The 72,089-nt window shown below is 35.2% G+C and overlaps 1 protein-coding gene across 1 annotated transcript; it reads right to left on the minus strand.

The window, feature by feature from the left end:
• Positions 1-36,759: 36,759 nt before the first annotated feature.
• Positions 36,760-59,056, minus strand: LOC129747575 (tektin-2-like). Its single transcript, XM_055741857.1, has 3 exons — positions 58,116-59,056; positions 57,825-58,047; positions 36,760-37,637 (listed from the first exon to the last, which is right to left on the minus strand). The coding sequence occupies exons 1-3, from the start codon at positions 58,760-58,762 to the stop codon at positions 37,224-37,226; spliced, it is 1,284 nt and encodes a 427-aa protein (XP_055597832.1). The 5' UTR covers positions 58,763-59,056; the 3' UTR covers positions 36,760-37,223.
• Positions 59,057-72,089: the final 13,033 nt, after the last annotated feature.

Consider the following 72,089-nt stretch of genomic DNA (forward strand, 5'->3'; position numbering starts at 1 on the left):
GTTTCCCCAACATCCCCTGATCCAGTCAATCCGAGTTTCCAGAAGTTTTTGCCGCAGTAAAACTATTTTTGTGTCCTGAATCATCCGTAATTATAGTTTCCTTTTGATTTGGCGAGCCTGTTCTGTATTATTTTCAATCTGTTTATTTATTTACATTCTATTTTAAATTTATAACCAAAACCATATACAATCATATGAAGCGTTTGGCAGGGAACTCCACGCTTCATTCCTCCCTTGTTCCTGAATCTTTTGCGTTTATCATCACATGGTTGGTCTGGCCGTAGTAGTATCTGCAATGCATGTTCTATGTATCAGATACTATGTTGAAAAGAAAAATGAGGAACGAAAGTTTTTCATTTTCCAGGAAGCATACAAGTTTTGGCCATGTTGGTGTCAGAAGAAGAAAAAGAAGAAGAAGAAGAAGAAGAAGAAGAAGTAGAAAAAGAAGAAGAAAAAGAATAAGAAGAAGAAGAAGAAGAAGAAGAAGAAGAAGAAGAAGAAAAAGAAGAAGAAGAAGAAGAAGAAGAAGATTCATTTTGAAATCCCTAATCCCGTCAATTCACTCAACATTTTATGCAAAGAATCTGAAGATTGTTCTTAATTAAACCCTGTTTCTCAAATTTCGAATCTAAAATTCTGTAGGCACTGTATTTCATGTCAAATCCCAAAAAACATGAATTCGAAGGTTAGAAAACTCGATATATTATTGGTCATGTGCCATTTTCTTGCAATTTTTCTTTTCTCGGAAATACAAATCTGCCGTCGAGCTAGGCCGGAAACATTTGAGCGAAGCTTTATTTTTCTCTTGTTTTTCAGAAAAATTAACAGTCATTACTTCGTGAAACATTATTTGATCAAAACAGTTTTTCATCCGGAAAATTGTTGGGAAAGATTTCAATGTCAAATGAATGTTTCTGGAAGATTGATGAAATGCTTCTGAGGTTTATACAGAATCATTACAAATAATCCCACTTTCATGAGAAAGATATACAAAGTAACTTAACTTTTTGAAAATATATATCCAATAGACCAGACGAACGTTCTGAAACTTTCGGCATGGTTGCGTACTTTTTAAAATTTTGCATTGGTATTCATCATGTAATCGAATCGACTTACAAGTGAGTCCTAAAGCAATTACTAGCATCTTACTAATGCTTACACAACCAGCCCACAGAAAGAGTACTATGTATGCTGTGACCGAGACTCGATCTCATGACCTGTGGCTTAGAAGACTTGGACGCCATAATAATTTATAAGCTTTCGTAACAAATTCCTGCCTCTTTGACCACATGATGGCTGAGCCTTAGGAAGGTTTTAAAAATGTGCAACCATCGGAAAAAATTCGGATAACATTTGGCACGACATAAAATTTGCCTGTGATCGAGTGATCCGGTTGAAATGACAGCATAAAAACCAAAATTATGTGCATAGCTGCGCAATGATTGGCAAATCACCATATTTTAAATGTAAATTAATCAGTGAAACAATAAAATCCTGGAAAAAAAAATTAGGTGATGCAATTCGGTATATTTTTATTATCAAGCCAAGAATTTAAGTACTCTTATTTTGAAACAAAAAAAAAATAAAAAAGATTGTTCCAATGGCACAAATATAAAATTAAGGCCTTATTTTGAAGGCCTGAATTCCAACTGATCTAGTCCAGTGGAATGGTACAGCAATTGTTCATACAAAGTTTAGAATTTTTATATTTAAAACACATCAAGGGTCTAGTAAAAACCAATTTAAAAGTGTTATTTTTGCTTACTTTAACTTTTCAATTTACTTAAAACACTTACTTACTCTTAAACAACTAATTTTGATGTTCTCAAAGAACGCTGTAAATGTAAATATAAATGTAAATGTAAATGTAAATATAAATGTAAATGTAAATGTAAATGTAAATGTAAATGTAAATGTAAATGTAAATGTAAATGTAAATGTAAATGTAAATGTAAATGTAAATGTAAATGTAAATGTAAATGTAAATGTAAATGTAAATGTAAATGTAAATGTAAATGTAAATGTAAATGTAAATGTAAATGTAAATGTAAATGTAAATGTAAATGTAAATGTAAATGTAAATGTAAATGTAAATGTAAATGTAAATGTAAATGTAAATGTAAATGTAAATGTAAATGTAAATGTAAATGTAAATGTAAATGTAAATGTAAATGTAAATGTAAATGTAAATGTAAATGTAAATGTAAATGTAAATGTAAATGTAAATGTAAATGTAAATGTAAATGTAAATGTAAATGTAAATGTAAATGTAAATGTAAATGTAAATGTAAATGTAAATGTAAATGTAAATGTAAATGTAAATGTAAATGTAAATGTAAATGTAAATGTAAATGTAAATGTAAATGTAAATGTAAATGTAAATGTAAATGTAAATGTAAATGTAAATGTAAATGTAAATGTAAATGTAAATGTAAATGTAAATGTAAATGTAAATGTAAATGTAAATGTAAATGTAAATGTAAATGTAAATGTAAATGTAAATGTAAATGTAAATGTAAATGTAAATGTAAATGTAAATGTAAATGTAAATGTAAATGTAAATGTAAATGTAAATGTAAATGTAAATGTAAATGTAAATGTAAATGTAAATGTAAATGTAAATGTAAATGTAAATGTAAATGTAAATGTAAATGTAAATGTAAATGTAAATGTAAATGTAAATGTAAATGTAAATGTAAATGTAAATGTAAATGTAAATGTAAATGTAAATGTAAATGTAAATGTAAATGTAAATGTAAATGTAAATGTAAATGTAAATGTAAATGTAAATGTAAATGTAAATGTAAATGTAAATGTAAATGTAAATGTAAATGTAAATGTAAATGTAAATGTAAATGTAAATGTAAATGTAAATGTAAATGTAAATGTAAATGTAAATGTAAATGTAAATGTAAATGTAAATGTAAATGTAAATGTAAATGTAAATGTAAATGTAAATGTAAATGTAAATGTAAATGTAAATGTAAATGTAAATGTAAATGTAAATGTAAATGTAAATGTAAATGTAAATGTAAATGTAAATGTAAATGTAAATGTAAATGTAAATGTAAATGTAAATGTAAATGTAAATGTAAATGTAAATGTAAATGTAAATGTAAATGTAAATGTAAATGTAAATGTAAATGTAAATGTAAATGTAAATGTAAATGTAAATGTAAATGTAAATGTAAATGTAAATGTAAATGTAAATGTAAATGTAAATGTAAATGTAAATGTAAATGTAAATGTAAATGTAAATGTAAATGTAAATGTAAATGTAAATGTAAATGTAAATGTAAATGTAAATGTAAATGTAAATGTAAATGTAAATGTAAATGTAAATGTAAATGTAAATGTAAATGTAAATGTAAATGTAAATGTAAATGTAAATGTAAATGTAAATGTAAATGTAAATGTAAATGTAAATGTAAATGTAAATGTAAATGTAAATGTAAATGTAAATGTAAATGTAAATGTAAATGTAAATGTAAATGTAAATGTAAATGTAAATGTAAATGTAAATGTAAATGTAAATGTAAATGTAAATGTAAATGTAAATGTAAATGTAAATGTAAATGTAAATGTAAATGTAAATGTAAATGTAAATGTAAATGTAAATGTAAATGTAAATGTAAATGTAAATGTAAATGTAAATGTAAATGTAAATGTAAATGTAAATGTAAATGTAAATGTAAATGTAAATGTAAATGTAAATGTAAATGTAAATGTAAATGTAAATGTAAATGTAAATGTAAATGTAAATGTAAATGTAAATGTAAATGTAAATGTAAATGTAAATGTAAATGTAAATGTAAATGTAAATGTAAATGTAAATGTAAATGTAAATGTAAATGTAAATGTAAATGTAAATGTAAATGTAAATGTAAATGTAAATGTAAATGTAAATGTAAATGTAAATGTAAATGTAAATGTAAATGTAAATGTAAATGTAAATGTAAATGTAAATGTAAATGTAAATGTAAATGTAAATGTAAATGTAAATGTAAATGTAAATGTAAATGTAAATGTAAATGTAAATGTAAATGTAAATGTAAATGTAAATGTAAATGTAAATGTAAATGTAAATGTAAATGTAAATGTAAATGTAAATGTAAATGTAAATGTAAATGTAAATGTAAATGTAAATGTAAATGTAAATGTAAATGTAAATGTAAATGTAAATGTAAATGTAAATATAAATGTAAATGTAAATGTAAATGTAAATGTAAATGTAAATGTAAATGACCCTAGATTAAACGATTTTTAACTTTTAACTTAACCGAAATTTTTGAAACTCGTTTGTTCACACGAGCCCGCCCAAGCAGTTTGATTAAGTAAAACTAAACCCTGACGAATCTCATACTTTTCGAACCCCTTGTATGGTCCCTTCATAAATATAACGCTTACTTTTTTAACCATTGCCAAAAACTCATTACACACATGCCTCACCTATACATGATTATCACTCGAGGGAAAAATACTCCACATCTTGCCAATTTCTTTTTCCGAAAAGATCAAAAGAAATCAACGTATGTGGCATTCCTCAGGATATGTTTGCTCCTAAATAAACACCAAACCGATTGCAGTAACGTCCAAACCAAACATTCACATGTTTACACGGTCGATTAACCAAACATATTCATATGGTGCAGAAAGGTAACGTCTCAATCTGGCTTTCATGAATCCTTGGCGGGAATCTTAATCTTTCGGGACTTGAGGCTTGCCAGTCGATTTCTGGTGAAATGGAGGAAAAAAAATTAAATCGGAAAAAAATCTATTCTTTGTCCAATTTTTGCAACGACCCATGGCAAGGTGCACTAGCGCACTAGTTTGGTTTTCTCTGAATCCCTAAAGCCAGACCCCGATCAACACAAGATTTTTTTTCCTTTTTAGGCGAACCTAGACAAGTTCTTGCTTTCTCCATGGACCGACAATAATGATTGAGCTTCCATTTTTGCACAATTGAACACTTCTGGGAAGAGCACCATTCGGGCGCTTGGCAGGGTACCTATACGATTCACCCGCAACAACTACAACAGGTCAAATCCTAGCTCCAATGAATGAAAAGAAATTTTTCAGGTTTTTTTTTTCAGGTTGTCTATTTTTCAGAGATGAGGTGAGTTATGCGAACGATATTCGAAGAACTCAAACGATGATGAATGATTACCTTGCAAGGTTTATTTTTATATCAAGAAACAAAGTTCAAAAGTTAGTAAAATAATATCAGGATTAGGTTAATACAACAGATATTTTACTTTTATATTAATTTTAAAAGTATGTTAAAAATAAACTGTTTTTGATGGTCGCCATTTAAGGAAAAATTTGGTATTTTTGGATCAGATGTTTTAACTGACTACTTTTTACGGTCGACATAGAAGAAAGGAATTCACAGAGTTCGCCGCAATACATCAAATCTTGATTTTAATTCCTTCAGAAGCACATACCGATCAAAACAAGCGCTAAGTTCCTAAGAAAAATCTCATTCCGTAACTAAATCTGTGAGGAAACAAAACCACTGCTTCATATCCAAACAGAATCCGCATGAATAATTATAGACCTTTTTTAACGGCAAGGTGTTGGTCTAGTTTCGGGGCAGAAGATCGTCGGCAATTGCCGAGTTCGATTCAAACAAGTGTGCTCTCCCGAAAGATGCGAGCAAAGTGTTTTGCCGGACCAGCAGAAAGGAATCTTATCCGAGAGCAACATAATTAATGTACCCTTCTGAAGGAGGCAATCTTTCATCCAACGTTGGAAGCCGCCACTAGGCTCTTTCAACAAGGATATCTATTTACATTACTCAAATCCATCGGACCGGGTCGCAAGATATTTAAGCCAGCGGATCAGCAAACGAGAGCTTTCGAAACCCAAGGAGAAGGAAAAGATCTTTATCCCGGGCGATCGCCGTGCAAAACCCGATGACGATGAACGGATGGATAGTTTTGCATAGAGACGCAATCGCAAGATGGTAATCCTTGCCGCTTTGAAATTCTCATTTTCGACAGGTAAATAGTTACCTGGCGAAAAAAAACCAAATCTTCAAGAAAACGTCTTCTTGGGTGGCACAGAAAAGTAATCTGTTACACTTGTTTCGATTTCTCTAAATCTCTGTCGCTCCTTCAAACCAAACAGGAAAGAAACATGAAAAATTTAAAATGGTCTTGAAAAAATTCACAAATAGGAGCAAAATTTAAAACTTCAAAACAAATAAAAAGTTATACATTTAGAACTTGTCAAAATTGTCAAAATTGTCAAAATTGTCAAAATTGTCAAAATTGTCAAAATTATCAAAATTGTCAAAATTGTCAAAATTGTCAAAATTGTCAAAATTGTCAAAATTGTCAAAATTGTCAAAATTGTCAAAATTGTCAAAATTGTCAAAATTGTCAAAATTGTCAAAATTGTCAAAATTGTCAAAATTGTCAAAATTGTCAAAATTGTCAAAATTATCAAAATTGTCAAAATTGTCAAAATTGTCAAAATTGTCAAAATTGTCAAAATTGTCAAAATTGTCAAAATTGTCAAAATTGTCAAAATTGTCAAAATTGTCAAAATTGTCAAAATTGTCAAAATTGTCAAAATTGTCAAAATTGTCAAAATTGTCAAAATTGTCAAAATTGTCAAAATTGTCAAAATTGTCAAAATTGACAAAATTGTCAAAATTGTCAAAATTGTCAAAATTGTCAAAATTGTCAAAATTGTCAAAATTGTCAAAATTGTCAAAATTGTCAAAATTGTTAAAATTGTCAAAATTGTCAAAATTGTCAAAATTGTCAAAATTGTCAAAATTGTCAAAATTGTCAAAATTGTCAAAATTGTCAAAATTGTCAAAATTGTCAAAATTGTCAAAATTGTCAAAATTGTCAAAATTGTCAAAATTGTCAAAATTGTCAAAATTGTCAAAATTGTCAAAATTGTCAAAATTGTCAAAATTGTCAAAATTGTCAAAATTGTCAAAATTGTCAAAATTGTCAAAATTGTCAAAATTGTCAAAATTGTCAAAATTGTCAAAATTGTCAAAATTGTCAAAATTGTCAAAATTGTCAAAATTGTCAAAATTGTCAAAATTGTCAAAATTGTCAAAATTGTCAAAATTGTCAAAATTGTCAAAATTGTCAAAATTGTCAAAATTGTCAAAATTGTCAAAATTGTCAAAATTGTCAAAATTGTCAAAATTGTCAAAATTGTCAAAATTGTCAAAATTGTCAAAATTGTCAAAATTGTCAAAATTGTCAAAATTGTCAAAATTGTCAAAATTGTCAAAATTGTCAAAATTGTCAAAATTGTCAAAATTGTCAAAATTGTCAAAATTGTCAAAATTGTCAAAATTGTCAAAATTGTCAAAATTGTCAAAATTGTCAAAATTGTCAAAATTGTCAAAATTGTCAAAATTGTCAAAATTGTCAAAATTGTCAAAATTGTCAAAATTGTCAAAATTGTCAAAATTGTCAAAATTGTCAAAATTGTCAAAATTGTCAAAATTGTCAAAATTGTCAAAATTGTCAAAATTGTCAAAATTGTCAAAATTGTCAAAATTGTCAAAATTGTCAAAATTGTCAAAATTGTCAAAATTGTCAAAATTGTCAAAATTGTCAAAATTGTCAAAATTGTCAAAATTGTCAAAATTGTCAAAATTGTCAAAATTGTCAAAATTGTCAAAATTGTCAAAATTGTCAAAATTGTCAAAATTGTCAAAATTGTCAAAATTGTCAAAATTGTCAAAATTGTCAAAATTGTCAAAATTGTCAAAATTGTCAAAATTGTCAAAATTGTCAAAATTGTCAAAATTGTCAAAATTGTCAAAATTGTCAAAATTGTCAAAATTGTCAAAATTGTCAAAATTGTCAAAATTGTCAAAATTGTCAAAATTGTCAAAATTGTCAAAATTGTCAAAATTGTCAAAATTGTCAAAATTGTCAAAATTGTCAAAATTGTCAAAATTGTCAAAATTGTCAAAATTGTCAAAATTGTCAAAATTGTCAAAATTGTCAAAATTGTCAAAATTGTCAAAATTGTCAAAATTGTCAAAATTGTCAGTATTGTCAAAATTGTCAAAAATGTCGAAATTATCATAAATGACAAAAAAAGGACAAAAAAAGGACAAAAATGACAAAAATGACAAAAATGACAAAAATGACAAAAATGACAAAAATGACAAAAATGACAAAAATGACAAAAATGACAAAAATGACAAAAATGACAAAATGACAAAAATGACAAAAATGACAAAAATGACAAAAATGACAAAAATGACAAAAATGACAAAAATGACAAAAATGACAAAAATGACAAAAATGACAAAAATGACAAAAATGACAAAAATGACAAAAATGACAAAAATGACAAAAATGACAAAAATGACAAAAATGACAAAAATGACAAAAATGACAAAAATGACAAAAATGACAAAAATGACAAAAATGACAAAAATGACAAAAATGACAAAAATGACAAAAATGACAAAAATGACAAAAATGACAAAAATGACAAAAATGACAAAAATGACAAAAATGACAAAAATGACAAAAATGACAAAAATGACAAAAATGACAAAAATGACAAAAATGACAAAAATGACAAAAATGACAAAAATGACAAAAATGACAAAAATGACAAAAATGACAAAAATGACAAAAATGACAAAAATGACAAAATGACAAAAATGACAAAAATGACAAAAATGACAAAAATGACAAAAATGACAAAAATGACAAAAATGACAAAAATGACAAAAATGACAAAAATGACAAAAATGACAAAATTGACAAAAATGACAAAAATGACAAAAATGACAAAAATGACAAAAATGACAAAAATGACAAAAATGACAAAAATGACAAAAATGACAAAAATGACAAAAATGACAAAAATGACAAAAATGACAAAAATGACAAAAATGACAAAAATGACAAAAATGACAAAAATGACAAAAATGACAAAAATGACAAAAATGACAAAAATGACAAAAATGACAAAAATGACAAAAATGACAAAAATGACAAAAATGACAAAAATGACAAAAATGACAAAAATGACAAAAATGACAAAAATGACAAAAATGACAAAAATGACAAAAATGACAAAAATGACAAAAATGACAAAAATGACAAAAATGACAAAAATGACAAAAATGACAAAAATGACAAAAATGACAAAAATGACAAAAATGACAAAAATGACAAAAATGACAAAAATGACAAAAATGACAAAAATGACAAAAATGACAAAAATGACAAAAATGACAAAAATGACAAAAATGACAAAAATGACAAAAATGACAAAAATGACAAAAATGACAAAAATGACAAAAATGACAAAAATGACAAAAATGACAAAAATGACAAAAATGACAAAAATGACAAAAATGACAAAAATGACAAAAATGACAAAAATGACAAAAATGACAAAAATGACAAAAATGACAAAAATGACAAAAATGACAAAAATGACAAAAATGACAAAAATGACAAAAATGACAAAAATGACAAAAATGACAAAAATGACAAAAATGACAAAAATGACAAAAATGACAAAAATGACAAAAATGACAAAAATGACAAAAATGACAAAAATGACAAAAATGACAAAAATGACAAAAATGACAAAAATGACAAAAATGACAAAAATGACAAAAATGACAAAAATGACAAAAATGACAAAAATGACAAAAATGACAAAAATGACAAAAATGACAAAAATGACAAAAATGACAAAAATGACAAAAATGACAAAAATGACAAAAATGACAAAAATGACAAAAATGACAAAAATGACAAAAATGACAAAAATGACAAAAATGACAAAAATGACAAAAATGACAAAAATGACAAAAATGACAAAAATGACAAAAATGACAAAAATGACAAAAATGACAAAAATGACAAAAATGACAAAAATGACAAAAATGACAAAAATGACAAAAATGACAAAAATGACAAAAATGACAAAAATGACAAAAATGACAAAAATGACAAAAATGACAAAAATGACAAAAATGACAAAAATGACAAAAATGACAAAAATGACAAAAATGACAAAAATGACAAGTTTGACAAAAATGACAAGTTTGACAAAAAAGAATAAATGACTAAAATGATCAAATAACAAAAATGACAAAAATGACTAGTGTTAAAATTGTCAAAATTGTCGAAATGGTCAAAATTCTCAAAATTGTCAAAATGATCAAAAATGTCAAGTTTGTGAAAATTTTTAAAATTGACAAAATTTAGGACAAAATAATCAGAATTTTCAAAACTCTCAAAATACTCAAAATTTTCAAAGTTCTCAAAATTTCTTAAAATTCTCAAAATTTTCAAAATTTTTCAAATTCTCAAAATTCTTATTATTTCCAAAATTCTCAAAATTCACAAAATTTCCAGAATTGTCAAAATTTTTAAAACAATTCCCAAAATTCTCAAAATTCTCAAATTTTTCAAAATTGTCAAAATTGTCAAAATTCTTAAATTAATTCACAAAATTCTCAAAATTCTAAAAATTCCCAAAATCCTCAAAATGGTCAAAATTGTTAAATTTAGCAACATTTGTCAAAAGTGTAAAAATTTACAAAATTGGGAAATGTGAATCGAATAATAATTATTTTTTGTTTTGAAAAATCTCTTCACTTGCTTCGATGACGAATTGCAACCATTTTGAAAATAATTCTCGGTGGAAAATTTTTTTCCATTTAGCGTTGCAGTTCTATTGCTCTTTTTTCCCATAATATCATAGCACTTGTAATTTTTTTCAATGTTTTATTGATCCATTACCAGAACACTCCCCCATTCATTGAGAAAACATGACTGCATCATTCATGTTGTTATTTCTTAAAATCGTCATCAATTCAATCGACAAATGGGACATCTAAAGTGTGCTTACTTTAAAACAGCAAACTGTTCCTGCCTTGAGAATCAACGACTGCGAGATCGTTTCGATAGTTTAACGTATAAATGTTGAATGCTATATTTAAAAATCGATAAAAAGCAGCTGAGCAAACAGAATAGTATTAAAGTTTTATGGGCCATTCATCGGAAATCAACTTGACCACAATTTCACACCCAGCTTGGATCCAAACCCGGCACCTTGAAGGAATTTGTTTCCAGCATTCTTGTGGGAGTTTTTCTGACTTGACGACTTGACTCGACGCGATTTCAAGGACCCAAATATGACCGAATCTCATCGAATTTAACGACAATGTAATTTAAGATATTAAAAGTTCATAATTCACCATAAATAAAACATTAAACAAGATTTATCGTTCCGCAGCACAGCTGTGATACGGTTTATTTTTTTTTTATTTCATACTTGTCTTTCAAAAACATCAAGAACGACATTGGAATTGGAATTGGGAACGGAGTTCTTTTTTTTAGATCATTGGTAAGCAAAGTGTTGTTTTTGTGGCATCCCAAAACTCCATCATTCCTGAAAATGGAACGAGACCAACCCAATCTCTTTGATGATAATGATGATATCAAACATAAACGGGTAGCCGTAAAATATCTTCTCGTTGAAAACGTCTTCATCAGTATAATCAATAGTCGACAAACTTAGTTTTACATTACCGCATTTCTAGAAAATTCATTCATCTTTTGAAACTTATTCATCCAAAATTGAAAAAAGATTATCATTTTCATTCTATTACGATTTCTCCCAGAAGCAACAATTTGATTTTCCGTAATTATAAATTTATTACAAAAATCTTTGAATTATTGCCTCAGAAACTTTTTTTGCCATAATCCTCTGATCGAAAACGAGAAATTTGCTCTCTAAATATGTATTGGACTTAAAATCGAACAGGAAAATAAAGTTGTCTCGGGATCCCAAGTGGCCGACCGGCAGCTCCAAAGCCTTAGCCATAGCTAATATTTTTATCCCCTTTCACACTTGCCGGAGCTTTATTGCTCTGCTTTGGCAGCTGACAGGTTGATTTGCGAGTCCCTCTCCATCGATTGGGTTCAGAATTTGTTTTCGGGGTAAGCAGGTGCCAAAATTTTATTCTCTCAGTTTAATTTTAAATTTAAATTTTATGATAGATTTTTTTTTAAATTGAATTCAAAATAAGGCAAACACAGTTAGGATCACTCATTTTAAAAAGATTTTATCGATTTTTTTGCACCTTGGTACCCCATCGTAAATGTTCAACAAGTGGCGAAAAAGAACACATTCCGAATGATGAACTCTTTTTGCCTGCCCTCTGCTAGACCTGGGCTTTTACTCAGGTGGCGCGAAAATAACGCTCAACTGGTATGGACCTACAGCTCTTGAAGGATTGGGTTTAATCAATAAGTCATATTTATTAACACTGATCGTGTTAAGTGTAAAATTATGTAGTCAATTTCCTGCGACTGAGTGCGGTGAAAAAAAAGACCGGTACATTGATTCAAATAAGTTGCAATGAATGTTACCTTAGTTAGAATTTAGCCTTCAATAGACAATGCAAATATCCGTTTTTAAAAAAAATAATTAGACCCATTCCAAGCGCCCCTAAAGAGGTTTTTATTTTTCATTATTCAAAAATAATTTGTTATATGATAGTTTAATGGCATTGCGGTGAACTTTTTACTACGAAAATTCTTTTATAGAAGAATTACAGACTGAAAATCAAATGACGGATAGATAAAGCAGATGCTAAGTAGGAGAAAATTTACAGATGTTGAAAATGAGCCAAGAGCATATTTTATGGAAAGCTTCAAAGGTGCTTTCCATAAAATATGCTCTTGACTCATTTTCAACATCTGTAAATTTTCTCCTACTAAGCATCTGCTTTATCTATCCGTCATTTAATTTTCAGTCTGTAATTCTTCTATAAAAGAATTTTCGTAGTAAAAAGTTCACCGCAATGCCATTAAACTATCATATAATAACAATCAACGGTGACTATTCGTTAAAAAGAAAAATAATTTGTACAACATTAAAAAGTATTTCTTGAGCTTCATTTTCCATCAAAGAATATTCAGCAAACTTTTTTTTAGCATTGAGCATGTTGTCGTTGAAATAAAAAAAACTAAGTATGAAAATAAAATGACTTTAAGAATTATTCTTTGTTTGAAACATAACTTTTTCAAAAATTTAGCAATAAAAAAATATATTTCAAAACGATTATTAAAAAGCCATGTTTTGAGCATGATATAAGATTAAGAATAATCACAGCAAGTTCACGCTCTAGAATCGGTGATAAAGGTATCTTTAAGTATTTTTAAGCGTTGTGACGTCAGGGTAATTCTAGGGGAGAGTGGGGTAACGTGAGCCATTCTGAATATCTCAGCTGTGTGTTGAGATAAAATTCTCAATCCAACTGGCGTCGTCGTCGCGTAAGCATGATTTTCTATATGTTGTTGACTTATGAACGTATCATATGCTTCACTTATTTAACTAGCCTAGAAAAGCAACCGAAAATTTGCATCCGTGGGAGACCTAATGTACATAACAAAAATATGCTCATACGCTTATGATCTTAATTTTGTCATGTTCTTTCACGTGGAAAAGGAATTTTTGATGAAACATCAATAAGTCACACAAACGCAACCAATTTGCAAATCATAGCTTGTGGGGAATCGTGGGCCACCTATATTTTGGTGTTTTTTTTTCCAAAGTCAGAACTTAAAACACGTTTTTCCTGCCTGCAAAGTTCTCTTATGCCAAATAAAGAGTTGAGTAACAAATTGCTCCATTTTTTTTTTAAAGCGATAGAGACGAACAAAAATCCTATATCTATAAGGATTTTTGCTGAAACGATTTGAGCCAGAAATTAGGAACTATTCGATCATACACAACTCTCGTTTTTATTTTCTCATCTAAAATTGCATTAAATTAACTAAATTAATCATGAAATTTCAGTTTTGGGTTAACTTATAAACTTTGCACGATGAATTTAGGTTTGGTGGCCCACGTTTACTCACAGTTTTTTCAAAATCCAAAAAAAAAACTTAGTAAAGAATATCGTAGATTTTGTTTGGAATGAACTAAAAGAACAGTTTCAACAAAAATTTTGGTCTTTAGCATTTTTTTCTCAATTTGAGTGTTTTAAAGCTTGAATTATGACAATATTTCATCATTCGATTGAACTTATCATAAAACAGTTATCTATAAGGCTCAAAAACGTGTATATAAGCGTCAGTGTTCGGCATCGCTTACTGAAAAATTAGCGCCGCTAATGAAATCCCAAATTCAATTAAAGATATCGATCGCTGATTAAAACCGCTAAATGTGCTGAAAAAGTTTTCGTTTAAAGGTTAAAGCGCTAATCGCTAACCGTTGACTGTGGCCAACATAAAAATAAACAGAAAATATTAATTATATATTTTATTTAATTTCATGTTAATTGGCAGTACTCATGTGTATGTTTTGTATTTGTGTATTCACCTGAAAATGCAAATACAGCTATCCAAAACTTTTTAAAACAACCCAAAAATATCAGGTGCTTTTAAGCGTGAATTCTGGTTGTATCTCAAAATTTTTTTTATTCAAATACTGAGTCAAGCTTAAAACATGATTTAGATTTTTTGTGTCTTGTGCAATGCATAATCTTTAAACAATTTTCACTTTTTTTCCCTAAATTTTTATGGTTCTGTCAGATGTGCAATTCTTTTAATAAAAGCGTTTCCAAACTTGGATTTTCATACAATTTCTATTAGAACTTGAATCGAAGGCTGAATTAAGAATTTGTTTAACCACTTTTCATGCCAATTTATTCTTTGGTGAAATCAGTAGAAAGAACTGTTTGTTAAAATAAATATTTCAACCACTTTTAAAACAATTGGCAACATTAAAGGATAAAAAAAGGATTGTGGAAAAAAGGATTCAATGGATTCTTTTTTATGACTGTAAGAAAAAAAAGTGATAAAAGAAATAAAAAGTTAATTTGCGTGGCACGTGGCGGTAATGTGAGGTGACTCAAAATACCTCTATATATAGTTTGACTCGAGTACGCAATCTCTCACTGAGACCATTCAAAGTGGCAATTTTCTATTTGAGCGGATATTGGAATCATAATGTGCATTTTTTTCTCATGCATAATGGGCAGTATCCTCTAACTTTTGCTTAAATGTTTAGATACTGTTCTCGATTAGCTATTTTTCAGAACATTTTATAATCTATCTCTTTCTTAAATTTCCTGAGGGATTGGACGCTTGTAATTCATCAAATCTAACTCTGAAAGCGGAATTCAGTTGTTTCTGGTGCATTACAGTTTTTTTTTTCAAATTTATCGTTATTAGTGCCAAACTATGATCTTAAATTTTAAGCGGTTAATTCAACATTTGTCCGAGCAAACAATACGATCGAATATGTTGCTACTGCCTGGACGAGTTATATGCGTGTTGGACACACAATATCCGTATCATGGGCAGCAACAGGGCAAGTTGCATGATTCATTGGGTTGTTGACGTCTCCAAGCATAAGGAACCTAAGATGGGCTTCAGAAATGCAAGCACAGGGTCGAGTTTGTCGAACAATAGCTGTAAGTTAAGGTAAATAGCGTGGATAGCGGCGAACCTCCAGGTTCAAGGCGCAAGTGCAAAATTTGAAAACCATCAATGTACCTACCTGTTTTCAACTTCCTAAACTACAAATGATTCTTTGACAAGAACAGCGAGACCTCCACTTAATACTAGAATAAGGACATCCGGAAATGAAACAATGGTATCCATTTATACAGGCGAAGTGTTTTCCATCTTCTTTCAACCAGGTTTCTTCTGGTCGGTATGCGAAATTCGGTATGACCCATTTGGCTGCCACCCTTCGACCATGCTCCTTAACGCTCCTTAGTGAACATCATTCGAAACCGACGCCCGCATGGGTTAAATATCAAACGACTGAAGCAACCTGAGGTCGCGGCAGACTACGCGCAATCGTTGGAAGCAGCGCTGCCGGCAGAGGGCGAGCTTGACGAAGCCTCTCTCAACAACTGTTGGGGTACCATCAAGACAGCCTTCAACAGCGTTGCGGAGAACGAACACGACGGAATAACTGGTTCGACGAGGAGTGTAGGAGGGTGATGGACGAAGAGAACGCCGTGCGGGCGGCAGTAGTGCAAAAAAGCACTCCTCGAAATCACCAAGTGTGGAAGTGGCAACGAGTCCAAATTTTCCAGAAGACAAAATGCCCCCTGGAGGAAGAAGAGCTCGAGGAGTTGGAGCAGCTGCATCGTTCTAGGAAACACGGAAGTTCTAACAGAAGCGCAACGCATCCTGCAAAGCATCCCGCAAAGCATTTCTCAAATCGTGGGGTGATCAGGAGTCAGGAGACCAAGACGGTGGGGAAAGATACATTGCCAGCGTAGCCAACGACGTAGAGGAGCCACTCCCAGGATGAGTGAAATCAAGAAAGCCATTCGCCAGCTGGAGCAACAAGTCGGCTGGGAAGCATGGCATCGTAGCTGAACTCATCAAAATGTTCCCGGACAAGTTGACTGATTGTATACACCGGTTGATGGTCCGGATCTGGGAAATAGAACAGCTACCGGAGGAATGGAAGGAGGGGGCAATATGCACGATCAACAAAAAGGGCGACATATTGGAATGAACTACCGAGTGATCATTGTACTCATTGCCACCTAAAAAGTGTTGTCGCATAACGCCACAAGCAAACAGATTCTTGGTAAGTCATCAGGCCGGTTTTATAAAGGGACGGTCTACAACTGATGAGATCTTCACACTACGGCAAATCCCCCAAAAATGCCGGGAACATCGAGTCCTTACACACCATCTATTCATCGACTTCAAAGCCGCATACGAAACGATCAACCATGACGAGCTATGGAAAAACATGAACGAGAACGGCTTTTCCGGGAATCTGACCAGACAGATCAAGGCGACGGTAGTTGGAACGCAGTGCTGTGTGCGGATTTCGGGTGAATTGTCGAGTTCGTTAGAACCGCGCAGGTGGCGATGATAATCTATTCTGCGTGATGTTCAACGTTTCGCTAGAAGGTGTCATTCGACAAACGGTGGGCGAATTGAGGGGCACGTTTTTCAACAGATCCAGTCAATTGATGTGGTCGGATGTTCATCTGCAGCGTTGGGGGAGATTTATCGCAAACTGAAATGTAAAGCAGGATGGATTGGGTTGATGATTAATACATCCAAGACGAAGTATATGCTGGCCTGCAGTTCCGAGACCGACCGAGCCCGCTTGTCGTAATGACATGGTCACGATCGACGACGACGAGCTGAGATAGTCGAAGACTTTGTCTATTTCGGCTCACTGGTGACCGCAGACAATGACACCAGCCGTGAGATCCGGAGGCGAATGATCAGCGGAAGTCGTGCCTACTATGGACTCCACAAGCAACTGCGGCCGAGAAGATTTAATGACGCTAACCCAATATCAAGAAGGTGGTGACGGCTGGATGGATACGATGAGCAGGACATGTTGTGAGAATACCGGATGACTGTCCTGTAAAACAGGTGTTTGCTGCCAATCCGGTAGAAACGAGACAAGCAGGGTTGAACGAGCGAGGTGGTTATACCAAGGTGGTATACCAAGTGGAGCGTGATTTGGCATTTGTGAGATGCCCGAGAAGTTGGAGAACGGTTGCTATGGACAGAGTGAATTGGAGGAATATTGTTCATCAGGTAATGTCGTGAGACGGAACATCATTCAAATAAAACTAAATAATAATCCTGTCACATCTGGCTATGCCTTCATGGTGGTAAATAATTCAGTATCGAGTTTTGAAAAAGGTGTTTGCGGCAAATGTAAACAAATCGAAGTATGAGTCCATTCGAAGACCTTCGTTTTGAGTGTTCTATTAATCAAAATACTTAATCAAAATAAATGTTGGAAAACTTATATAATCAAAATAATAATTTTGTTGGAAACATACGAAGCTGTCAAGCAATAACCGAGATTTTTTTAAACAGCCTTGTTGCCACATTTGCTTTTTACAAAAATCGAAGAACCAATCATCAACTCTGCGGCACAATGTTATTTCGTTCATAAGCGACCAAACTACCCCTTATTTATAAAAACTATAAATGTTACAACATGAAAAACTTTTTTAACTTTTTGTTTATTACAATACGATCCAAAAACAATTCAGCTGTTAATAATATTCGCTATTATGTTTTGTAGCTTTTGCGCAATTTAGTCTGCCAAATTGCAATTATTATTATTATAATTTATTAGAGAAATTTTAAACACCCGGGTCATTCGGGTCTGGCCAAATTGCAATGATAGCAGAAATATCTGAACAAGGTCCGAATGAATAACTTAAAAATAAATGTTCAATTTCTCTCATCTTTTTGTAACAACGCTTATTTTACTGCAAAAATAAAGCACAATTTTGCCACTATTCAGCAAGCCAAAATAGCAATGACGCTTTAATTCAGCTTTCGTTCGGCCGTTTATCCTTATCAATTAGCCAATATTTTTATGTTTGAATAACTGTTTTGGAGTCAATTATATTTTTCAAGTGATTTCAGTTACTCGAACATTACATCGAATACACCGGTCCAGTTATGTTTTTTTTAGGATCATCAAAAGTGGCCACCCGACTTGTCTGCAAATAAAAATTAAGTTGAACGTTGAAAAAAAAAAGAATTTAACAATGAAGAAATTGAAAACTTTTTTTACCGAAACATAACAGACAATTTGCAAAAAATATTTTAAACAGTATTGCCTAATTTTCAGGTCCATTCCTACATATTGACTCTTTTATTGAACCCAACTGTTCGAATTCACAAATATATCTTCAAATATTGGAAACCGAAGTGAGCTGAAAGATATTAAAAAAGGAATCATCTTCCCTGCAAGGGCCAAGCCGTAAGTCACACATATCTTGTTTTATTGCTTCTGTTGCCGTCTGCTGCTGCTCTCAGCAGACACTCTGCTAGCTGCTCTTCGATCCATGAATCATATTTTATTGTGTGACATGTTTAAAACAAAATTCTTCTATTTCACTAAAGGTATACGTTGCGTTGCATTGTAGTTTCCCTTCCTGTGGGCCAGAGTCGTTTGCAGCCAAACGTCGCATCGCGGGGCCGAGAGGTTTAGGGCTTAAGAATTGTTTTATGCAGCCAAGGAGGTAGTAAAATTTTAAACTTTGCCACTCTTCGAAGGACCCGAAGATGGTCCCATGTGGCAGATCATCGAACGGGAGATCTAAATCTTTGGAACTGTCTCGTTCTTCTACTTACGTACGTACATCGGAGGTTGTTGATGGGGAAAAAATTGCAACAGGTCAAACTCGCGCAGGTTCACACATTCACGGGGAAAACGATTCGAGAGGTGCTAAAAGAGAAACCAATAAAACATGCCGCTGGCTGGCTGACTGGGCATTAAGGTGCCCCGGGATGTTACGTATTCGATTTTTGCTTCCAAGAATTTTACGGTTTCCCTCAAGAGTCCGGTATGGTTCTGGTTGGCTGTCCTATAGATATTCAATATTTACGATCGGGAGACTACGATGGTCATGAACTTGAGACCAATTATACATCGATGTAAATCTAAGACTGACTGGCATGAATTTATGGACCTGGCTTATCGCCAGGTGCAGAAGCTTTACAATTTGTTTTCCTTCCGTTTGCGTTGATGCGAGCGAGGCTCGCCAGGCAGCTTCTGCTCGTGGATTAGTTTTATAGGTAAATTGCTAGCTGAATTATAAAGCCATTATGAGACTACTACTTGATGGTGTTCATATGGCACTTGAGGCACCTTGGAGGTGTCATTAAAACAGTAGCTAAAAATAGGTAGCAAAATATCCGAAATTAGTTAGCTATGTCAATAAATGTACAAATCTTTTTATTGAAGTAACAATTAAAACTCAAATAGTATGTTTAATCGGATGCCGGTGTTTTATTGAAGATTAATTATGGTATTGAAAGCGTGTCAACGGCCTACAATATAGCTTTAATACCTACAAACAGTAATGGACAAAATAAAGTACACACTAACATTCAAAATATTTAAATCCCTGTATCTTTTGGCACATAACAATTATCTACTCGAAATATTCTGTTAAATTGTAGAAGATATGTAGATTTAAAACACTAACGACTGATGAGAAATTTTGTCAAAAAATTTCGTATGTTCTTAACCGTGCATCCGGTTGTTATAGTCTTACTTCCGGTAGATGTGTTCCAGCTCAAGGGCTTCAGTACCGAGGGCAAATACAAAATCAGCTAAGGTTTTCTAAGTGGAATAGCGTTGCTGACGTCTGTATCGGATCCGACCAGGAAGCTTGGCTTGAAGAATAACAATCAATTGTGGATTCACCAAGTGATCCCGGGATCCGAGCGCAATCAGGTAGTCGAAGATGCTGCACAATGATGCCAAAATCCGATAATGTTACCGAATTTTCCAGACATGGCAGCTTCACATTCTGCACCTGCACCTGCACCTTCTGCACCACGTTTCGATAGCTTACCTTACCGTTTCAGAGAGCATGAAATGGAGGCGCATCTTAGCACGTGCTGGATTTTGAATTTCCTCCTACAGTCTTAAAAAGATTGTCGCTGTTCGACTTGTTGCACGCCAAATTTTCATTGACGTCGCTGTTGTAAATTCGTTGGAATCCCTATTTTTTTTTTCCTTTTTCATAGGAATTTAACCCATTAAGGTCATTCTTCCTCGTTGGAATCCCTACTGACCTCCTCTCCCCACAAATCTTTAACAAAAATGTCAAACATTATTATTTGTTATATCATTTTAATATCATTATTGAAAAGAGTGCGAGAATGATTGGAACAAGCATTAAAATAAGACATTTTTAAAGGTGATGGAAAGTATTAAAGCATCATTAAATATCAAAGAAAGAAAGAACATAAGCCGTAAATATCATGAACTTTTCGAAAAAGACACAACTGCTCATCGACGGGACTTGAACTCGTAATTTCCGCTTCAGTACAACGGCGCGTTAGCCAATGACACCACGGTGGACGTGACGAAATACGCTCAAGCATGCGTACATGTTAAGCTCTATCGGTCGACTGCTGGTTCTTCTAACGATACACTCCATTTATATCTCGTATGTGTTCTTCGCTCACTATTGATCTCTTTGTTTGTTCTTTATCGTAGTAGAACCAGCTGTCGACCGAAGGAACTTAACATGTATGCATGCTTGAGCGTATTTCGTCACGTCCACCGTGGTGTCATTGGCTAACGCGCCGTTGTACTGAAGTGGAAATTGCGAGTTCAAGACCCGTCGGTGAGCAGTTGTATCTTTTTCGAAAAATTCATGATATTACCGGCTTACGTTCTTTCTTTCTATGATATCTCATGTTTCTCTTATATTTTCCAAAACTTATCACGAAGATACTATAAGAGATAGACAAATGGCGTTTTCAGCAAAAATGCTCATCAAACCACGTGCTTTAATAATCTTGGGTCAAATATTAGAACGTGTCATTTTTGCTTGATTAACACATAAACACTTTTTCCAGTGAACAGATAGAGCCAAACTTTCTTCCACCAAGTTGTAGCCAACAGTTTTTGAGGCACTTTTACTGAAGACATCACATACATATGACGTTTTGTAAGTGAGTTATGATTTTTTTAATATTAAAATGTTTGGGTGTGTCGAAATAACAGTATTCTGGCTCTTACTTTTGTGATTGAATTCATTCAATGAAAATGTCTTCTTAGCATTTGTTAAAATAAAAATTCGCACATTTTTCTCTCAAAGCGCAAACTTGTATCTGGAAGTGTTCGTTAGTTATAAGGGATTTTTAAGCAAAAACTTGTATTTTTTTAACTTTCATATCTCGGATTAGAGCGATCCGAAAAATTGTTGTATGACGGCATTATTCGTTTCAAATATCATAATTCCAATTTGTTAATTTTCGATAATAATTCACACATTTAAAGATCATGTGAAAGAGAAAATCCCCATTTCTCGTTCAAAAGTCAAATTTTTATCGTTTTGTTATTGTCTGAGTCCATCGCGATGCTTAAATCAGCGATTAAGACCATTTTTCTCGCTGTTGGTCAAATTTGGAAAAATTTCTTGAATTAAAAAAAATAATCTTTCTCCCATTATTTCACAATCAAATATATTATATTTAAACAAAATAATGAGATCATAAAATTATTTTTTGTTTCGCACTAATTCGAGATATGACAGTTTAAAAAGTACAAGTTTTTGCTAAAAAAAAAAATCTCTTATGACTAACGAACGCCTACAGATACAAGTTTGCGCTTAGAGAGAAAATTGTGCGAATTTTTATTTCAACAAATGCTAAGTATACATTTTTTTTGAATAAATTCATTCACAAAATCAAGAGCCAGAATACTGTTTTTTCGACACACCTGAATATTTTAATATTCATCTAAATACTCGCTTACAAAACGTCATATGTATGTGATGTCTCAGGTAAAGGTGCCTCAAAAACTGTTGGCTACATCTTAGTAGTAGATAGTTTGGCTCTATCTGTTCACTGGAAACAGTTTTTATGTGTAAATCATGCAAAAATGACACTCCATAATATTTGACTCAAGATTATAAAAGCACGTGGTTTGATGAGTGTGATTTTCGCTGAAGACGCCATTTGTCTATCTGTTCTAGTATCTTCGTTATTAGTTTTGTCCCAATAAAGTTCCGTCCTGGACCACTACGCATTGGCAATAATGGCGCCGGTCTCGTCCTAGTATTCAATTTATAGAGAGGAATATAAGAGATAGGTTTTATAGAGAATATATTCATGCTTTAGGACCGATGTTACCTTTTCCTCCTAGCAAAACAATTGTTTGTGGATGGGGGAAAAAATATGATAAGGGAACAATATTGACTAGTTTTGTGCGATCTGGGTTAAAAAGCCTATTTTCTATGCTCCTGTCATCTTCTTACATTTCATAGAAGATGTTACAAGTTCGTTTGAGTACTTTACAAAAAACTAGAACATTTTTTCATAGCGTTATTAATTAGACAACATCTTATTTCTATTTCATTAAACGCATTGAAAAACCTTATCAATGAATTCAAATTTTGAAAAGATATCTATTCACTGCAATCATGAATATGTGTTGTTAAAATAAATTTTTCATAATTGGCCTTATTAAATGTTACTGAATGCCTTCATCATAAATCGAAAATTAATTATTAGTTCCGATGTGAAATTCTTTTTTAACTTTCTTAACTTTCATCAGAAATCATGAAAGTGACCGTTGGAAATCGTAATATTCTTAAATTCAACTCCTGGTTTGTATTCAAATCAGTTTCAAGTATTGCAGTGAAAGACTTCTTTAATAAAAAGAGAATTGATTTGGTAGATATTATTATGTCAATTATCAAATGATTTGTATTGAAATTAGGACTAACTGTAAGACGCAAATTGTAATATGAGAAAATTTGTAATTGTAGAAAATTTGTAATTTGGCAAGAGCAAAAACTTTCCACTTCCTATTCAAGCAACGCATACTCTTGAACTCCTCTTGAAACTTAAATTCCAATTTTAGACACAATATTTTAACAATTTTTTTTTTGCTTAAATGCTAGTTTAAATCGAAAATTGTTGTTGAAAACGTTTATTTTCACATTTCATGTTTCATCCTAGGGGATTTTTTTTTATTTTTTGACGGGTTTGCCCCAGGGGTCTTCAGATCTTCCCCAAAATTGAAAATTGGGTTCATTTTTGCGATTTTAAAACACATGTATTTTTTCAAATTTCTAAAATTCTTATTTTTTTAGTAAGATTTCGTAAGATTTTTTTGTAAATAAAATAAAATCATTTTTCAAAGCTATGTACATAACTCTAATATTTTCCTACGGAAATCATAAAGCTTCAAAACGCAATGAACCGGATATTCTGCAAAAAAAATACCATTGTATAGCCGAATTCATTATGCATCTTTCATCTGAAGACACCAAAGTGGGCCAACGTCTTCTTCAAGAGTTATGCAACAAATATTGTTATTGTTATTATTTCTAACAATACTCGAAGAAGACGTTGGACCAAAAACGTTGAAAAAATATTTCGAATTTAAACTAAAATTAAAAACTATCCTAAAATTAAACTAATCATAAAGAGAACGAATCTCTGCGATGGAAGACTGTATCGATTTGCCTCTGAAGTTAGAGATGATTTTGTTGGCCATCTCTTCGATAGATAAGGCTATACAATAGTATTATTTGCAAAATATTCGGTAAGCAGATGGTATTTTAGGCAGCATTTGAAGCTTTGTTTTAATTTTTCATGGTGAAGGTCATCACTTAATTTTTTAAATATTTTATTTAAAAATCTGGTAAAATTTCAATGCGTTTGATATTCCGTTTTGTGATTTCTGATGAAAAATAACAGAGTTATGTAGTATGGTTTTATTTTATTTACAAAAAAAATCTAACGGAATCTGACTCAAAAAATAAGAATTTTAGAATTCTGGAAAAAACACGTGTCTTAAAGTTGTAAAAATGAACCAAACTTTCGATTTTGGGGAAGATCTGAAGACCCCCGACGCAAATCATCAGACAATAAAAAAAATCCCCCCTACTCGACCAGATTCTACTGTAACGTTCCATCACATTACTCTACAGTTCCGTATTGCGCATAACCGATTTAAATATTCCGACCACTTGTAGATAACCTGAATCGCCGCTCTAGGCGCACGTGCTCATATACCTACTTACTTTCGGGCAAATGTGTCGCATAATCTTCACACATCCGCCTTGTTCCAAAAAGGAACAAGTACCGAGGGAAGGTGATTTGCCACCTGGAAAAAGGGAGCACTCGACGGCAAGTTTCGTTCTATTCGTTACATTCATCCATATGTGAATTGGCAGTTCACACTATCGACCAGTAGTGGAAATAGTGAGTTTTTTTTTCACTAGCTCCATTCGAAAGAGATTTAACGGCTAGGCAACTGTTAGATGGGAGACAAATTGCGTCTTACTGATAATGTCAACCCTTTCCAGACCGATTGATTTTTTCGGGTAAAAACAGGATTTTTTTTGTATTTTGTTGAAGTATTTAAAATCCTTTTGACCTCAAGTCAATAATAAAAAAACAATTCCTACATACCAAACTGGTAACAATTGATCCTTTCCCAATAATGAAATTCTATCTTTATTCTGAAGAGATAAAGAATGGAACGAGTCTCGAAAGGGTTATGCACCGGAAATCGGCTCCAGAAAAAAAGAGGGGGGAATCTTTGTGAAAGACTTGTCAGCTATTTAGCATGAAAATGTGGATCACACCTTGGCATCAACGTCGCCGTTTAGAGACCAAACGACTGGCCAGAGAGCAGCAAGTAAAAAGTAAAAAGATTCATTTATTCAAATCACCCAACACGACACGGGAGGAAACGCGTTGACAAAAAGGTTCCACAAGGTTAACCCCTTCCTTGATGATGGCCAATGCGAAGCGCTCGGCTATCTTCTAAATCGTAACACGGGAAGTCACCTCCGATTCTCAATGAAGGTGTTTCGACTCACAAAGAAGTTCTTTGTTAGCATTTGGTTTTTTTGTTCAATATGATTTAAAGCTGGGAAATTCCTGTTAGGGATAGATAAATACACTTCTTCGAGGTCTGGAACATGACTTCAACAGAATGTATGGATGAATCTTGAAAATAATTTTGTCAACTACCTGTTGAAATCAAAAAACTTTCATTTGAAATTTTTGATTTTTGAGTCACTTCCACTTGAACAAAACTTAGGAATGACAATAATTTTATAAATAAGTTTTTTTTTTAAATTGAATCAACATTTTATTCTATGAAAGAGACTTAATTTTCTACAAAATAGTCTGAAATTAGCTTCTCAGACCCGAATGTAAAACAAAGGGTCTTTAAATAAACGAAAAAAAAAGCTTCATTGAGACAAATTGTTTGCTCAATATAAACAATAAATGAATTCTCAATTCCATCTATAAGAAGTTTTATTCATGAAGTGTTTCGTCTACCGTATCAATGATATTTAAAAAAAACTCGACTCCACTTAAAAGTTATTTTCGGCGGTAGACGTCGAGAAATATGAATGATTTAAACGCAATACATTTGTAAATTAAAACTTGCTTAAAAAATCCGTTTTAAATGCGTAGTAGAATTTATATAAAAACTCTAGCAAACGCAATTATGATGGCAAGTTTCCCCAATGTGAATAAATATAAAACACCTTCAAAGAATTGAATTAGTTTACATATCACACCGGTCGTCTTCTTCAGGCCAGCTGAACTAATATGTAACCCTTCATCTTCTGGTGGAGAAAAGAAAATAATTGCCCCCTATCCTCCGCCTATGCAGGAATACGTCCAGTTTAACTTCCTGTCCGTCTCTATATGAATGGAGGGTACCTTTTATTCATGCGCACACATCAATCATGATACTCAATCAGCTGAGACTCTTCAGACAGTCTCAGTTTGTTTTGGAGTAGGTTGATAATTCTTTACATTTCTTTGAATGGTGCTTATGCTTATGCATCCATATAAAGTCCCTGCACAAATAAAAATCCATCCATCGTTTTAATCTTTAAAATTCAATTTCAAAAATCATTAAAAAAAATTCAGTTTATCATTTTTTTTTTTAAATTTAATAAGTTAGTAGGAAAGGTTACAAATCTAAAATAATTTTGAAAATAAAATTTTATTTTTTTTTTCTTAAATCAATTGCAATCACTTTACTGGATTGCATACTTTTCGGGGAAATGACATAAAAAAATCCACTTTATGGTTTATTTGATAAAAATCATAAAAAGAAATAACCATAAGTTGAAATGACCTTCACTATTTATTTATTTACATAGTATTCCGTCTCACGACAGAACTTAACGAACATAATTGCTAAAAATCACTCGATCCATGGCAACCGTTCTCCAATTCCTCGGGCACCCCACGTTCGCCAGATCACGCTCCACTTGGTCTAACCACCTCGCTCGTTGCGCCCCCGCTCGTCTTGTTCCTACCGGATTCTTAGCGAACACCTGTCGCTCGAATACTCCGAGTGTACGCAGGTCCTCCTCGAGCAATATCCTTGTCTCGTGCCCGTAGACAACAACCGGTCTAATGAGCGTCATATACAGGTTACACTTTGTGCGAGGGCTAAGTCTTCTCGACCGCAGTTGCTTGTGGAGTCCAAAGTAAGCACGACTTCCGCTGATAATTCGCCTCCGGATCTCACGGCTGGTGTCATTGTCTGCGGTCACCAGTGAGCCGAGATAGAAAAAGTCTTCGACTATCTCCAGCTCGTCGCCGTCGCTCGTGACCTTGTTATTACTGGACAAGCGGGTCCGGTCGGTCTCGGATCCGCAGGCTAGCATGTACTTCGTCTTGGACGTATTAATCATTAACCCAATCCTTCCTGCTTCGCGTTTCAGTTTGCGGTAGATGTCTTCCACCGCCGCAGATGATCTGCCGACTATATCAATGTCATCGGCAAAGCAGATAAGTTGACCAGATCTGTTGAAAATCGTGCCCCGCATCTCGTCCACCGCTCGTCGAATAACACCTTCTAGCGCCACGTTGAACATTATGCAGGATAGACCTTCACTTGTCTTGATTATATTAACTGACCACGCTTAGCATACATTTTTTGTCAAATTTTGATGATGTTTCGGGTGAGGGGGGGTCTACCCTGACTTTTTTTTCTATCTAAACTAAACATCATTTTTGCTTACCAATGAATTCAGAAACAGTCACAAACTCTTATTAAAATTTATATCTAGCTAGGGATGACCACACAATTGGTCTGGGACAAGTAGATAAAAAGATTATTGCTGCTTTGTATGGTTTTTGTTTTGATGTATTCCTCCTCCTGTCCTGTTTCAGTTTGGATTCCTCCAGGTTCTCGCTCAAAATGTCGATTTTATCATCAACAATCACATAACCGATGTTTCGTATAAAAATTTCAGCCCAGTCCTCTTTAGGCACCTCATTACCATACTCACCTTGTACTTCCACTACAGTAGTGCTTTAAATGCAATCGAATACAAAACCAATTTTTCATACCAATGCACAGTGGTCAAAAAAGCGAAAAACGTGATCGTTGTATAACTTTTTTAGTTCACATTTTAGCTTATTGATATCTTCGGAGAAGTTTGTCAGTAAAATCAGCTCTATAATAAAAAAACTTTTAATTTTCTGATTAATCCCCCTACAAGTAAGATAAAATTACTAACTTCTCTGTTATAGGTTTCAGCTCTTTGATGTCTTCGACAAACTTGTTTAAAATCAAACTTTCTACAACTTTGTCTCAGATATCATGATTCTAAAATTATTGTTCTCCGAGTTATCGGCTGAATAAGAAACTTTATCTCTAAAAATCAGATAATTAATAATAACTTTTTTCTGTTAATTTTAAGTTTAAAAATATGTTCCACAAAGTTGTTTGTCCTATTGAAAAACACCACTTTGTTGAACATTTAAAGTTTGTTAATTGTGATACTGCAGAGCTATGTTAAAAAAGGTGTCCAAAAATAGTGCTTTTTCACGCCTTATTTTACAAACAACGGGCAACATCGGGCAGCTCGCTTTATATGCAAAATAAAGTCAAAGATTTCGCCTACAAAATGCTGGTACAATCGTCTATATCCACTTATATCCAAGCGAGATACATCAATTTCACTTTTGCATGTTTGCATTAAAGACAACGATTTCTATGAAACTATAGCGCACTCTACTATGTGTGTTTTCTTCTAGCTTTTCCCTGAACGATGTCAGAAGCAAAGATTTGGAAGCGCAAATTTTGTATTATAAGCATCAGACTTTTGTGTGTGCAATTAGTAAATGAATTAAGTCAGCTTTTGAGCAGGGTCCGTAGTCTGTGGCCACCTCACTAGGCCCTCCAGCTTGTAGAGGATATATAGTACACAGCAAGAAAAATTCGTGTAATTTTAGACCGAAAACGAAACGGAACATCGATTTTGATGTCAAATTCTATCACGATGTGTTTTTTCCAAGAATGTTATTTTGGAGGCGTATAAATTAAGATCGAAAACAATGCATGAAATCGGACGACGAAAGCCATCGTGTAAAAATACACAGGAATGTAAATTTTTAGATTTATTTATAATATTTACGATATTAGAAATCTGCTAAGTATTCAGGTTTAGCTGTTGTCGATGAATGAATACGCTGCTTTTAAAATTTTAATTTCGCGTGTATTTCCAAAAATAACCTAAAAAATGCACCAACACGCAAAGCATCAGCCTGGAATTTTGTTTCATCCGATGATTCCCAGCACGATGATGTTGTAGAGATGACCGTCACCAGGATCCTCTATTCGTCCCAGAACACCATTATTTTTCGGTCAGCGTCACCTCCGCCTGACGAAAATTTCTTCGAAAAATCACTGCCGCTGCGAAAAATCTGATCTTGCTGCAATGGAGAGAAAACTAATTGATTTCAACAGAATTCTTTTTTCAATAACATTTTTACGAACCTACCAGCTTTTGAAGGATTCTGGAAATGCTAGAGCTACGCCTACGATTCGTTTTCGAATAATTTTCTTACTTGTTCATACTTTGTATCCGACGCGCGCCGCACAAGTTAAACATTTCCATTTAATTTCAAATCTAACATACAATTTTACAATGTTTATGATATAAAATTCATTGACCGCTTGATCTTTACATCACGGAATGTAAAATTATAGCAAAACAATGTGTTTCTATTCACTTTTTAAAAAAAAAAAAAGGCTAAAATTACATCAAAAGAAGTTGAAAATTATATCGTCTTTGATTTACACTTGTAAAAAATTAGACTACTCGTGTTTTAGATTCCGTATACTTTAAGAAATTTTTGCTGTGTACAGGATATCTATCTCAATTGCACACACAATAGCCTGATGCTAAAAATACAAAATTTGCGCTTCCGAACCTTTGCTTCTGACATCGCGCAGGGAATAGCAAGAAGAAAACACACATAGTAGAATGCGCTATAGTTTCATAGAAATCGTTGTTTTTAGAACAAACATGGAAAAGTAAAATTGATGTATCTCGCTTGGATATAAGTGGATATAGACGATTGTACCAGCATCTTGTAGGCGAAATCTTTGACTTCATTTTGCATCTTAACCGAGCTGCCCGATATTGCCCGTTGTTTGTAAAATAAGGCGTGAAAAAGCATTATTTTTGGAAATCTTTTTACCATAGCTCTGAAATATCACATTTTACAAACTTCAAATGTTCAACAAAGTGGTATATTTTAATAAGACAAAAAACTTTGTACAACATATTGTAAAACTTAAAATTAATTGAAAAAAGTTATTATTAATTAACTGATTTTGAGAGATAAAGCTTCTTATTCAGCCGATAACTCGGATAATAAATATTTTAGAATCTTGACATATGAGACAAAGTTGTAGAAAGTTTGATTTCAAACAAGCTTGTATAAGACATCTAAGAGCTGAAACCTATAACAGAGAAGTTAGAAATTTTATCTCACTTGTAGAGGGATTAATCAGAAAAATAAAAGTTTTTTTTTTATAGAGCTGATTTTACTGACAAACTTCTTCGAAGATACCAATAAGCTAAAATGTGAACTGAAAAAGTTATAAGCAACGATCACGTTTTTCGCATTTTTGAACATTGTGCAATGTACCAATCATTTTTTGGAAAAAAAAAATATTCATATATCATGACAGAATCACCATTTTCTTAACTGAATTCGGCCCATTTTTCTTAAAAGGGTCTTTAAGATTTTTTAAATGGAACTTGACAAATATAAGAGAATCTTGATTTCTGGTGTACACAGATTTGCAAGCTCTGGGGTCATAAAGTCTACCTTGGGAGAAGAATGCTATGAAGCAGATTTGACAATTTATCAATATTATCAGCAGCAGACCTCTTTTTTGGGTTCGGGAATTCCCGGGATTATTTTTATCCCTTCCCGGGATTCGAAAATTCCCGTTTTTGTTGGTACCTTGGATATCCCGGTCGGGAACTCGAGAAAATCGACACCCCACACTGGAGTTGAGTCATCGGAAAAAACACCACACGCCAGCAAATAAAACATAATATTTGTCTAGGATAATTGATGATCTGATTAAGTAAATTTCACATAAATATATGTGAATGGTTTTCGTCAAGATCCATTGGTATTTAGAACGGAGTAAAAGCTCTAATAAATAGGTACAGCATTAAATATAGGGCTCTATTATAGAAGACGAGTCAAGTAACTCGACTGAAATTCGACTCGACTCGACTACTGTAATACCAAAATGACTCACTCGAGTAAAATGACTCGTGACTCGTCTTATGTAATGAGGCCCATAGTATGGATTGGGTTTTCGCGAAAAGGCAGACATTCAAATAGCCATAATATCACCTGAAAATAAAACATGAAACTATACAAAACTTCTAAGCAGTGCCTTCATCCGTTTTTAGAGAGAATAGAAAGAATGGTAACTTATTTTTCGGCAAAATTATGCTTTGAAACATGTCCTCAAGAAGACTGTGGAAGGGTTTTTCAAAAGTTCAACTAATTCTCCTTAGTGTCCAGGTCGTAATTTAGTCATGAATTTCGATGTTTTTTAGTTGAACATAAATAAAAATGCTAATAGGGTAAGTGTTCCTAATGTGGCATGTGTACCTAATGTTAACATACTGTTCGATCTTGCCTGTTTTTGACGTTATTTTTCACTTATCACAATTATCAAAAAAAATGATAATGTAAAGGATCATGTGAACTTTCATTTTACTAACAAATTAGCTTTCTAATTCACAAGATTTTTCGTAAAATCCGGATTGTTTCCAAGTATGTCCAAATTGAATGGAATTGTTAGCAAATTTCTTAAAAAACACTTGTTTTGAAATAGAAGATTAAAGCTGAATTTGTCAACCGATTTTTTTGAAATTTTTTGTCGGATTGTTTTTTATCATGATTTAAGAAATAAGTATGTTAGAACGATGTTTTGTTCGTGTAAAAACTAAAAAAAGCATATGTCCACAATTAGGAACACTATTTTCAATGTGTTCCTAATTATGGACATAGTCAAAGTTTTCCAAACTATATCAAAGTCAAAGAATGTATTTGAAATAAATTTGATTGAAAGAATTGTGTTTTAACATAATTTTCAACGATCTGTTAAAATAAACTGTTTTGAGCTAATAAAACATGATTTTTTTTAAACTTCAGTATTTCTCAAAGCTTAAAATGTTGAAAAAATATTTTCGCCAGGTTGTAAGGAACGCACCTTTCGCGACAGAGAAGGAAACCATCAAGTTACAGAGAGCTTCTTAACGAGAACAGAATCGAAAGGAAAAATTTAAAAAAATGTCAATAAATTATGTTGTATACCGTCTTTTGGGGCATCATGCAACACTTTTCAACTTCAATTGCTTCTTAAACCCTAATGGCCACTGATAATCCTACCGTTTGTACATAAAAAAGTTTTAAGGTTAATGTGACATCAAATTAACGTAGTCAGAAAAATAATTGGTCTCACCAGTTATTTTTAAATTTACATAACATGCGATTTTCACCCTACTAAGAAAAAGGGGTATCTAAGTTGCAAAAACCTTTGTTCTTAATGAAAAATCGAACAAAAAAATTTTGAAAAGTTTTTAACATATTTGTGATGTCGTTACGCATAAAGCACGATCTGCAGTTATTTAAGATTTTGTTAGAATTAAAGTTTATAATTTTTCTTTTAAAAAAAAGCAGAAGGGTGCTGATGCATTTAGGGATAAATAATACTACAAAAATCTTACATCATATTCTAGCATATGGAAACAAGATTTAAACTGTGAATCATTGATTTGCGCATTCGATGCATTTTAGCCCAGACTGGTAACGGAATTTAAAAAATATTTATTTTAAAAAATTAAATGATTGTTCGAAAAATATTCATACACCAACAGTGTTGATGTAGGATAATAAGTTCCATATAAAATTTGTAGGTAATATCACTAAGTCAATCCGTCCCATTGTGTAAAGTTTTTTACGGCATCAAAGATGTAAAAATTTCGATGTTTCGAATTTTCTATGAGATTCAAAAACTTCATAAAACTCTCTCACGATTTGAGAAACTATGGCATCATCGTTTTTTTTATCATTAAATGATAAATTTAATCAATTATATTTAAATAAAAGTTAAACAAGTGTTGTGGTACCCAAATGTTGTATCTAACAATGCTGTTGCGTGATGCTCTGTTTAACTGAACTTATTTGTATCTATTACAATGAATTTTCTACTTTTTGAAATATAATAAATGTATCCATTGGAAAAGGTAAAGTTTGAATTTAAATGAGCTCAATATTCACTATTTTCTTCAAAATTAGCGTAAAGGAATATTATGTAGGATTTAAAAAGTTCTTATTTCCCTATTCATATTCCAAAAACGTTGTTATATTTATAAAAAGGTGAGTTTTAATATTTTTCTTATTAAAGTATTAAAAAAACAGACCCATATGCAAAATCAGGAATAAAAAGTGTAATATTTGGGTACGCGGATACATTTTTCCTCATATGTTAACATTAGGAACACCCATATGTTAACATTAGGAACAATTGGTGCCATATTAGGAACATCGAAACACTTTATAAAACATGATATTTTTCGTAAATTAAGGCTTGAAATGATTATTTCAAACCAAAACAGAGTTCAGAAAAAAAATTGGAATTTAGTTACCAAAAAATTGTATATCTAAGTATTAAAGATTCGGCGCAATAATATCAAATCTAAAAACCTCTGACAAAATATAGCGAAATTAGGCTCATTTACCCTACACACAAAATTTCTGAGGCCGAAAATTAGCAAAATTTTGCTCAAATTTGACCAGCTAAAAACTTAGCAATCAATTTAGCAATATTTTTTTACTAAATTTTAAGCAAATTTGTTGAAAGTGTCCGGACTAAATTCTTTTACTAATTTCATAGTAAAAAATCATTGTTTGCTAAAATTTAGCAAAATTTATTTTTTTCTAGTGCTTGCTAAAACATGAGTAAAATCAAAAAATATTTATTTTTCATGGGAGATTATCAGATATAAAAAAATGAGACTTGATTTTTTATCTTCTTTTTTTCAATTTTATTCACATTCATTTATTCATTTATTCTACGGGTTTCGAAAAGTGTCTTCCAGGCTTTTATCATAACCATGATGTTCGAAATATCTCCACCACTGAAATCTGATAAACAGAAATAGTTAAGTTTAGTGCTTTTTTTTATTTAATGTTTCGAAGAAAACAGCTTTTTTTATTGCTACCCGATAGCAACCATTTTCCTTATTTTGATTTTTTAATAGAAAGTAAGATTGTATTAAAAAAATGCAGCCACTTCGAAATATTATTTTGCATTTCTAATTCAAATCGATTTAATGCTTAAACTAAATTTAATTTATCTAAAAAATATTAATTGATATGCATGTTTCATTGTAGATTAACTGTAAAATGAAGTTATATGTGGTTTGAGGTGCAAAACTCTGATTTCAAATGATTTTTTAGACAGCCTATTTTTTTTGTTAGCTGATAGCAACAATTTTCCTTATTAAGGTTTTTTTTATATCAAAAATAATAATTAAAATAAACTAATGCAGCTACTTCGAAATATTATTTTGCATTTCTTATTTTATTTGATGAAGGTATTTTAAATTGGAGGAATACCAAAATCGTTTCACGACTTCACTTACCCCACTAAATCACCTGGAAGAGATTATGGCAATTCCTCTCATAACAGCAATCCGGTGCTTCCCATAACGACGTACGTTGGAGGTTTAATTATAAATTGTTGGAATGAAAATGCAGATTTCCTGCATTTTTTCCATCACCGTACTGAAACCGTACATTTTTACCGATTGGTGTAACCATCGCAATCAGATGAGCTGCTTCTTTCCAAAAAAAATATTTTTAATGTTATGATCACAAGACAAAATCATTTTTTTTAATTCACTTACCAGGAAAATCAATAGAATATTTTTCGCTCCGCATTGGTCATGTTTGATTTCTCCGCGTCGTTTCTTTTGGCTCAGCGCTGCTGGTTGGCCTGGCAGTTTAACAACTTGAAGATGCAGGAATCAGTGCAAACATTCGCCCCACAAGATTGGTTTTCTCCAAGAAACAATCCGAACACACCGTTACCCAAGTTTTGAATGGAATCGGAATTATAATTTTCCCGCATCCACCTACATCTTGATGATGGGCCGGGAGATGGATTTGGATTGATAATAACCAGCGAAATCTGCTTACCATCTCGGGGAATCTAACTTTTGATGCCTTGACGGTAGTTTTTCATGTCTAGAAAACAAAATTTTATGTTGTTATCACATGACGAAATTTCGCTTTTGTTCAAACTACACTTACCGGAAAAAATCACCAGAAATTGTACCAATCTGCCTCTTGCCATACATAATTCCTCCTTGTCGTTCATCTTCAGATTAGTCGGTACTGGCCCGGGAATCGGAAAACTTAAAAGTTCCGGTAGAAAAAGGCAAAAAGGTGCCCCACACGAACATTTATTGTTGCCTCCCGGTAGCGAACAGACCAGGTCAGTTTTAATGTCGCTATCAACAACTGGTGGTAAACGGAACGCACCGGAACCGGAAACAATTACCACTGCACAGATTCGAAGGAATCGGAATGGAAAACAAAACTTTTCCCTCGCACCAAAATCGCGACCGAAAGAAATGATGAGGGAAAAACAAAACAATAAACGACCGCGGTTTGTACCCAGAATAATTGTTTGAGTCCATGCTACTGTAAATGCTAAAGTTAGTAGCAAATGGGTGTTTTTTACTCAAATTTAGCTAAAGTCATGACAATATGGGAAAATGCTAACTGAAGAGTAAAAATAAATTTTTGCTAACAGAAAGTAATGGTATATTTTTGCTAAGATTAGCCTCGAAAGTTTTGTGTGTAGGAATTTCTTAATGTGAATGATTAAAAATCATCGATTTTGGCGTTGAGGAATTAAAATATGAAAAAGAAGTGCGAGATAAAAATAGTAACACTCATTTGGTTTTACAAAAATTAAGGTTATTTTTAAAATTGATTGTTTAAAAGTGAATAATCATACATATATGTACTATTAATATTCAATAGCACTGCATTTTTAGGCATTTCTCAGTATTCCAGAGGTTTTGAAAGGGGTTTTGAAAAGATCTTCCTATAGCACTGAGGAATTTGAGGTTTCAGCAAACTGCTAAATTTGAATTTGGAATAAAAAATTGTTGATGTTTTTTCAGTAAACCACAATTTTATCCAATTTCCAAAACATGCCTCAGGAAAAGTGCTGTGGTTCATATATTACACGTCCAAAAAATATTTGCTTTATGCATATGAAAGCTGAAGTTTTTTCGGATTTTGTTTTCTTTCATGCTGAATCAAGAGAAAACTATAAGCTTTAGCTATACATAATGTTCAAAACATATTTTACTGACATTACAAGGTTTCTAGTAATATAAGTTTCATTGTAATCGGTTAGATATAAAAAGAGTTATGACCATTTTAGCTTGAAGTGTCAAATTGACACTCCAAGTGCTATATACTTCTTTTTGTCTTTTCTGCTCATTTTAGCTAATGATAAACCTCAAAAATTTGTGTGTGCTGAAAGGAATTTCTTCCACTGTGTGTTCTTCGAATGAATCCTGCTTGAAAGCCAACATTAAGTAAGGTCTGAAAGTTCAAAAAATCAACTAGGGCGTTGAAAGCCTAAAAATTTTCTGGAATGAATTCTAAGAATGAAGACCTTTTTTTCAAAATCAAAGAACTTGGATCTTTATGATGAATTCATCTGCACCTGATCTATTATTCTGCCATCTTTCTGTACAGTGCCATGGAAGTAAATTTACAAACATTTTATTCAACTAAAATAATTCGAAAACAACCCGAACAATGATCATGGCTACTTTTTGGCAAAACAGGCAATGTGATTTTTGAATGAATGATCTCCAACACATTTGGCTAGATTTAAACTTGCAAATCAATTTGTTTTCGGAATTCAGATAATTTCATTCGATGCTTAATATCGTTCACGGCTCCAAGTCCAGATCGATCGCATATTTATATGGTGCTAAAAAGTCAATCAAATTCGCATCTTGATCGGCACACATCATTGAAGCTAAATTTCCTGTTCATTTTGGAGCGATTTTCGCTGATTCGTGCTGATCTTCACTAATGGTGCCTCACTTAATCCGGCAGGCCTAAGTTGAAACGGTGCAGGTGAGTGCAAAAATTTGTTTTTTTTTGTATGTCCGCCCCGAGAAGAACAAGTGTGAACCTGTTCGGGCATTACTGGAGACATGCTATGCTCGTGAATGGTGAAGGTGCGAAATTGAAGCGATGAAATGTATAAATGGTATCGATTTCCCTCCGCGCCTCTAACTCTCTCTCTCTCTGTCTCTCGATTTGGGTGAGTGAGCGTTTGATTTATGTTTTCGGTATTTCCTGGTCCAAATGGCTCAGCTGAATATTCCGTTCGGTTTGCGTTGGCTTTTCGGAGGATGCGAGACGGGCCCGCAAATCCAACGACCGGATGTCCGTCATGAGCGAGTGCTGTTTGTTCTGCAAATCGGTATCGATCTTCTTGGACAGCTCGTGTAGGCCGTTGTACATTGTCCGAGTGGCGCTTATCTTCTCCCGGAGGATCTTGATCGTGGCTTCGAGCTGGTGCTGCTCGCTGCTCAGCCCGTGAAAGGATTCGTCAATGCAGAGCTCCATTCCGGACCGTTGGGCACGATTTTCCAGCCGAGTTTCGTTCACTTTCAGCGATTCCATAGCGTCGTTGCAGGCCTGCTCCAGGGTGTCGATCTCGGTCGAACACTTTCCCATTTCTTCCTTCATCTGTGAAAATAAAGAAAAAATTAAGTAAACACGAAATGATTGTTCGTCGAATTAATTTATTGGGGTAGGTTGCTATCCGTAATTTATCGATAGATTGGTGTTATGAGGGCATTCTGAATAACCAATCAATGCAAAATGACAAATCATGATTGCTCCAGAAAACTATTTGGAAATGCTCCTCGATGTAATCTCTCTCGTCAACATGAGTCAAACTGTGTAGAGATCTTGTGGTTTCTGTTTTGGTATTCAACAACCGTTAATGATAAAAAGTGGTAAAATTTCGGATGGAACAGCTCAACAAGTAGCATTCGATCGGGACGTACAAGACGTAGGGGAACTGGGGGTAAGTCCAGCACCGAAGATAAGACCCTCACTCTCGGAGTTTCACTAGAAAACCTAGATTTTAAGTGTTTTTAAACACTGTACATGTTAGTATTCCTAATTTTGGACATATTGATATACATCAAACCCACCATGCAGCGTCAAACGTCAAAATAATAAACAAATCAATCCGGAGTGCCGCTGATGCGCAATCGTCTGTAAATTTTCGCGAGTAGATTTTTTGAGGTTTGATTCCAGCTTCGTTGTTGTTGGTGTGCAGTTGGTGTAGCTGAGATTCGAGTTGAGGTAAGTTAAATCTTTAAAGTGGTGCAAATTTCATTCTTCAAAATAAGTTGTTGATTAAAAATACTTTAAAAAAAACTATAACAAATTACTTCCAACTCAATGAGAGATTTGGAAACTTCTTAAGGTGAATGAGTGTCGTAGATGATGCAGACTGCTGTGTTCGTAATATTATTTCCACCTTTAACTCTTTGCTCTCATCTTGTAAGTAAACCACATTTCCAAAAAAGTAGACCTTTGCAAAAGAAATTGTAAAAATCCTACAACTAAAATATTCTGAGTAATACGCCAGATTCAAAATTATGGGAAAATGTCAATTTAAATTATACACGGAAGATCATTTTTAAATAACATTCTATACGATATATCAGTAAAATAAAATACGACTTCTGGTTGTCTGGGTAGCCAACAATCTTATACGCAGCTTCAAGGTGACCCACTAGGCAGCAATATGGGACCTTTGCAGTTTTACTATACATCAATGATTTCAGCAAATAACCGCTGCGTGGTAAGCCTCGTCTATTTGCTGATGATACAGCCTTATTTTAACCTAATTCTGTTATAATGAGAAGATTCAAAACTCTATCACAAATATTTTTCAACTAACCTCCTGAACCTTAATCTAGCTAAAACGAAAAACATAATTTTTCACTGTCCAAGGAAAAAAATGAACTTAATTACTATCTCAATCTTTCCAGTACAACTATAGATAGGGTTAACAACTTCAAGTATCTAGAAATAATTTTAGACGAAACTCTGTCATGGTTCTGCCACATTGATCAACTATCAAAAAATGTCATCCCTGAGCGGAGTTTTAGGGAGGGTTACTTAATTTTATTTTGCTTTTGTACACTCCCGTTTATACTATTTAAAAGCTGTTTGGGGCAGAGCACCGTTATCCCTTGTTTCTCGTCTACAAACCCTTCAAAATCGTAGTGCTTTCCTCTATCCCACCAATTTAATTTATTCTAATCGTTCTCACAATATATTACCTCTCTCCATACTTAGTGATCCACAAACTATAACCTATGTTTGTAATACCCAAGTAACCATAAGCATTAAGCCAAAACCCTGAATCAGCATTAAATCAACATTTGTAATGCAAGTTAGCATGAAATCAACATTTCTAATGCAAGTTGGCATTATATCAACATTCATAGTGCTTTTTAGTTTTATATAAGCATTATTAATGCATAGAAGCAATAAAGACAATTAGCACTAATGATAGCACTATATGCACATATAGAGCTACTCTACAAAGTTAACAAGCATTAAGAGTGGTGTGACCCGGACAGTACTTGAAAAAGGGGTTTTTTCACCCACCTTGTCAGCATCAAGAGTGGTCGAAATGGTAAAAGCGCAAGGAAAGATAAAGGCTGCTGCGGGATCCTCGGTTCGAGACTCATCAAATGTAATCCATATGTCAATTATATTCACTTCTTATTTCATAGAAGAATTCATTAAGCAGGCATAATTCTCCATTCAGCATGTAGATTGATGTTGTAGATTATAATTAATTATTTTCGTCATTTTAATTATTAAAAAAATAATAATTAAGTAAACAAAAAGTGTTCTAAGTATGCATTGTTAATGCTTTTATACGGCTTGCGAAAAATGACGTTTTGATGGTGCACTAATTCAGCATTTGTAATGCTTATTAAAGGCTATGATGAGATAGCATTTAATCAGCCCGCTTTTTCGCCTTTTTAGCATTAAATCTGCATTATATACGGATATAGAGCAAAACAAGCACTAATGCATAGTTATATATGAGGATTGTCACAACCGTCCGGAGTGAAGCACCTTTCACTAATAGCCACCTTGCCACTTGCCGTCACTTAGAATTTGAATCACGAAATGTGATCAAAGTAACCACAGGTCTTTAGAAACGAAAAATCAGAAGCAGAGCAAGTGTGGTAGTGAATTGTGTGCCGAGGTAAAATTGTGAATCGTTTTAACGAATATTACTAGTAAATTCCTTATTTTTCCTAATTTAGTAAGATAGTAGCTACAAGCAGTTGTGAGTGGTAGAAACATTAGTTAGAACATAATTATCATATGTACTACCAATCAGGTAAATTTATACAGTAGCATAGAAATATTGTAACCTAACCTAAACTAATCTTCCCAGCTCACGTGCAGCACGAAAGCATACGAAACACGTGCTACCAAAGTTGCGAGCACAGATTAGGCAGAAGGAAACTAAACGTAAGTCATTTATTTCACTTAACTATAAAAACGAGAGAACCAAAAGAAATCATGAACTATGTGGCAATTAATGTAGGAATTTTCTTTGTAATTTTCTCTGAAGGAATTTATTAACGCCACCGAATAAACATACATATTGTTGAATCGTTGAATAAAGGTCGTTTTAACAAATCGGAAAATTCTATTCCTCTGTCTGTCGCTCACGCAACAATTTTTAATAAATTCGTTTACGATCGGGGGCTCATTCTGTCGGTATGTCCAACAAGCGGGGAACTGTGGAAGTGAGCTGTACTGTGTGCCGTCAGCCGGACGATAGTCGCATGGTAGCATGCGATTCATGTGAACTGTGGTTTCACTTCGCGTGTGTAAAGGAGGATTCAAGTGTTCAGGATCGGGAGTGGAACTGTGAAAAATGTCTTGTCGCAGCTAATCAAGTCCCAGCCGGCACATCAACACCAACTAACAACACCGGAGCGATACCAAAGTCGGGGCTCATGCCAACGGATTCGAGGCTGGAGGAATATGTGCAGCAGCAACTGTCAAAGCAGTTATCGGTCATGCAGGAGATGTTCGACCGAATGATGCGCGAAAAGGAAGAGCAACAGGCGAAGGAGCTCAACGATCAGCGAAACATGTATGAAAAAAGGTTGAAGGATGCGGAGCGTAGAGTGATGGACCAAGTTTCTTCGAGGCCATGTGGTGGATCAGCAGCGGGTTCCAGGGTAGAACAAACATCGCAAATGGCCAACGCTGGATCGATAAGAGGAGCTGTTCGTAGTCCGTCATCTGTATGGCCCCTAGGGTGCGCATCTGCGGCGAACGCATCAGCCTATCAACAAGTCACCAGAGATGAAGCGTTTTATGACGTTAGCAGAAATCAACCGTTGCCATGGCAAATAGGAGTTGGTCCTACAGCAAGCTCGACGACAAATCCACTGCCACAGGTGAGTGTAGCTGAGTCAAGCCACGGCTACGATGTGCTCGCGCATGAGCTAAAGTTACTGGAGGACAAACAAGCTTTGGAGAGAAAGCATTTGGAGGAGCGTCGTCAACTTTTGAATCCGCAATCAGTAATCGACGGAAGTGCGACTGGCGGTGGTGCCGGTGTGAATTCACAACCAACAACATTCCAGCCGAATGTCAGCAGCTTCAGTGGTACGATTGGTGGTGGTGCAAGACCGCATCCTCAAGCAACGGCGTTCGAGTCAAACTATGGCGGTTCTTTCGGTGCGAATAGTTTCGGAATTGGATTTCATCCTCAAGCCAGGAGTGCCGGTGGTTTTGGTGGATACCCCATGTTGAGCCAGAATCAGATTTCAGCGCGCCACGTTTTGAATAAGGAGCTTCCCGTGTTCACCGGAAATCCAGAAGAGTGGCCTCTTTTCATTGCGAGCTTCGAGAGTTCAAGTCGAATATGCGGGTTCAGCGACGAGGAAAATATGCTGCGGCTCCAGCGAAGTTTGAAAGGCAAGGCTTTGGAAGCGGTACGATGCCGTTTGTTGCATCCTCAAAATTTGGCAGGTGTGATCGAAACTCTGAGAACTCTTTTTGGAAGGCCCGAAGCTATCGTCTACACGTTCATACGCAAAATCCGAGAAATGCCAGCACCGAAGGAGGATAAGTTACAGACAGTCATCGACTTCGGCGTGGCTGTCCAAAACGTCTGTGCAGCCATTTCAGCTTCAGGTCTCGACGAGTATATGTTCGACGTAGCTCTCCTCCAGGAACTAATAAGTAAACTGCCGACATCCATACGAATGAACTGGGCATTCTATCGACAAGGACTGGCGAGAGTTACTCTTTGGGAATTCAGCGATTGGTTAGGAAAAGTGGCCACAGCGGCGAGCACCATAACGTTGCCATCGATTAATCCACCTAAAATTGAAAAGCGTGAAAGAAAGAATGAGAATTTTATTAACGTGCATTCGGAAGCCAGTGGAGGTTTTGAGAATCCTGTAAAAGAACGTTCGGTTACTGTTTCGAAGGCGAAAGGTTGCGTCGCGTGTTCAGGTGAATGCAGTGGTCTTGAACAGTGCCGGAAATTCTTTAAATTGGACATCGGGTCTCGTTGGACGATCATCAAAGAGCAGAATTTGTGCAGGAAGTGTCTGCGGAAGCATTTTGGTGCTTGTAAGGTGAAAGAACCATGCGGAAGAAACGGTTGCACGTTCAAGCACAATAAGCTACTCCATGACGATAAGCGCTACAGCAAGCCAGCGGCATCTGAGTCAACAAAGTCTAGCAACGATAACTCGTCTTCAAATTCTACAACGCAGAGTTGCAACACGCATTCAAAGGCTACTCGGAGAGTTCTGTTTCGGTATGTGCCTGTGACAATCTACGGAAAAGGAAAGCAAGTGAACACCTTTGCGTTCCTCGACGATGGATCATCTGCAACTTTAATGGAGCACGGTCTACTGAAAGAACTTGGTCTGAATGGCACCCCTTATCCATTGTGTCTTGACTGGACTGGAGGCCAAAGTCGGGAAGAAAAGGAGTCGGTTGTGCTAGCTTTGAAGATTTCCGGAACAACCGAAGCAAGTGAAGTGTTCGAATTGTCGGAGGTTCATACGGTCAAGGACCTTTCTCTACCGAAGCAGTCAGTTTCAGTTCCGCAAATGGTGACGAAGTACGGTTATCTTGATGGGTTACCCCTACGGTCCTACGAAGGAGCTTCTCCACGAATCCTTATAGGGATGAACAACTGTCGCCTGGGAAGCTCTTTAAGAAGCCTTGAAGGAGATGAGAACGAGCCGATGGCATCCAAGACAAGACTTGGTTGGATATTGTATGGTCCCTGTACAGCGGAGTTTGGTGTTAACGAGTCAGACTATAGTGGTTACCATAGCTTCCACATTTGCCCGGTAACAAAGATAGCGAGAAAGATGTTCATGAAGCCCTGAAGGAGTACTTCTCAATCGAGTCGATGGGAATCTATGGATCTTCGAGGTCACTTCTCTCTAAGGACGAAGAAAGAGCATTGAAGATTCTGTCTACCGAAACACGTCTAATTGGAAAACGTTACGAGACTGGATTGTTGTGGCGATACGATCAACCAAGGTTGCCGAACAGTAAAGGAATGGCTCTGAAGCGTCTAGCCTGTCTAGAAAAACGACTAAAACGAGAGCCTGAATTAGCAGCGGCGATGTCAGCAAAGATGTCCGAATACGAGGAGAAAGGTTATATTCGGAGACTATCGATCCAGGAAAAAGCGGAGAAGCATCCAAACGACTGGTATTTGCCGATATTTCCTGTTACGAATCCGAACAAGCCCGGTAAGATGCGTATCGTGTTCGACGCAGCAGCGAAAGTCAACGGAGTATCGTTAAACTCGTTCCTTCTTACGGGACCTGATCAGTTAGTATCCCTGTTAACTGTCCTCTTCAAGTTTCGTGAATTTCGCATAGCCGTCGTGGGAGACATCCGAGAGATGTTCTTTCAAGTAAAGATGAAACAGCAGGACCAGCGAAGCCAGATGATATTGTGGCCCAATACAGCTGCAGTTGAAGATCCAGAGGTGTACGTGGTAACAGTGATGACTTTCGGAGCGGCATGTTCTCCAAGCAGTGCACATTACGTCAAGAACCGGAATGCTGACAGATTCGAGGAACAATACCCTAGGGCAGTTCAGTGTGTTAAGTACGAGCATTACGTGGATGACATGTTGGCAAGCGTAGAAACCGAAGAAGATGCGACGAAATTAGCTGAAGAAGTTCGATGGATTCACGCGCAAGGAGGGTTCGAGATAAGAAACTGGCATTCTAACTCAAGTTACGTTATCGAAAACTTACACGAAAAACCTACCGTGGAGAAAAACATGAGCTTCTGTCCGGAGATGTCAACGGAGAAAGTCCTCGGAATGTGGTGGGACACAACTACTGATACGTTCACGTTCAAGTTATCGCCGAAGCACGATGCAGAACTACTTTCCGGAGCAAGAATGCCAACGAAACGTGAAGTCTTGCGAACTTTGATGACTGTATACGACCCTATGGGACTCATCGGCAATTTTCTCATTTATTTGAAAATCCTGCTCCAAGAGATTTGGCGTTCCGGAACCGGTTGGGACGATGAGATCGAGTCGAGGTTGACCGAAAAGTGGTTGACATGGATTGAAGCGCTGCCGAATGTTCGTCAAGTTACTATACCACGCTGCTACCGAACTGTGACGTCCATCGAGTCAACCAACAGTGTGGAGTTGCATGTTTTCTGCGATGCCAGTGAAAGTGGAATAGCTGCCGTTGCCTACTTTAAATTCCAAGAAGGAGATAAGGCGGAATGTGCGCTGATTGGATCAAAGACCCGTGTAGCCCCGTTGAAGTTCCTCTCTATTCCTCGTCTTGAGTTGCAGGCCGCAGTAGTTGGAGCACGCCTTGCCGATAGCATCGTCAAGTCACACAGAATGAAGATTACACGACGCGTTTTCTGGACTGATTCCCGTGACGTAGTGTGCTGGTTACGGTCTGATCATCGACGATACAGCCAATTTGTTGCGTTTAGAGTCAGCGAACTTCTTGATACCACACAAGTAGGAGAATGGAGATGGCTTCCAACTAAGCAGAACGTAGCGGATGAAGGAACGAAGTGGCAAAGATTGCCGAACTTTCAGCCGAGCAGTCGTTGGTTCCGAGGACCAGACTTCTTACTAGAACCCGAAGATTCGTGGCCTGGCGACGCTGGAGATCAAGGAACGACGATGGAAGAGATCCGTGCTAGCGTTCTCCACCACCAAGGAATCAAACCACTGATCATCTCTTTCGAACGTTTTTCGAAATGGCAACGACTTTTGCGATCGGTCGGATACTTACACCGTTATTTCATAAACTTCCAGAACACCGTTAGAAAAACCACCCTAGTGAGAGGCGCTCTGACACAGGAGGAGTTGAAGTTAGCTGAGAACACAATCTACCGATGTGTTCAGCAGCAGGCTTACTCGGACGAAGTTCGATTGATACGCAGTCGAGTACAAGGAGCTTCACCCTGGGAACGTACGTTGCCGAAATCCAGTGCTCTCTACAAACTAAATCCAGTCATCGATGAGCACGGTGTTCTACGAATGCAAGGACGTATTGGCGCCTGCGAATGGGCGGACGAGGCCACGAAAAACCCAGTTATACTCCCGAGGCAACATCACGTAACCAACCTGTTGATCGCTGACTACCACGCTAAGTACCACCATCAGAATCATCAAACCGCATTGAATGAGATTCGACTTAAGTACAATATTCCTCGCCTCCGCTCCGAACTTGATCGTGTTAGAAGGAACTGTCTAAGGTGTAAAATCCGTCAAGCTAGTCCAAAGCCTCCAGCTATGGGTAGTCTTCCAACAGCCCGACTGGCAGCCTACCAGCGACCCTTCTCGTACACTGGAATAGACTATTTTGGACCAATGACCGTGCTAGTTGGCAGGCGTACCGAGAAACGATGGGGAGTTTTTTTCACCTGCATGACCACCAGAGGCATACATATCGAGATCGCACATTCCCTGTCTACGGATTCCTGCATCTTAGCTCTGCGCAATTTCATCGCGAGAAGAGGTCCGCCTTTGGAGATCATCAGTGACCGTGGAACCAATTTCATCGGCGCATCGAGGGAGCTTCGTGAAGCACTGGCGAAGATCGACGAAGAACGTCTGAAAGAAGAATTCGTCAGCCCAGATACTAAGTGGACGTTCAATCCTCCGGCTGCCCCAGATTTCGGTGGCTGTAGGGAGCGTTTAATTCAGTCAGTCAAGAAGACCATGAACGACTTCGACCCCCCACGTTTACCTTCAGACGAAATTTTACGATCAATGTTGATGGAAATTGAAATGATAGTTTATTCTAGACCATTGACAGACATACCGATAGACAACGACACTGAGCCCCCTTAACACCTAACCATTTTTTGTTGGGTTCTTCGAATGGTAGTAAGCCCCCGATCGTTTTCGACAATACACCGATTACTCTGAAACGATCGTGGACGATGGCACAACAATACGCTGATCTTTTCTGGAAGAAGTGGGTGAATGAATATCTGCCCACGCTGACGCGAAGGACCAAGTGGTTTCAACCCGTGAAGCCCATTCAGGAAGGAGACTTGGTGATGGTCGTCGACAATAACCTGCCAAGGAATTGCTGGCCAAGAGGACGTGTGGTCAAAGCTGTTCCGGCGCATGATGGTCAGGTTCGTCGTGTTACTGTTCAGACAGTAAAGGGGCTTCTAGAGAGACCTGCTACCAAGGTTGCCGTGTTAGATGTCGGTGCAACAGGAGGTAAGCCACAGGGACAGTGACGTACCGAGGGGGAGTGTCACAACCGTCCGGAGTGAAGCACCTTTCACTAATAGCCACCTTGCCACTTGCCGTCACTTAGAATTTGAATCACGAAATGTGATCAAAGTAACCACAGGTCTTTAGAAACGAAAAATCAGAAGAAGAGCAAGTGTGGTAGTGAATTGTGTGCCGAGGTAAAATTGTGAATCGTTTTAACGAATATTACTAGTAAATTCCTTATTTTTCCTAATTTAGTAAAATAGTAGCTACAAGCAGTTGTGAGTGGTAGAAACATTAGTTAGAACATAATTATCATATGTACTACCAATCAGGTAAATTTATACAGTAGCATAGAAATATTGTTACCTAACCTAAACTAACCTTCCCAGCTCACGTGCTGCACGAAAGCATACGAAACACGTGCTACCAAAGTTGCGAGCACAGATTAGGCAGAAGGAAACTAAACGTAAGTAATTTTATTTCACTTAACTATAAAAACGATTCGAACCAAACGAAATCATGAACTATGTGGCAATTTATTTAAGAATTTTCTTTGTAATTTTCTCTGAAGGAATTTATTAACGCCACCGAATAAAACAAGATATTGTCAAATAAAGGTCGTTTTAACAAATCGGAAAATTCTATTCCTCTGTCTGTCGCTCACGCAACAAGGATATAGTGTTGATTAAGGGCTATGTTTTAGTGCTTATGGTTACTTGGGTAACTTAAACTTTTCAAACAATAATCATTACTGAAGATTTAATGCGGGTTTGCGATATCACAATACTTGTCACCATTTTACGCGCAGTACAAGTTCAACTAGTTTTGGCCAACGATGAATTTCTTTCATTGGTCCAACAAAATTCAACAGCCTTTCTGAAGAAATTAAAAACAGTTCCAACAGAAATATTTAAAGACCAAACTTTCGCATTACTACAAAGATAACCGAAACCGATGATCAACCAACCACTTATTTCAGTCCTTTTTTTAACTTTACATAGCAATAAATTTAATTTAAATTATGTAGTTTAAGTCGTGTTCTTAGTTTATTTTTTTTATATTTAAATAATTCTTTTAAATCTAAAGTTTTTTCATAAGATCAACAATAGATCTCTTAAAACGAATATTCTTCCAATGAGAATCATTTTAAACAAATATTGTTATATTCCGTCATTACATTTCCTCGCATTCAATAATCGCTTTGAAAGTTCTCAGCATTCTTGAAACTTTTTCGTAGGTGATGGATAGAATTAGAGAAACATGAGGTATCAAAGAACGTCAGTTAGTAGAAATGGAAATCAAAACAAACCCTAATTGTAACGTATAAAAAAGATTTTATCTTATGTTACAAGAATAAATAAATACAAATACTGACGCGGAGATTGCAGGTTCAAGTCCTGCCGGTGAGCCGTCGTATCTTTTTTGAAAAATTCACAATATTTGCGGTTATGTTCTTTCGTTCTTTGATACCTCATAATTCTCTCATTCTTTCCATCAGCAACGAAGATGTGATAATTTTCAGTTACAAGCGATTTCATAACATCAGTATTGAATGAAGTATATAGTTTTTTTTGGTTTCGCTGCCACACTTCCTGAGAACAGTTAGCGTCCATTATCAGGGAGCTCAAATCGAGCTTTTTGGTGTGGGGGAGTGTGGTGAAAGAAAAGAAAAAAAATATTACAAAAAATATTCAATGACTTCAGGTTGATCATTTTTGAACTTCTTAATGCAGGTTATCAGAAATAGAAACATACTTTTGGAAAAAATATCGTGAATTCCACATTGTAAATGAAATCTTATTATGATTTTCACTTGAATTTCATAGTTTTTCTCACAGGATAACATTCCTTATTTTTAGCTTACCTTCTAAAACTAGTATGCATAATTCGACATCAAGTGAGTTGAATCTTCTTCGAATGACTTCAAACCATTAATTTAAGTTATTTCATCGAAAAAAACATAGTAAAAATACGACATCCGTGATATTTCACATATGGGACTGCTATACGGGTACATTTCATATTGGACAGGACAGTGACAAGTTGATATTTTTTTTAGAAATTTGTAGAACAATTTTTATCTTGTTTTAAATTGAAGCCCTATGTTTGCCGTGTTATGCGAGTAGAAGCAGTAAAGTGGTATTTAAGATTGTCACTTTATGAGAGTTTTGAAAAGAAAATAGATTGAGAATCATACAGAGAATTTTAGATTTATTTTAATTGATATGATTAGAAGAATTATAGATTTAATTGAGTTTACATCGTTAGGATTTCAATTAAAACCCATAAAGTATACAACATTCAACTGAATATAGTATATTTTTGATTGTCTGGGTTTGAAAAAAGGACACTGTATAATTTTGAAATAAATTGAAATTATTATACGGTATGCAGCTCATTTTTATAAGTAAGCCCACTTATTCAAACCAGGCGCGGTCCTATGGGGGGGGGGGTGATCGGGGTGATCACCCCCCCCAAGCGGCAAAAATCCGTTACAAAATACCCACAAAAGCTCTAATTTCTATAAAAAGTTGGAACTTTTCTTAGTAGATGTGCTTTCCAAATTTAAAATTTTTCCACTCCGTGGGGGTGATTATTCAAAAAAATTTAATTTACCACTTAAAAGGCTCAATATTGAAAAAAGTCGGTCCACCAAACTCAAGCAGCTGTAACTTATGATTCCCTGGACTGAATTATACCAAATAATTTTGGTTGATAAGTTACTCAACAAAAGTTTGTTGTTGACTGTTGATTTGGAATTTGCTATAGATAAAATGCAGGGACAACTTTTTTTTTAAATTGTCACTAATTTCTCTCATATGCCTCAATTAACTCGAGCAAATCGCAACAAATTTTAGTATTTGCTTCAAATTTACAGCTTCTGAATTTTTGTTTTTGTTTTGAATTTAATGAAATGAAAAATTTGGAAAAGTCATATAGGGGGGTGAAAATGGTTATAACACTGAAATACTTGAAATATTTGTTCTGGTTTCATCATACATTTATTGCCTTCAATTGCAAAATAAAAAAATCAAGTTCTGAATCACAGTAAAGATTCTCTTTCGCGAGAATTTTTCACCTTCAATTAATCCACCATTCAGATATGAATTATAAACTTAAAATTATGAAATTCAAAAACAAAAATTTAAATTTTAGATCTGATTTTATTTAATTCTGTTTGAAATGTATCAAATCAAACATTCATATTATGGATGACTATGAAAAAAATACTAGTACTGCTAAACAGAAATCGAATATAAAATATTCATAGTAAGAGTTTAAATTTTAAAAAATCTTCTCAAGAGATTTCAGCAACAATAAATCGAAGAAAGAGATTACGTTTTATGACTTGTGCGTTTCCTATGAGTTTTTAGTGCCAACAAGGAACAAAAAAGTATTTATATCAGCTTTTCAGAAATTGGTGTTGGAGATAGAGATTCAAATTCATCTCTAGAACCCAAAATCTGCATTCAAAACTTTAATACAAGAAAACTAAATTTACATTTTCCGAAGTGCAAAGAATTTGAAAACTGATTTCAACTTATTTAGGAGCTCTAAATGCAAATTTTAATTATTTTATCAGCTCTTTTTTCCTGTATAAATTTTGAAAATACAAGGGTCATTGGAGAAATTTTTGCACTTTTTAGCAAAAGTGTAAAATATCAAAAAAAAAATTAGAAAAAAAGATATTAACTTAATTTCATAAAGACTGTGAGTAATTTACCATGAGAAAAAATTATAGAAGTAAGCATTTTGTAAAATACGAAGATTATCTAGACGAAATCTGTATTGTTTTTTTCCGGGAATTTGTTACTTTTTAGCATTCTTCCGTCTGACCTGCATCGTTGAATGAATAAAGGATAATGTAAAAATTTAACATATTTTTTGTTGTTCAGGTTAGTTTCTTCGTCAATTATCATTGATCGATTTCACTCTGAACTGCCCAGTTTTAAAATTCAGGTATCAGGTATCAGAATGGGGGTAGGCTTAATAGCGGCACGTTATCCAAACATACGGGAAAATTGTGCCTAGCCTTTTTTTTATCCAAGATTTCATCATTTACCTGAGAAACCTGAAAAACCTATAAAAGGAAGAAATAAATTCAATCTATTTAAGATGGCATAAAGCCTTTCCACTAGGGATTATTAGCATTAAAGCTCTTTTCTACATTCGGTAAGGAATGATAGAATGTTTTTTAAGTTTAATTTCTTAAACTCAGATTCGCTTAAAGCGTTAGATCCCAGAGTACGAAAACGTACTCTGGCAAATGAGGGACAGTTACATATAAGATGGAAGGGATCTTCCACATCTGATTCACAACTACCACATACTGGAGATTCAGCACGCTGAATGTTGTGCATGTGATAGTTGAGTTTACAATGACCGGAGAGTGCTCTGATCAAGATGCTGCAATGAGATTTATTTAAAGTTAATAAGTAACTCGATATGATTGGAGATGGTTTTTCTAAAAATAATTTAGTTTGACGACAAGTGTCCAACTCTTCCCAGTATCGTTCATGCTGGTTAGAGGACCAAGTTTGAATTTGGTTTCTGAACCAACATGGTGATATTGGGACAGCCGGCTCTGGTCCGTAAAATTCCTTTTACGACCCAGCTCTAGCGAGTTCGTCGGCGCATTCGTTTCCAAAAATTCCCTTATGTCCGGGTACCCATAGAAGGTTTAATCCATTGCCTTCAGCAAGTTCTTCGATTGCTTTCCGGCATGCGATTACCAGTTTTGATCTAGAACTGGAAGCACTGAGTGATTTGATAGCTGCTTGGCTATCTGAACAGAAATAAATTGTTCTGAACATAATTTTCTTTTGAAGTGCAATTTGCACTCCATACATAATAGCATATAGCTCAGCCTGAAAGACTGTACAATATTTTCCTAGAGGTTGAGCATGTTCTATGTTCAACTCGTGACAGTAAATTCCTGCACCTGCACGGCCGTTTGATAATAAACCGTCAGTATAGAATACAATATGAGAGGACATTTGGTCCTCTACGAAACCTGATAACCATTCTTGAGGAGAAGGAAATTTGACTTTAAACCCCATGTAGGGAAAACTACTCGAGAGTGTTAAATCGTTTGGCGCTAGATTAAACTTGTTTAATCTAACTAATTCAGGCCACACATTTGTATGATTCGATGATCTTTCGATATTTCCTGACAGCCAGAGACCAACTGCTTGTAGACGGAAAGCACATGAGAAGGCTCCCTGTTTTAGGAACAAGTGTAGAGGTTTGATAGAAAACAGAGCCTCTAGTGCTGCAGTAGGAGTTGTTGTGAACGATCCGGACATCCCTAAGAGACACATTCTTTGAAGGTGATTTAGTTTAGTCCGAACTGTTGCAACTTCTCCTTTCTGCCACCACACTAGACACCCATAGGCCAGAATTGGTCTTACTATTGTGGAGTAAATCCAGTGAATATGTTTGGGTTTGAGTCCCCAGTTTTTCCCGATTGCACGTCGGCATTGTCCGAAGGCCATGCATGCTTTTTTGATTCTGAATTCGATGTGATCTGACCAGTTTAATTTGGAGTCAAGAATGACACCCAAATATTTAACTTGATCAGACACGGTGATTTCGGAACCATAAAACAGCAGAGGGCGCACCCCGCGGGTGATACGTTTTTTAGTAAATAAAACAATATTAGTTTTTAGAGGATTAACTGAAAGTTCTACATGAGAACACCATCGTTCAACAGAGCGCAGAACTTGTTGCATTATATCAAATAATGTGCTTGTGCACAAACCTCTTACCAGCAAAAGATAATCATCTGCGAATCCATAGGTTGGTATTCCACGGTCATTGAGTTTTCTCAACAAGCCATCTGCAACTAGGTTCCACAAAAGAGGTGATAGTACACCTCCCTGTGGGCAACCACGTGTGCTAACTTTTGTTATTGAAGCCTGTCTTAAAGACGAATGAAGATTCCTGTTACTTAGCATTGCGCTAATCCAGTTAGTTATAACACTAGGCACTCCATGAAGTAGTGCCGCATCCATTATTGATGTAAACGAGAAATTATCAAATGCTCCTTCTATGTCTAGAAATGCTCCTAGACATGATTCTTTCTGTGAAAAACTATTTTCAATATTGTGTACTGCGTTGTGCAGAAGAGTTAATGTTGATTTTCCTGTTTGGTATGCATGTGGTGTCGCATTAAGCGGATGTTTGACAAGGCATTCTTGCCTGATATGATGATCAATTAAACGTTCAAGTGCTTTTAATAGAAATGAACTTAGACTAATAGGACGAAAGCTTTTGGCTTCGTCGTATGATGATCGTCCCCCTTTAGGGATGAATTTCACGGCTATCTGCCGCCAAAGTTTAGGAATATATCCATGAGCAAAACTGCTTATCATTATTTTTCTTAATATGTGTTTGAAATGATCGAAACCTTTTTGAAGCAAAACTGGAAATAAACCGTCACTTCCAGGAGATTTGTATTGAGCAAAACCATCGATTGCCCATTTGATCGATTCTGTAGTAACTATTTTCCGAAATAGTTATTTTATCAATTATCAATTATCATTGATCGATTTCACTCTGAACTGCCCAGTTTTAAAATTACTCAATGCCAGAAAATTAGAAGGAAAAAAAAGACAAAAAATCGAGTTTGAGACGCAAAAAGCTTTCAAAATCAGTTTGCCACGGTTTTAATTTTTCCCTTGTAAATTAAAAGTATCCCCTTATCATTCCACTATTTTTTCGGCAACAAGGCATTCTATCAAGCAAAACAGTCAGAAGATCTTTTAGTGATTTTTAATCAACACTCCTGGATTTCAAGAACTGCAGCAATTATGTCACCGATACTCCTTTCAGCTCATCTACACAATAATATTGAAATTTCAATTTAAAATTTAGCTTAAGGTTTGATATTCTTAATCTGAAAACTTGGCTATTTCAATTGCAAATTATTGAGACTGTTAAAGAAGAATATTAACATTTAGAATTAAAACTTCATTTCATAATTTGCTTTATAATTCAATATTGTTTCAAAAGTTGGTAATTATGTAAAGGTGAACAAAGATTTATCAATTTTCTTTGTAGTTTATTTGTTGTTATACAATTAAAATTGAAAATTTTGAATGAAAACTTTAAATTCAAGAGCATAATTTATATTTCAAGTCTTGATTTTATATATTGTGTTTCCAAATTTGAAAATTATAATACTAAATTTCAAAATCACGATTCAGTAAAATACCCCAATGAAGAATTCAATGCCTGTTAGTTATGTTTGTTAATTTGTTTATCGGGCTTATCGGTGAAAAGTAAAATACTTCCGATAAATTATAAAATACCAGATCGCTAATATTAAGAGGCTCAGGAAAAAAAATTAAGATAACTTGAATTTTTTTTTCTACGTGTCATCTCTCAACAAGGTGTGTATTATTTTCATTGGGAAAATTCATTTATAACGAGAAAATTTTAAAAGAGCTCTTAAAGTGACAATTTTAAAATACCAGATATACCTACAAATAAAAAATAATCAACAATTTTTTCGCAGTGGTTATTATAGATTCGCTGGTTGTTTTATAAAGGGATAACCCCCCATCCCCCTCCCCCCGCAACCTCCCCCTTCTCCTTCCGCTCACTCAAATGATAGTTTTTTCACCAGATATTAACGTTCCTTTATATTTACTGATTTTTGAAAATTGGAAAATCACCCCCCCCAAGAGCCTACTCTAGGACCGCCCCTGATTCAAACAAGTTTTAGTTGATTAATACAGGTAAAAATAAATTGAAATTATATGTGTTACATTTCGACAACCACTGCAGCTAATATCAATTTTCATATTATTATCTCATTGTGTCGTTTTTGCAGAATATTCTATAATAGTTTTGGGTTTTCTTAGTTTTTGAGTTATTTTCATAATGATTGTAATTTTAATGGCATGTGCAGCGGAATGAAAACTAGAGAGAATTTATTTTATAGAATTTGAAAGAAAGGTGGATAGGCAGGTATTAGTGCGCCAATAGGAGAAAGCTTGATAGGTGTTGAAATTTTAGGCTAGAGGGCATGTTGATGAAAAGCTCCCATGAATTGCTCCCGCCTTTGCTCTGCATTAGCTAACTATACATGAGAAGCCCATTTTCATAAATGTAATAGATGTGAAGTTCAAGACGACATTTTTCGTAGTTTGTTCTAAATGTACTAACGATTTAAAATCATATTGGAAATATATCGATGACTCAGGGCAGAAAAATCTTTCTTAAGGCTATGATCATTTAGTATCCGGGCAGTTACAAACGTGTGTATTTTAAAAACTATTCATTTGATCGAAAAACTTTCTATGGAGGAAATGAAGGTGTACATATGACATTTAAACTAAAAATATAAAAAAAAATATTTATCAATGATTTCAAGAAATACTCTAACTTTTTCATAAAATCTCTTTTTTATCTTTGCACACTTTTTTCAGTCATGTTTTGATTTATTATTTTTACCACAGAACCAAAACCTTTGCAAAATCATGATATTTTACACAAACTCACCTGGAAAAAGCAATGGGAATCTTGTTGGAACCTTTTCATGAGTTGGTATCTCGAAGAAATTGATCTCTTAAATCCGGTTTTAACATAAATTTTTTTGTCCATCTGAACACATCTGTCATATTGCGTAAAAACTGGATGCACAGATTGCGATCTTTGGATCTGATCATTATTAGTTATTTACTTGGTGTCTACTAGTCAGGGAAAACTTTTTGCCTCTGCCGGAAATGGATTTTTTGCATTATGTAGGGAGTCTTCATTCAGTTATCTCAAATAACCATTAACTTTTCACCATATTTAAGATCAAGAGTTGCACTCCGATAGTTGATTTGAACTTCGTGTGGATCCTAGAGTGGCTCCTTATACTTAATAACCATTTGGTACGAAAAAAAAATCAGAAAAAATCAACAGTTCATGAGCTTTCGAGTCAACAATGAAGAATTTTCGAGGCACAAAATGCGCAAAAGGAGCAAATTTGTGCAAAATTATTTTTATCATGTCTTTTTGCATAGTAAATATTTCATACACACGTAAACTTAAAAATCTATCAGAAATAGGCAAGACAGTACTTTTCATAACCAACACAACACTACTAAATTTTTGCATATCCGAGCTCTATTAACGTAGCTATCACCAAAATAAAGTGCCCGGATACTAAATGATCATAGCCTTATATATAAAAATGGAGGCGTTTTATTTGTAACATCATCACGTATAAACAGTATCACGTATAAACGGTCGGAATGAAGTGAAATTTGGTATCCGAGGGTTTTTGGGGCCAAAAATGATTTGTATAATAGTTTCAAGAACTTTTTTTGGAAGGAGGGCTCCCATACAAAATAAACTAGAAATGGGACACAACTCGAACAACTTTTAGCCAATTTTCATGAAAACTGATTCACGAGCACAAAAAAGTTAAAGATTTGAGGATGAATTAAATATTTTCTAACGATTTATTAAGAAACAGGTAAAACGAAGTTTATTGGGTCAGCTAGATTTCGATATAAATATTAAAAATAGGTTAAAAATTCATTCAATAAATTTTTCCCCTTTTTGGAAAATCTATACAACATGACAAAGATATTTAAAATTTAGGTTTTAATTTAATGATCAACTTTCCTGACAACCGACAGTAATATTGACTTCTGATAAGAAAAGGTGAATAAAGTTTCTATTTATTTTCAAATTAAGCAAAAAACGGGAATTTTGACATAGTTCAAATAAACAAAATTCAATTCTCGATATTTCTTAAGGCATGAATCGAAACGTTAGCAGTCTTAAGCAAAGTTGGAAAATGAGTTAAAATCTTCAATTTTAATATTCAAAGACTTTTAATGATGTCAGAAATAGAAATTATATCATTCTTTGAAGCGTTGTATTTCTGAAACTAAAATATCTGAGCAAGAAGTGTCGGATTATTGAATTTTCGTAGAAAGATAAAATTTACACTACTTAAAATTAAAATAAAATTAAAATTTAATAATGCAAATTTTTCGAAAAAAAAAATAATTTTCGAATTTGAGATTGCAAGTACACGATTCCTACAATTCCTAATTGCAATGATTTTACTTGGACATTTACCAACAATGACCACTATTTTTGTAAATTCGATATATTTTTACAGACATAGTTATTTAAAAAAATCTCATATACATAATATGGGAGATTGGCGATTTGTTAAACAAAATTGCATTGCTGTCTAAAGCACTAATTTTCATATTCAAAATGTATTCAACTAACCTTTTATCACTCTAGATTAAGTTCAATAAATAGTTTTTTTTTAGTTTTTACGTTTTGCATACTTAAAACCATTAAAATACATTTCCAACTTTCAAATTAAGCAAACACCTAACCCAGAAAACAGAAACAGAAATTTTAGTTCAAATACAGATAAATACAAATTTTTTCATGAGGCCGATACATGTTATTTAAAAACCCATCAGACAACCCTGATTTCGACAAGCAGAATTAAATTAAAATGCATAAAATCATTTTGTTTAAAAAAATACATAAACAGATTGCTGTGTCCATTTCAGCGTAAGAGAGGGATCGTGTCAAGGCTGAGATTTATTGTTAGAAGTGTAATGCTGTTTTTTTGTAACATAATCGACCAAAAATGTATTTTGAATGGTAAAAATCACAATTGAATGACATTATCGAAATTTGTCACTCTGAAATCATGAGTATTAAATTACAAGAAAAAGACCTCGTAACTATTCATCTTGAATTTGCATTATTAGGCTAAGAAAAGGTCAAAGTTTGATGGTTGTAAATATTTTTTTACAAAAACTCCTTATTATTTTTCAGAAATAAAAAACATACATTCAAATTTAGGGTCCAAAACAGTCTCAACAAATTTTGAGTTCAAAACAAATGTACATTAATAAAAAAAAATAAAAATATAATACACACTTTTGATACTTTGTCCAGATCGACGGTTTATTAGGAAAAAGTGTCAAAAAATGGGCTTTTGTCAAAAATCGAACCAGCGCGACCTCTAAACATCGTTTTTCTGAGTCGCCGCCATATACGACAAAAGTCATTTTCATCCAATACCCATATTTTTAAGTATGTATTCCATATAGCTATTAACTCACCTTATCCAGTTGATACTCCAACTCATTCCGGGATCGCTGTGTTTCGAAAATCCTCTTCCTCAGCGTGTGAGCCGTCCGATCCTGCTGAGCCTTCAGAATGTTTTTCGCTTTTTCCCGGGTAGCGAAAAGCGATTCTCTTACCGCAGCCGAATCCGCAAGATTTTTCTCCGCAAACGCCACCAACTCCTCACAGTATTCCAACCAATTTTTGTAGGTGCAGGCACTATGTGGTTTTAAAAAGAAAATTTAGTACCTATTTGATTGTTCGAAAAAAAAAGAGAAGAAACTTACTTTCTGGGAACCCGCAACGGTTCAGTCTTCAGAGTAACATTGGAGCAATGTTCGTTAACCCCCAACTGATTCTGATCGATGGCTTGAGCTTCGTCCTTATCGGTCAAATCCAGTTCCAATTTGAATTTCACTTCCTGTAAACGGTTCAACTGTTCCCAGGCGCCCTGACTTTGATCCCTCAGCAAACGCTGATTACTCTCCACGATACAGAGTTCGTTCTTCAGCTCCGTATCACCATCGTCGTAAGTCAACTCCGATCCGAGGCGACAATCTCGCATACTTATGGCATCGGTGACCACTGTCAGGGGCATAATCAAGGCGTCCAAATCCCTCTCGGTGTGGGATTTTTGCTCCTTCAGGGCACAGATCTCATCATTGACTCGCTTGAGCAGCAGCCGCATGGTTTCCCTCCAGCGATCCAATTCGGCCACCCGATCCGATAGCTTATCATTGTTATGATAAGTGTCCCAGAAGGTCTGAATCCGGGTTTCGTTCCTTAGATTCCGGGCAGAGTGTCTCAGCTCGAATGCTTCCGCCCTTTTACAGTAAGCCACACTTTTCAGCTGTATCATGCGGGCATGCCAATCAGGAAGGCTCAAATGCTGCAACGGTTTCTCACAAGTGGCCACGGCACGTTCCGACGACATGGTTACTTACTTCTTCGAGTGCTAACGGGTTACTGTGAAGGTACCTGTCCTGTTTCCCACTGAATGCCGGGAATGATTCACTCTGGAGCAGATTGTTTGGTAGATATTCCAATGGTAACCGGAACCGTTGCCGGGAATCCGGTCCTGGAAACCGACTGCCAACTGTTTGTTTGGTACCGGTCTGAATTGCAGGTGGAATGAGTTGCCTGTTAATATATGCTGATATGCATTTCCAAAACTGACTTCCAAGTTGCGTTATTATTATTTTTTGTCGATTTGGTTCTGATGGATGAGCATAAATTAGGAACTGGAGCAGCGCTTACTTTGTGTGAATATGTAGGTTGCATATTTTTGTCATTCTATCGCTAGTGGAAGTTCCTGCAGGATAAAAAATGTTGAGCTCCTACCTACTTTCAGCAATACACGAGTGAACTTTGAAGGGTACAATAAAGAAGTCAGATTCAGGCATTTCAAAAATGTCACAAAGCTCAGAAACGAGGAAAATAGAAGAACAACAAACTCTAGTGATTTACCTATTTTACATTTGCTATGAAAAAATGAAGACGAATCCAATCAAACCAAGACTGAACAGAAAAACGAAATAATTAAGGTCCATTTTAATTATCATCATCCTTATAAAAATGACAAAAATGAAAAAAATGACAAAAATGACAAAAATGACAAAAATGACAAAAATGACAAAAATGACAAAAATGACAAAAATGACAAAAATGACAAAAATGACAAAAATGACAAAAATGACAAAAATGACAAAAATGACAAAAATGACAAAAATGACAAAAATGACAAAAATGACAAAAATGACAAAAATGACAAAAATGACAAAAATGACAAAAATGACAAAAATGACAAAAATGACAAAAATGACAAAAATGACAAAAATGACAAAAATGACAAAAATGACAAAAATGACAAAAATGACAAAAATGACAAAAATGACAAAAATGACAAAAATGACAAAAATGACAAAAATGACAAAAATGACAAAAATGACAAAAATGACAAAAATGACAAAAATGACAAAAATGACAAAAATGACAAAAATGACAAAAATGACAAAAATGACAAAAATGACAAAAATGACAAAAATGACAAAAATGACAAAAATGACAAAAATGACAAAAATGACAAAAATGACAAAAATGACAAAAATGACAAAAATGACAAAAATGACAAAAATGACAAAAATGACAAAAATGACAAAAATGACAAAAATGACAAAAATGACAAAAATGACAAAAATGACAAAAATGACAAAAATGACAAAAATGACAAAAATGACAAAAATGACAAAAATGACAAAAATGACAAAAATGACAAAAATGACAAAAATGACAAAAATGACAAAAATGACAAAAATGACAAAAATGACAAAAATGACAAAAATGACAAAAATGACAAAAATGACAAAAATGACAAAAATGACAAAAATGACAAAAATGACAAAAATGACAAAAATGACAAAAATGACAAAAATGACAAAAATGACAAAAATGACAAAAATGACAAAAATGACAAAAATGACAAAAATGACAAAAATGACAAAAATGACAAAAATGACAAAAATGACAAAAATGACAAAAATGACAAAAATGACAAAAATGACAAAAATGACAAAAATGACAAAAATGACAAAAATGACAAAAATGACAAAAATGACAAAAATGACAAAAATGACAAAAATGACAAAAATGACAAAAATGACAAAAATGACAAAAATGACAAAAATGACAAAAATGACAAAAATGACAAAAATGACAAAAATGACAAAAATGACAAAAATGACAAAAATGACAAAAATGACAAAAATGACAAAAATGACAAAAATGACAAAAATGACAAAAATGACAAAAATGACAAAAATGACAAAAATGACAAAAATGACAAAAATGACAAAAATGACAAAAATGACAAAAATGACAAAAATGACAAAAATGACAAAAATGACAAAAATGACAAAAATGACAAAAATGACAAAAATGACAAAAATGACAAAAATGACAAAAATGACAAAAATGACAAAAATGACAAAAATGACAAAAATGACAAAAATGACAAAAATGACAAAAATGACAGAAATGACAGAAATGAGAAAAATGACAAAAATGACAGATTGTGTTATTGAATTTTTAAACAGCGGTGCAGAATCATATTGGAAGCTTCGAAATTTCAGTTTAAGAATTGATATCAGAAAACAGATGAAAACAAAACTGTCTTAAAAAAATAACTAACAATAAATTTTCAAAATCCTTCTGTTAAAATAACATAATTAAATCTAAAAGAACGAAAAAATTTAAATAATTTAACAAATTTTCGCTCAAAGATCTAAAAAAACGAATCGTATTAGAATATTTAGAAGTCCATATTTCAAATTATGAGAATCATAAAAAAAATTAAAAGATTTCATTATAAGTACCCCAATCCGGGCTAAGTTGTTCACTTTTTTCAATATTTTTCAATTTTTTTTTTCTGTTAATGGGAATGTGGCATGTTCATATTTTTAAACAGGACTCCAATGAACGTTAAACATGGGTGTAGAAATTGATTAGACTTCTTTAAGTTTGATATAAAAACTTATTTCATCTCTGTTTAGTATTTGATGCTTAAGGGTTGCATTGATCAGTCTCTATTTTGACGGTTTTAACAAGTTTTTTTGATCATAATTGATACAAAACAGTTTTAAAATATTTACAAATCCTTGTACTATGTCAACTTCTGCGGCAATTCAGAACATTCAGGATATTTTAAACTAAATGAAACCAATAAAATAAATGCGGAGCGGAATAGCCAGGAGTATGAAATGTTGTACGATTTCTCTTTGTATCGAGTGACTAACGTCTATTTGCTGAGTGTTAGTGAATCGCGTTTTTTAAGCAGTTTTCCTCATTTTTTAACTGTCTTGCCTTGATGGCATCGGGGATAAAAGCTGAAATCTGAGAAAAAACCTTTAATCAGAAAGATGTTTTCCACACGGATTCAATAACGTTGCATTCGGACAGGGATGCCAACATTTTTTAACTAAATTCAGGGAGCTTTAAAACCAAAAATCAGGATAAAGTAGGCTAATATGAATGATCGAGCTGAGTGTCTTTTTTGGCCACCGTTGTAAAATGTTGAGGAACTGATACACTGTACCATCCATATATCTTTTTAAATAGCTACATGCTCATTGTCTCTTCAACCTTCAAACGCGATTTTTTTTAATTTCATGGCTTTTATTAACTTTACCTATAAAAGATTGACCAGATTTCACACGTTTAACTAACGAAATGACAAGTTTTCAAATATGCTTTAAGTGATTTAGCAGTTGTTAAACAATTTCATTTTTGAACTTGTTTTATTCAAACTTTAATTTTTGAGATACTACTCAAAGCCTTTTGCAAAAATTCTCATAGTAGTTCTCGGAAGTTAAGCTTAATGATACGCAAGAACACTTGTATAAATATGAAGAAAAAATCGGTTTTCTATAGACATGTGAACCAATGTTTGCATACGATAATCATATTTTCCAGTCATTAATTCTCTTGTTATTTTGTTATCTTGTTGTGTCTGTGATTTTTGTTCTCTTGTTGTTTTGATAAAAAGTACATTTGCCTTAGTTGCTGCCTTTGAATTAAAAATTAATCATTCATTCCGTTCCTAACCTTATTATTTTGAACATTGTGCAATTGGCTGATTGTTGGACGAAAACATGATATGTTTGTCCGTTAAACCACCTGCTTTTTATAAGGAGTTTCGCAATATCTAAAATTAATATTGTAGTTTGAATGAATTTCAATTAACTTACAAGTACGGTTACAAATTTATGAAGTCACATATACTTAAGAAATGTCAATTTTTTTTTCAGATAAAGGTGCTATAACACAAGGCAACAAAATTCAATTTTTTCCGAGATGCTTTAAATTTTAATACTGGTTTTAACTTAATTTTAGACGCAACCCAAACAGATATGCAATTTATTTTTTCTTACAGCTCTGGTTTACAAATAACATTTGAAAGAAGGAAAAATTCATTTAAGAAATTTGAGCACTTTTTCGGTAAAACTTTAGAATAAAACATAATTTTAAAAATTAAAGTTTTTACGCAATAACCAATTTTCCCGAAGGCTGCAATAATTTAGACTTTGAGGTTATAATTTTTTTTTATTTTTATTTTTCTCCGTTCCGTTAAAAAAATTCCAATAAAATTTCAAACCAAAATGAATTATAGATATTTTTCAAAGTATAAGTTAAAACGCTTTGCAGTCTTTAACAAAGAAATAAAAATAATAAAAAGATATCAATACTTGATTTATCAAAAAACTGTTATTAACGCCTTTTCAGTAAAACTGGATGCGATAGATAAAATCTCACAAAAATACGAGTTCAGATCACCAAAGTCTTCTTAAACCTGTAATAAAACATTGATAAAAGATTTAAAACCAACAGAGTGTGGAGTTATTGAGTTCACGATTGGAGTAACGACAAGCCAGCACTGAGTTTTCAACAGATCTGTACAAATTTTCTGTGAAAACCAAAAATCAGGCAAAATGAGGCTCATTTCCAAAAATCAGGGAAAAAAACGAGGCTTTTCAGGTTATCAGTATGAACCTCTAAAAATCAGGCAAATCCTAAAAAATCAGGCACATTTGCATCTCTGCATCCGGATTTGTACTATGGACCAGGATGAGTATAGCTACGGGTGTAAGCGGTTTGAGAAAATGTAGTCAAGGGGTACCAAAAGTTTATCAGTGTTGGAAGGGTGGAGACGGAACGCTAAATTTTGCAGCCAGTTGGTCGCCTACCAGCCTTCGTTGGTGATGCCTCTTCCTTTTTGTAAACATTACGATTACCTGTCACAAGATGGTCGATTTCGTGTTTTTCGTGTTCTTAACACACCCGTACCTGTACACACCCGATTACCTTTTGAGCTTTTCTTAGAGACATAAATCAAATGATATTGAACTTATCATAAAACTCTATTAAATTGAACACAACACTTTCGGTGGCTCAAAGATACTAAGCTTGTAACTTTTGGCTAAGTGAATTCTAAGATATACAATGGTCAATTTCGTTGTTTCTTGGTGTTTGGGATGGAATCGTACCTTGGGTTGGTTCTGCGGTTCGGCGGGGTCGTACCTCTGGTGAACTGTATTCGGCTTGGGTAAGTACTTCGCGCTTCTTTGGCTTGGCGAAACTAAGAGTTCCTCAGGTTGGGTTTGGGGCTTGTTCGCCATCCTTGGACGGGAATATTTTCTCGGATTGGGTTTCCGGGCACAAATAACAACACTGATCTTACAAATGACAAACTATCACTCAAGGGAAAAACATTTATTGACTCTACTACGTATATTCAAACGAAAGGTTACATTTAGGGACTGTTCTTTACTGGTTCTGAATTTATTCTAATTTTAGAAAACGGCTATTTTAAGCTACTGCCCTGATGATTGCATTGTTTTACATTTTTGGTGTTGAGTGTACGATAATTATGATGATGATGATATTATGTGTGTATGTGTAGGAGTGTGAAGTGTGTGAGTTCTTCGAGCTATGGGCTCTCTTCATCCGACAGCATAGTTGAGGATTCAGAAGGTCGACAGGTCCTTGATGTACAGCATAAACACTTGGTTTAGATTCCTTCGCGGTCCAAAAAAAAAACAACATGGTTCTTTATGCGTTAAGGCCGAACAACAATCAAAATCGAAAGATGGACAATTTCTGCCTTAATTACTTACACATTAGTATTAAAATTTTAACTACAAAAAGAAATGAAATTTTGCCGTCATTTAATTTCCTAGGCCCCCGCACTATTCCCCTATTTTTTCTTCAAGCTTTACCATTTGACAGGGTTTTAGACTTTTGTCCTACTCTTGGAAAATCTCCCTATTTTTAAAAAATCAAAAATTAACCTCAAACTACAGCTAAAACTACCCCAAAACTCTACATTTACTAAGGAAAAAATTTGAACTCTCACTTGAATCCACCTACTTATATTTAGAAATCTTGGACCACTCGTTTTCCAATTATGATGCAATTTGAAATAACATGCAATTTATTGTGGTAACTTTCTTTGAAAGTGCTGCTTCAATCTCCTTCAGACTACAGTTCACATTTTCCTATCACTACACTTTATCTCTGGCTAGGAAAATATGTACCACCTTTCCTCTTCAAATTTGGATTAGAGAATGCTCACATAAAAAGTTCATTCACCAATCTATTTTCCGTCAATGGACTCTCCTTTTCTTTCAAATGTACTCTCTCTTTCTTTCTCACTCAATTCATTTTGCTTAAAAGCGTCACTCAGGTTCATCCTTTCCATTCATCCATCACTTCTATTCACACGCTTGTTTATAAATAATCATGTAAGTAATATTTAAACGCGATTTCATACTTTTGGCAATGAACTAAATACAAATTAATATAACCTTGTTTACGCAGCAAACTATTTCAGTTAAAACTATCATTTAAAAGCATTTTGTATAAAAGGTTTAATTTTAAAGCTATTCTGAAAACCTTATATTAATTACTTTAATTTCAATTCTTTCTCCTAGACATACCTACCACATTTATATGTATGAAAATTCTAAAAAAATTACAACCAATTTGGATCAAATAAAAGATATTGTTTTTCACAGTTCCAAGAAAGTAAAAAAAAATCAAACTTCATTGTGGTTGTTAAAGTAGTATCTTTTAATTTATCTTTTAATTTGAGGTTTTAGGTTCGTGATGTGTTTGTTTCCAAAAATAGAATAAAAGAAATGAGATGGATTAAAAGAAGTTGGTACAATAAAGAGATTGGTAAAGAGTAGAATATTTTTTGATAAGCATTCATGAGTTGTGTAATGAAAGCTGGAATAGTAGAAGAAAGGAAATTAAATAATGAACTTTTAACCAGGACATTAAGTTTAAATTAAAAAAAAAAGTTTTTTTACTACACTGCTGGAAATCATATAAAAATACTAAAAAGATGAAACCCTTAAAAAATTCTAAGACTAATAAGTGACAAAAATTATATTCTTAAAAAAAGAAATATGAATTTAATAAAATTAAAAAAAAGTTATTTTTAATATCCATTAAAACCGAACAAAACGAGAAAATTAATATCAAGCATATATGCGTTTCCTTTATGCGAAGGTTATGTAAAACTTGTTTGAAGTTAAATTTTATTTGATATGAAAATGTAATGATTTCATTCATAAAAATAAAAAAAAACATTGTAGTTTCGTAACCGATTTCCACAGCATTTTCATTCATAAGAGCGGCGGCACCTTCTAATGCTTTGTAACTTGTACCTACCCTAGCATGTATCCCTTTCGCCTTTGGGGCAACAGCCGGCTACTCCTAAATTGACACTTTCGTGGTTTTGCCCCGGTCACAATCGGATATATTTTACGCTACTCTAGTATCTATCTAGCCCTGAAGCTGCCCGGGCTGCATTCAAGTCTGTCTTTTTTTATTGGCTTATTATGTTATCTTCGAGTTTTGGTCACCTGGCTTAGAAGTAGTGAGGTACTTAGCAAAATCGAAGTGTGACCAGTGCTCGAAGCTCGCCAAATCGGGACCCCAAAAGGTGACTATTTATGTTAAGGTGCAACGCGAAACCTCCCTTCGGGAGATGGTGATTAGCAGGGCGGTCCGCTTCATGCCCCGATGCAATGGCCGAGGTGAAGGTGTTTCTGCTTCTTGGGCCAATCGATCCCGTGGCCGCCATTCATCTAGCAGGCATACGAAACGTGTCATTAGTTAGTATGGACGGTCAGTTTTTGGTGGCGGTCAAAGCCTTACGGAAGAGCGCTAACTAAGGCAAAGACTTAGGGCTGAGGTCAGGTCCTCCCAAGGGGGAAAGTGTTATAGTACTACACTAGGGACCACTACTAAGTATGGACACTACTGGCCAAAGTCTCCACTACTGGACTCTGCGCGTCGTCGGCGTGGTAATTGTGAATATAAGGAACAAATTGGGCCCCGAAAGTGGCAATGATAAATTGAGTCCGAAGGGTTAAGTGGTACTTAGGGATAAGGGATTTGACAGAATGAGTGCCGCCGCCAGTGAGTCAGTTACGGATCGGGCACGTACCTCGGAGGTTGATTTGCGGAAATCCTAGCAGTTTAAAGTTAGATAACTTGATTGCATCTTAGTTACATCTTTATATTCACTTCACGGCTCAATTGATGTAATTTCCTGAAGGTGGAGTGCAGTTGGGATTTGGCCTAACCTTTTCGACCTCATTAGATACTCGTGATTATGGAGGATTGAACATCATGATGAAATAAACGGTATTGTTTATAATATGTAAGATAGGTTCAAAGAGATCGAAATCTCATTAACAATAACTAATGACTGGAGAGCAAACAAACACGTACTGCTGGACGCGTTCTACTTGTGGTTCTAGAAATTCAGGAATGATCTTACATTTATAATTTCCACATTTTTGTGAAATCTCACAGCGCACATTGTACCACCTTATAAGAATGTAGATTAAATTTTCCATTTTCCAATGAATATACTTTTGAAGCACTGAAAATCCGGGTACAACCTGACGGTGGACCACAAACACAGATGAAATTTCAATTTGTTAAAAATCGCACAGAACAGTCAACAGAAATTAAAATCATCCGTAGTTAAAACAACTGTCGTTTTAAGCATACTTACTGACTAAAATAACGCGACATACAATAGGACCGCTTCAGAATTCATGGAAAAAAATTTAAAAAAAGGAAATTCATACCGTGATCGATTTGCAAGGTAAGTGCTTGGTGGTATAACCCTTAGTACGCATCACTTCTCGCACCCGGTTCGGCATCGACTCCACCAGTTTTTGATACGTTCTCACCGGGATAGCTTACCACACCGCCTGGATTCTCTCCCACAGCTGCTGCTTGTTTTTTTTTTTTTTTTCGGTGTACACCTTACGTTTAACTATTTCCCATAGGTTCTCTATGGGATTGCGATCAGGGGACTGTGTTGGCCACTCCATAACGTCTACCTTATTATCCTGGAACCACTTTTTAACCGTTTTAGCGGTATATTTGGGGTCGTTGTCCTGCTGGAACTGCCACTTTAGGGGTATATCCTACTCGGCGTGTGGCAGCATTACTTTCCGAAGTATCTGGGCGTAGAGATGCTGGTCCATAATCCGGTCGATCCAGTACAAGGGACTCATCCCGTACCAAGAAAAGCACCCCCATACCATGATGCTATCTCCTCCATGTTTGAATGTTTTATTTGTATACTGGGGCATATACGCACAGCCGAGTGGGCGATGGACCCAACTCTTTCCGTCCGAGCCGATGAGGTTCACTTTGGTCTCATCCGACCACAGCACATTTCTCCATAGTTTCTCCTTTTCCGGACCGACCCAATCGAAGTGGTCCTTCACATACTTCAGCCGCGCCTTCAAGTGCTTCGGCGTCAGCATCGGCACCTACCGGGGACTTTTTCCTCCTAGTCCCTTCTCCGCAAACCGTCGCTGAACCGTCCGGGAACTCAACGATAAGTTCAGCTCGTCTCTGATCTGCTTGGACGCTTTGAAAGGGTCCTTTTACGAGGCCCGCTTGAATGCCGAATCGTCCTTCGGCGTCGTTTTGCGGGGGCGGCCGGTCAGTTCCCGTTTGCCGGTGCTGTGAAGCGCGGTGAAAACGAAAGCTTTCGACCTTCCTAAGTAGTCGGCAATCTCGCGTTGGCCTTTGCCAGCCTTGTACAGATTCCGGATGATCGCTCGCTGGACCTCCGTGCAGGGCTGTGCCCGACCCATCGCCTTTTCGCTGAAAACAGAGTAGCAGGAAAGAAATCTTAATTTTTTGTTTGTTTTCATGATTTACATGATTAATTTTATGGGAAATACTTACCAGGACACGAAAATGGACACACAACACCGAAAACAACACCTTTTCTTCAAATCTAAAGCGCAGAAAATGCCGGAACAGCCGAACCGATGAGCTGGTCTTATTTTATGACTTTTTTCGCCCTCTGACAGCTTTCTGGTCGAGTAGACCAAACGGGTTGCTTTGATTGCAACAAACGTGCAGTATACAAAGTTGGCATACTACAATAAATGCTTGCCGCTAGGTGTCGCATATTATTATATTTGAATTGGCAGTTTAAAGGTGATTTGAATATTTTGCATTAGAGCGGCCCTATTCTATTGTCCGACACTGTAAGTCTGATAAGGGTAAGTAAACCTAGTGCGGATGAGGGTTTAAAGTTAAACGCTACTTGTTTCAAGCTAGAAGTACTACATATTGAAAAATGGGATGCAATAGTGGTACTTGAAAGTAACCCACTTTGAGATATCTAGAATCAGTTCTGATGGTTAAGACTGATCGTCAAGAATGTTCCCAATTGACTGGATGGATATACATAGTTGATTCGTCCTCTGACGATAACCGTTCAAGAAGTGCAAAAAATTCTTTAAAATCTTTGAGTTAATTTGACTGAATAAGTAGTGCAAAAATAAAGGAATTGGAATTCTGTCCAGTCAAAATAACTACAGTCAAAAATTACATTAATCTAGAATTAAATTGAACTTGTCTATTTTAAAGCGGCGTTAGTTTGATTATTATTAATCAGTTCATATACGATTACGCCTTATCGAAAACTGGGCATTTGATAATTTGATCAGAACTTTTTGTACGGCGCAATAGGGTAACGGACTTATTTTGGAGCAGAGGACCAATTTTGGACCACCTCGTCTGGATCTCTTATAAAACAAATAATCTTGAAATTTTTAAGCAAATATTGTTGAAGTATTATTTTTTATTTACATAGTATTCCGTCTTACGACATAACTTGACGAACATAATTCCTAAAATTCACTCGGTTCATAGCAACCGTTCTCCAATTTCTCGGGCACCCTAAATTCGCCAGACCACGCTCCACTTGGTCTAACCACCTCGCTCGTTGCGCCCCTGCTCGTCTTGTTCCTACCGGATTCGTAGCGAACACCTGTTTTGCAGGACAGTCGTCCGGCATTCTCGCAACATGTCCCGCCCAGCGTATCCGGCCAGCCTTCACCACCTTCTGGATACCGGGTTCGCCGTAGAGTCGCGCGAGCTCGTGGTTTATCCTTCGCCTCCACACTCCGTTCTCCTGTACGCCGCCAAAGATGGTTCTTAACACTCGTCGCTCGAATACTCCGAGTGTACGCAGGTCCTCCTCGAGCAATATCCATGTCTCGTGCCCGTTGAGAACAACCGGTTTAATGAGCGTCATATACAGGTTACACTTTGTGCGAGGGCTAAGTCTTCTCGACCGCAGTTGCTTGTGGAGTCCATAGTAGGCACGACTTCCGCTGATAATTCGCCTCCGGATCTCACGGCTGGTGTCATTGTCTGCGGTCACCAGTGAGCCGAGATAGACAAAGTCTTCGACTATCTCCAGCTCGTCGCCGTCGATCGTGACCTTGTTATTACTGGACAAGCGGGTTTGGTCGGTCTCGGAACGGCAGGCCAGCATATACTTCGTCTTGGACGTATTAATCATCAACCTAATTCTTCCTGCTTCGCGTTTTAGTTTGCGGTAGATCTCCTCCACCGCCGCAGATGATCTGCCGACTAAATCAATGTCATCGGCAAAGCAAATAAGTTGACTGGATCTGTTGAAAATCGTGCCTCGCATTTCGCCCACCGCTCGTCGAATAACACCTTCTAGCGCCACGTTGAACATCATGCAGGATAGACCATCACCTTGTCGAAGCCCCTGCGCGATTCGAATGAACTCGACAATTCACCCGAAATTCGCACACAGCACTGCGTTCCATCCATCGTCGCCTTGATCAGTCTGATTAGCTTCCCGGAAAAGCCGTTCACGTCCATGATTTTCCATAGCTCGTTACGGTCGATCGTGTCGTATGCGGCTTTGAAGTCGATGAATAGATGGTGCGTAGGGACATGGTGTTCACGACATTTTTGGAGGATTTGCGGTAATGTGAATATCTGGTCCGTCGTTGACCGTCCCTTCATGAAGCCGGCCTGATGACTTCCCACGAATCTGTTTGCTTGTGGCGTTAGGTGGCGGAGTAGGATTCGGGACAGCACTTTGTAGGCGGCATTGAGGACAGTGATCGCTCGGTAGTTCTCACAGTCCAATTTGTCGCCCTTCTTGTAGATGTGGCATATTACCCCCTCCTTCCACTCTTCCGGTAGCTGTTCTATGTCCCAGATCCGGACTATCAAACGGTGTAGGCAATCGGCCAACTTGTCCGGGCCCATTTTGATGAGTTCAGCTGCGATGCCATCCTTCCCAGCCGACTTGTTTCTATTCAGCTGGCGAATGGCTTCCTTAACTTTACTCATCGTTGGGAGTGGCTCCTCTTCGTCGTTGGCTACGCCGGGGATGTACCATCCCCCACCGTCTTGATCTCCTGCATGTGCGCCGTTCAGGTGTTCATCGAAGTGCTGCTTCCACCTTTTGATCACCTCACGATCGTCCGTCAGGATACCCCCGTCCTTATCCCGGCACATTTCGGCTTGCGGCACGTAGCCTTTGCGGGATGCGTTGAGTTTCTAATAGAACTTTCGTGTTTCTTGGGAACGATGCAGCTGCTCCAGCTCCTCGAGCTCCTCCTCCTCCAGGCGGCGTTTTTCTCCTGGAAAAGTCGGAGTCGCTGCCTCTTCCGCTGTCGGTGAGTTTCCACATATCGACGGGTGCCTCTCTGCACTACTGCCGCCCGCGCGGCATTCTCTTCGTCCATCACCTTCCTACACTCCTCGTCGAACCAGTCGTTCCGTCGAGATCGCTCCACAAAACCGATGACGTTCTCCGCAGCACTGTTGATGGCTGTTTTGATGGTATCCCAACAGTCCTCGAGAGGGGCTTCGTGAAGCTCGCCCTCTGCCGGCAGCGCTGCTTCGACCGATTGCGCGTAGTCTGCCGCGACCTTAGGTTGCTTCAGTCGCGCGATATTTAACCGAGGCGGGCGCCGGTTGCGTGTGTTGTTCACTACGGAGAGTTTTGGGCGCACCTTCACCATCACCAGATAATGGTCCGACTCGGTGTTGGCGCCCCGACAGGATCTGACGTCGATGATGTCCGAGAAGTGCCGGCTGTCAATCAAAACGTGGTCGATCTGTGATTGCGTTTGGTACGGTGATCTCCAGGTGTACTTGTCTGGGAAGCGGTGCTGGAAAAAGGTACTACGTACGGCCATTCGTTTGGAGGCGGCGAAATCAATAAGTCTGAGGCCGTTTTCGTTGGTCAGCTGGTGCGCACTGAACCTTCCAATTGTCGGTTTAAATTCCTCCTCCTGGCGACCAAAGCGTTAAAATCCCCGATGACGATCTTGATATCATGTTTTGGGCAACGGTCGTATTCACGCTCCAGCTGGGCA

The sequence above is a fragment of the Uranotaenia lowii genome, chromosome 2, assembly GCF_029784155.1.
Source record: "Uranotaenia lowii strain MFRU-FL chromosome 2, ASM2978415v1, whole genome shotgun sequence".
In the NCBI taxonomy this organism is placed as follows: Eukaryota; Metazoa; Arthropoda; class Insecta; order Diptera; family Culicidae; genus Uranotaenia; species Uranotaenia lowii.

Coding starts and splice junctions, on each gene's coding strand:
- LOC129747575 (XM_055741857.1), bottom strand. CDS start 58,762: ATGTCGTCGGAACGTGCCGTGGCCACTTGTGAGAAACCGTTGCAGCAT. Junction 58,048..58,115: donor CCGTTGCGGGTTCCCAGAAA/GTAAGTTTCTTC, acceptor AAAACCACATAG/TGCCTGCACCTACAAAAATT. Junction 37,638..57,824: donor TGGAGTATCAACTGGATAAG/GTGAGTTAATAG, acceptor TTATTTTCACAG/ATGAAGGAAGAAATGGGAAA.